The 62208-nt window shown below is 46.0% G+C and overlaps 1 protein-coding gene across 1 annotated transcript; it reads left to right on the forward strand.

Annotated features, from left to right (window-relative positions):
- The first annotated feature begins 38573 nt into the window (after nt 1–38573).
- LOC119317431 (bifunctional dTDP-4-dehydrorhamnose 3,5-epimerase/dTDP-4-dehydrorhamnose reductase-like) lies at nt 38574–42421 on the forward strand. Its single transcript, XM_037591882.1, has 2 exons — nt 38574–39193; nt 41627–42421. The coding sequence occupies exons 1-2, from the start codon at nt 38744–38746 to the stop codon at nt 42077–42079; spliced, it is 903 nt and encodes a 300-aa protein (XP_037447779.1). The 5' UTR covers nt 38574–38743; the 3' UTR covers nt 42080–42421.
- The last annotated feature ends 19787 nt before the right edge of the window (nt 42422–62208 follow it).

A 62208-nucleotide genomic window follows, 5' to 3' on the forward strand; every position in this document is an offset into this window, starting at 1 on the left:
GCGGGTTCCTCCTCCAAGTACTTCATAGAAGATTTTGAACACAAAGGTAGTGTCCTGCTCTGCAAAATAAGTTTCCACATATTGCCACAGAGAGAATAATATTTACACAAATCTAATCTGCTGACGTATTCCATAGCGTGACATCACACCACGGCCAAGTCTTTATTCGAATCGTTTTACTGTCCCACCTCAGCGCGTTTAGCGAGGCGGTTTCCTTGGCACGTCTTGTCAAAGCAGAGATCGTGTCCCCTTATTCCGGGATTCTCATCAATACGGGCATGGGTAACCCAACCGCGCCATTGATTACGGCGCTTGGGAGATAAGCGAGTTTTACCAGGCTGGTGGGGACGCATAGTCGCGTCCGCCCATATAAGGGGATAAGGATCCACCTTTTCATCCACGCCTTCTTCCTCCTTTGCCTATCCATTTCCGCGCACTCGAGCTCCAGCGCCCAAGTCCGCACACCCCACCTCAACCTTCTCCAGCCATGTCCGGAGCAGGAGGCAAGTGGATGGTCTCCTCCGTCACGGAGGGACACATCAAAAACCGAGGAAGGCAAGATACTTGTTTAACGACATTGCGCACCGGCTTCCCGAAGAGGGCCAGCTCATCCCCACCCCTAGGCCCCATGAGAGGGTGGTGTTCCTCCCCCATTTCCTCCGCGGACTGGGCTTCCCTCTCCACCCATTTGTCCGGGGGCTCATGTTCTACTATGGCCTGGATTTCCACGATCTGGCCCCAAACTTTGTCCTCAACATCTCGGTGTTTATCGTCGTGTGTGAGGCTTTCCTCTGCATCCGTCCCCATTTCGGCCTATGGCTCAAGACTTTCAATGTCAAGCCAAAGGTGGTGCGCGGCAACCAGGCGGAATGCGGAGGCGCCATGATGGGCAAGATGCCCAACATCCTATGGCTTGAGGTCTCCTTCGTGGAGACCCTAAAGGGGTGGCAATCGGGGTGGTTTTACATCACCGAGCCGCGCGACCCTGAATGGGTCGCAGCCCCCGAGTTCCGATCCGGACCCCCTATGCGGCTCACCTCCTGGAAAGAGACGGGCCTGTCGTGGGGTAAAAAAGGAGAGCTGACCGGACTCCAAACATGCGTCCAAACCCTGGTGGACAATAAGCTCAAACTTGTCAACGTAGTCCAGGTTATGCTCATCCACCGGATCCTCCCGTGTCAACAACGGGCTTTCAACCTATGGGAGTTCGACCCGGCGCAGCACCGAACTCTGAGCAGGCTCTTCGACACGACATACGAAGATGCCTGGAAGGTGCTTTTCAAAGGCGCCGAGGCCCCCGCATCCGCTACCGAGGATCGCGGATTCAGAACGCAGCGTCACGCTAGTGCGGTAAGCTATTTTTACCTTTTACAGGGTATTAGTTTTTCATAGTTTGACTCCATGCAGGATCTAAGCTCCCTTACCTTTGACAGGATTGGCAGGAGACGTCCGGACAGATCAATTGTCCGGCCCCTTTGCCCGAAGGCCCAGCGGACGCTCGCTTGGCGAAGCTGCTGGTTCTCGCACCCTATGTGGTGCCAGAGAAGAAGGCCAAGAAGAAGGCCACGGGGAATCAAAAGAGTGCCCGGCGGCTGGAGGTGTCGGATTCATCATCTGACGACTCCAAGACGCACTCCTCCTGTGAAGACGAGGAGGAAAAAGAGACCTCTCCCCCTCCAGGGGGGGGGGAGGGAAGAAAAGTAAGGCCGCCCCAACTGGGGAGGCCGAAGGGTCCAAGAAGGGGAAGACCCCTCCTCCGTACTACTCCACCAACGCCGACGACGACGAAGAGGAGTGGCCGCACATGGCCAAGCCCCTGGCGAGATCATAAGTATTCAGACACCAGAGCAATTCATAGTGTTCCTTTCTTGCACAGCTCCTCCTTACGTCGAATATGACTATGCAGTCCGCCCAAGGCCGGGCTCGACGAGTCATCGAGCGGCTCCCTGGATTCGTTGGACGTGAATTCACTTCCGCCCGCTACCTCCCCCCACCCTACGGACGACGCCGAGGTGCTGTCCCAACAGCTTCCAAGCCAGGAGGAGGTGGTCCTGGAGGCGCCGCAAGGCGACCTCCCGGACTCCAGGCGCAAAGGGGATAGAACCCCCAAGGGCTCCAAGTCCGGCCTTGAGCCGGACACCGCGCCGGAACTTTCAATGGTTCCGGACTCCGGTAGGCTGCCTCCTTCCAAGAGGAGCAAGCCTACCGAGCCGGTGACCTCCTTCCAACCGGAGGCACCGGACAATTTGCTGGACGTGCTTAATGGTGCCTCCATCGATGAGGAGCACCGCATTATTATGAGTGCGGTGATCCAGAAGGTTCAGTACGCCAAGAGCGGACTGACTGAAGCTTGTGCCAGCCTTCTAACAGGCTTTGAGGTAAGTAAAGAATATGTAAAAATATTACCGCATAGACAGTAGCCCCTGATGCTCTGTTTGGCGTTCGGCAAGAAAAGCCGAATAGAGGATCTAATAACATTCGCAGGAGTCTAACATAATCAAGTCAATATGCATATGCAGGCTTCGCTGCTAGCCTCCGCCGCACTGATTGCGGAGGTGGATACGCTGAAGCAAAACCTCACGCGGTCCGAGAACGAGCTCGGCCATGCCAAGAGGCAACTCGAGGAGAAGGAAGGTAAGTAATACCTTGCGCAAGTATATAGAGAAGATGTGGTTGCAAAAAATGACAGGATCAACGTGCTATTATAGGGGCCACGACCGAGGTGGCAACCCTTAAGAAAGCGCTGTCCGAGGCCGAAAACAGAGCGACCGCAGAGCACACAGAGAGAGGGAAGCAGGAGGCGCGGGTGGAGGAGGTGCAGAAAGAGCTCCAGGCTCTCATGAAAAAACACGAGAGTTTGGAGCTTGACTCAAAGACGCAAGCGTCCGACGGCAGCCCTCGAAAGCGCGAAGTCTGCCAAGGCCGAAGCCCAGAAAGCCCTCCAAGAAATTGAAGCGATGAAGAAGATAGCAGCGGGTAAGGCATTCATTATGCAAAGCAAGCACGTGAAAGTGAATTACTTGTTACTTACCCAAGTCCGGAGCTCTCCAGGAGCATTCGCAGATTTGCTCCGCAGTGCGTCTGATGCTGCCGCCTACTACCGATCCGAGGAGGGGAGCTCGACGAAGAAGGTGTTCTGGTCTCAGTATGCTGAGGCCGGACACCTGGTGCCTTTGAGCGACCAGCTGATGCAAATGGTCGAGCTCCACAAGGTGGCCGAACAAGCCATAAAGGGCCTCATAGTTCAGCTTTGGCCTGGAGCGGCTCTGCCTGGTAGCTACTTCGGGCTGGTGAGGCAGCTGGTGGATGCCTGTCCATGGCTTGAAGTAATCAAGCGCTCTGTCTGCATCGAAGGTGCCCATAGGGCGCTTGCCCATGCTAAAGTGCACTGGGGCAAGATGGATGCAGAGAAGCTGGTGAAGGACGGGCCGCCGCCGGGCAAGGAGCATCGCGTCCCGGAAGCGTATTATGAGGGCGTCCTGAACGGTGCCCACCTTATAGCGGATGAATGCTCCAAAGATGTAATTTTTGAGTAAACTCGCATTTGTGATCCTGTACGCTGAAAACTTGTTCATATGCGCTAAGCAACGCTTTTGAATTTAAAATATTACCTTCTGTGCGGTCGTTTATCAAATTTGAGAGATGGCGAGTCATCGGCTTCTGCCCCCCATGCCACGAGTGCTGGGGTGTTCGGGATAAACATGAGCGCTCTTTTTCCCATTCTTGGTTCCTTCGAGGGAGGCGCTCAACACAATGAACAAGGCAATCAGACTATAATGCTTGAACACTCTCACTTAGCCATAGAATTCTATAATTTTAAATTTCGGCGAAGCCCCTAGTGTTCGGAAAACCGAGTTCGGGGCGCTATCCACGCCTAGGCCGGACAAAGCCGACTCCTCGCTCTAAGTGGCATAAGTCTTTAGGGACTCGAAAACCTCTCGAACAGCGACCAGCTCTCGCCTCATCATGACGGTCAGTTTTAGCTTTCTCTATTGAGGTGCTTAGCCCAGCTCAACTGGGGCACAATCGCAGTAGTTCTCCTAGTGCTACCTTAGCCGATATAATGGAACGTAAGGTACCAAAACATAGGAGTCGGGCAAACCCAACTATTGACCCAAGACATGATTCGGAGCCGATGCATATAATGTTATAAGTTCGGGGTGCCGCACTTGTGAAAGTGTTCGGACTTCTCACACCATATTGTGGGGTACTTAAGCCCCTAGCGTATTGGTCGTACCAAAGTGTACGGGTGGAACATGTCATTAATGAACATATATTCATAAAAAAGAGTAATGCAATAATAGACGGAAGCTATGCATTGTTTATTTAAAAAAGCTGCGATCAAAGCAGAACGATACAAATAGTGCAATAAGCAAAAGATGGGACTATTTAACATGTCCTTTCCAGGGGCGAGCTGCGGAATGGTATGTGAAACAGGTATACTGCTCGTTATAGAGACCACCTTAGAGTTCCATAGTGCGGCGTAGCTTTCTGCTTCCCTGGTTGTATCGTTTGTGCGGCAATTGTACTGCTGGACAAGCCTTCCAAAGAATGGAGTCCTGAAAATAAGAGAAAATTAAGAAATTGGCAGCCCCTTGTGCGGTTTAAGCCGCGTTTCGGGCGTGCCGTGATGGTGCCCCTCCCCCTGTGCCCATGGTATTTCCAGAGCGTAGTTATGTACACGCAACACTGGTTTCGCAAGTTCGCGAGGGCTGGGGTTGGGTCCGCATTGCTATGCTTACTCGGAACGTGCCAGGCAGTCTTGCTGTAGGTTACTCTGGGCGCGCTTGACGGTGTCCAGACGTTTAATGGACGGACTGGAGAATTGCCTTGAGAGGCTGTTTTGTACTTCCGCTGCGATAGCCGCCGTATGCTCCTCCGTTTGGAGAGAGAGTTCGGTGTTTCCATCGACCGTGATGACTCCTCGAGGGCCTGGCATTTAGAGCTTGAGGTATGCGTAGTGCGGCACCGCATTGAACTTGGCAAATGTGGTTCGCCCGAGCAGTGCGTGATAGTCACTGCGGAATGGGACTATGTCGAAGATTAACTCCTCGCTTCGGAAATTATCCGAAGATCTGAAGACCATTTCAAGTGTAACTGAGCCTGTACAGTTGGCCTCTACACCTGGTATGACGCCTTTAAAGGTCATTTTAGTGGGTTTAATCCTCGAGGGATCGATGCCCATTTCCCGCACTGTATCCTGGTAAAGCAGGTTCAGGCTGCCACCACCGTCCATAAGGACTCTAGTGAGGTGAAATCCATCAATAATTGGGTCTAGAACCAATGCGGCGAATCCGCCATGACGGATGCTAGTGGGGTGGTCCCTTCGATCAAAAGTGATCGGGCAGGAAGACCATGGGTTGAACTTTGGGGCGACTGGCTCCATCGCGTATACGTCCCTTAGCGCACGCTTCCACTTCCTCTTGGGGACGTGGGTTGCGTATATCATGTTCACCGTCCGCACTTGTGGGGGAAAACCTTTCTGTCCACTGTTGTCCGGCGGCCGGGGCTCCTCCTCATCATCGTTGTGCAGCCCCTTGTCTCTGCTTTCGGCATTTAACTTGCCTGCCTGCTTGAACACCCAACAATCCCTGTTGGTGTGATTGGCTGGTTTTTCAGGGTTGCCATGTATCTGGCATGAGCGATCGAGTATTCGGTCCAAACTGGACGGGCCCGGAGTATTCCTTTTGAATGGCTTTTTCCGCTGACCGGGTTTAGAGCCTCTGAATCCGGCATTAACTGCCGTATCCTCGGCATTGTCGCCGTTAATGTGGCGCTTTTGCTTGTTGCGACGCGACCTGCCACTGATGTCCTTGGTATCTGAATTACCAGGGCTCTTGATCATGTTATTGCTGCGAGCTAGCCAGCTTTCTTCTCCCGCGCAAAAGCGGGTCATAAGTGTCGTGAGGGCTGCCATAGATTTCGGCTTTTCCTGTCCTAAGTGTCGTGCAAGCCACTCGCCGCGGATGTTATGCTTGAAGGCTGCTAGGGCCTCTGCGTCCGGACAGTTGACGATTTGATTTTTGTTGGTTAGGAACCGTGTCCAGAATTGTCTGGCCGATTCCTCTGGCTGCTGAATTATGTGGCTAAGGTCATCGGCGTCTGGTGGTCGCACATAAGTGCCCTGGAAATTGTCGAGGAATGCGGTTTTCAGGTCCTCCCAACAACCAATTGATTCTGCTGGCAAGCTGTTAAGCCAATGCCGAGCTGGTCCTTTAAGCTTGAGTGGGAGGTATTTGATGGCGTGTAGGTCATCACCGCGGGCCATGTGGATATGAAGGAGATAGTCCTCGATCCATACCGCAGGATCTGTTGTACCATCGTATGATTCGATGTTCACGGGTTTGAAACCCTCAGGGATTTGATGATCCATTACTTCATCTGTGAAGCATAGTGGGTGTGCGGTGCCTCTGTATTGGGCTATATCACGACGCAGCTCAAACGAGCTTTGTCTATTGTGTTCGGCCCGGCCGGATTGACTGTATCCAGAGTGACGATTACCGTCTTGTGCCATGGGGTGCCCACGCGATCGGTAGATCGATCTTGTTTGCCTTGCCTTGTCCTCCAATATATCTCACAGGTCTGACGCATTTTCCCGTGCCTTAGTATTTTTTGAGCGGTGTCGGGGTCCGGCTTGAGTGGAGGGCCGAGAGGCCTCTCTGTCGCAGCCACGGGGTGGCCGGTGGGCCGCATCATGCGCTGGTGATGTAGGTTTAGGTGCTTCTTCCTCTAATCGGGGTAGCAACCTGCGCTTTGGGTAGATCTTGGAGGGGCGTTCGAGTTCATACTCTTCGGCCGCAAGGACTTCAGTCCATCTATCAGCTAGCAAATCTTGATCAGCTCTAAGTTGTTGCTGTTTTTTCTTGAGGCTGCTTGCCGTGGCCATAAGCCTGCGTTTGAAATGCTCTTGTTCGACGGGATCCTCCGGCACGACAAATTCGTCGTCGTCGAGGCTTGCCTCGTCTTCGGAGGGAGGCGTATAATTATCGTCCTCGACCTCTTTGTCTGCCGCTCTCTCATGAGGGCTGGCTTCTCCATCCTCCTGTGTTGAATCTTGCTGGAGGTGGTTGTCTTCGGCACTGTCCGGGGTGTTATTATCTCCCGTGCCGGAATCACCATTTTTGCTTTGGCGGGATTTAGAGCGGCGCCGCTGACGCCGGCGCTTAGGCTGCTTCCTGGAGGGGTCATCCTCCGTTGTTCCATCGCCATTGCCTTCTTTTGGGGTGTCCACCATGTATATATCATACGACGAGGTGGCTTTCCAGTGCCCTATAGGCGCTGGTTCTTGATCGTCTCCTGCATCGGCGTCCATACCGTCGATGTCTTCGGAGTCGAAGTCGAGCATGTCGGTTAAATCATCGACAGTGGCTACGAAGTGGGTGGTGGGTGGGCTTGAATTTCTTCATCATCCACATCCCAACCTTGCTGACCATAGTTCGGCCAGGGCTCTCCTGATAAAGAGAGAGACTTTAGTGAATTCAGAATATCGCCGAAGGGTGAGTGCTGAAAGATGTCCGCGGTGGTGAACTCCATGATCGGCGCCCAATCGGGTTCGATCGGTAGGGGCGCGGAGGGCTCAGAGTCTGGAGAGGAGTCTGGCTCCTTGTAGTCACGGGCTTCGCAGAGAATAGGGCTGGTGTTCGGCTCGATCGCCGTAGAGATTGCAGCCCCCGAGGCGGTGTCCAACCACCCATCCTCGATTGGCGCAGTTGGCTCCGAATTAAGGGTCGGAGCTGATGCGGGTGCGGCCTCCAGGGCACTGTTCTGTGGCAGAGCTAGATCATGCCCATCGTGATAGTGCGGCACACTCGGCTGCGGCTCGAATCCGTCGAAGATCAAGTCTCCGCGGAGGTCGGCCGTGTAGCTCAAACTTCCAAATCTGACCTGATGGCCAGGGGCGTAGCTTTCGATCTACTACAGATGACCAAGCGAATTGGCCCGCAGTGCAAAGCCGCCGAATACGAAGATCTGTCCGGGGAGAAAGGTCTCACCCTGGATCGCATCGTTGTTGATGATCGGAGAAGCCATCAGGCCTAAAAGTGACGACACAGAGGAACTCTCAATGAAAGCACCAATGTTGGTGTCAAAATCGGCGGATCTCGGGTAGGGGGTCCCGAACTGTGCGTCTAGCCGGATGGTAACAGGAGACAAGGGACACAATGTTTTTACCCAGGTTCGGGCCCTCTCGATGGAGGTAAAACCCTACTCTTGCTTGATTAATATTGATGATATGGGTAGTACAAGAGTAGATCTACCACGAGATCAAGGATGCTAAACCCTAGAAGCTAGCCTATGGTATGATTGTTGTTCGTCCTACGAACTAAAATTCTCCGGTTTATATAGACACCATAGAGGGCTAGGGTTACACAGAGTCGGTTACAATGGTAGGAGATCTACATATCCGTATCGCCAAGCTTGCCTTCCACGCCAAGGAAAGTCCCTTCCGGACACGGGACGAAGTCTTCAATCTTGTATATTCATAGTCCAGGAGTCCGGCTGAAGGTATAGTCCGGCTATCCAGACACCCCCTAATCCAGGACTCCCTCACTGTTCGAGAGGTCTCAAGTCCTTAAAGACTTTTTCCGCTTCGGGCGAGGAGTCGGCCTTGTCCGGCTTAGGCATGTATAGCGCCCCAAATTCGGCCTTCCGAATACCAGGGGCTGCACCAAAATTTAAAATTGTAGACTTCTATGGCTAAGTGAGAGTGATAAAGCATTATAGTCCGATTGCCTGGTTCGTTGCGCTGAACACCTCCCTTGAAGGACCCAAAATTGGGGTAAAGAGTGCTCAGGTTTATCCCGAACACCCCAGTACTAGTTACATGGGGGCAGAAGCCGATGACTGGCCAACTCTCAGATTTTATAAACGGACGCACAGAAGGTAATATTTTAAATTAAAAAAGCGTCGCATGGCGCAAATGAACTCGTTTCATATTACAAGATCACATGAGCATGTTCATTCAAAAATTACATCCTTGGCACACTCATCCGCCACAAGGCGGGAACCCTTCAAGACACTCTCATAATACATTTCGGGGCAGCGATGCTCCTTGCCCTCCGGCGGCTCTCCTTCACTAGCTTCACGGCATCCAGCTTCGCCCAGTGCACCTTCGCCCGGGAAAAAGCCCTGCACGCACCCTCGATGCAGACGAACCGCTTTATAACTTCAAGCCGTGGGCAGGCATCCACCAGCCGCCTCACCAGACCGAAGTAGCTGCCGGGCAGGGGCTCACCAGGCCACATCCGGACAATAAGGCCCCTCATGGCCTATTCAGCCGCCTTGTGAAGCTCGACCAATTGCTTCAGCTGGCCGCTCAAGGGCATGGGGTGTTCGGTCCCAGTATACTGAGACCAGAACAACTTTTCCGTCGAGCTCCCCTCCCGATCTCGGTAAAACTCCGCGGCATCCAGTACACCGCGGGGAAGATCTGCGAACGCCCCTGGAGAGCTCCGAATTCGGTTAAGTAAAAGGAAAGTTTCCTCCACATGCTTTCTTTGCATAATGAATGCCTTACCCGCTGCTATCTTCTTCACCGCATCAATCTCCTGGAGGGCCTTGTGGGCTTCGTCCTTGGCACCCCGGACGCTTTCAAGCGCCTGCGCGAGCTCGGACTCTCGCGTCTTAGAGTCAAGCTCCAAGGACTCGTGCTTTTTGGCGAGAGCCTCGAGCTCTTGCTGCACCTCGCCTACTCGGGCTTCTTGCTTCTCCCGCTCAATGCGCTCCTTGGCCGCTTTGTCTTCGGCCTAGGACAGCGCCTTCCTCAGGGTTGCCACTTCGGTCGCGGCCCCTGGCAAATCCATGATGATCCTATTACTTTACAACCGAACTTCTTTTATTTTATATAGACAAGGTATTGCTTACCTTTGCTCTCCTTGAGCTGCCTCTTGGTAAGGCCAAGCTCGTTCTCGGACCGCTCTAGGTCCTGCTTCAGCGCAGAGATCTCCGCAGTACGTGCGGCTGCGGCCAGCAGTGAAGCCTGCACTTACACATAGATATATTCTGATTAGACTCCTGAGTCATCATTTGATCCTCTATTCGGCCTTTCTACTCAAACGCCGAACAGAGCATCAAGGGCTACTATCTATGCGGTAATATTTTCTTATATTTTGATTGCTTACGTCAAAACCTGTTAGGAGGCTGGTGCAAGCTTCAGTCAGTCTGTTTTTGGCGGACTGAACTTTCTCGATCGCCGCACTCATGATAGTACGGTGCTCTTCGTCGATGGAAGCACTGCGAAGCGCTTCCAGTAAGTTGTCTGGTGCCTCTGGATAGACAGAGGACACTGGCACGGCAGCTTGCCCCCCTTAACGGGGGGTCGCCCTCCAGAGTCCGGAACCACCGAAGATTCGGATGCAGTGTTCGGATGGGGGCCGAACCTGGAGCCCATGGGAGTCCGGCTCCCTTTGCGCCCAGGGCCCGGAAGGTCGCCTCGAGGTGCCCCCAGGACTGCCTCCCCTTGGCCTGGTGCCTGTTGAGACAACACCTCGACATTGTCCACAGGGCAAGGGGTGGTGGCGGTCGGAATAGAACCGATGTTCATATCCGACGAGTCCAACAAACCGCTCGACGAAGATACGTCGAGATGAGCTCGGGACGGACTGCCTAATCATGTTCGGCATGAGGAGAAGCAGTGCAGTAAAATATACTATGAATTACTATGGTGTCCGGATACTTACGACTTTGCCAGGGGCTTGAACCTGGGTAGCCACTCGTCGCTGCTGTAGGCGGCCGTCGTGGAGCAGTCCGGAGGGAGGGTCCTGCCCTTCTTGGACCCTTCGGTCTCCCCGGTTCGGTCGACCTTCCTTTTCTTGTCTCCCCCGGCTGGCGGGGGAGAACTTTCCTCTTCCTCCTCCTCGTTTTCGTGGGAGGAGGGCACGTCGGAATTATCGGACGATGAGTCCGATACAACCTTACGCTAGAGACCCTTTCGGGTCCCCGCGGCCTTCTTCTTGGCCTTCTTCACCGGCACCTCGTAAGGTGCCGGAACCAGCATCTCCGTCAGGAGAGCATCTGCAGGATCTTCCAGCAGGGGGGTGGAGCAATCGATTTGCTCCATTGTCTTCACCCAGTCCTGTTAAAGGCATGGAAGGCTTAGATCCCACACATGATTAAACTAGGGCAAATGGATACCCTGTGAAATATAAAAACTTACGGGATTGGCGCGGCACTTTGCACTGAGTCTGCGGTCCTCGATGAGGGAAGGAGGTACCTCGGCGCCCTTGAACAGCACCCTCCAGACGTCCTCGTGCGTCGTGCCATAGAGCTCTCCCAGCGTCTGGTGCTTGGCCGGGTTGAACTCCCACAAGTTGAATACCCGTTGTTGACACGGGAGAATCCGGCGGAAGAGCATGACATGTACCATGTTGACGAGCTTGATTTTATTGCTCATCATGTTCTTGATGCAGGTCTGGAGTCCGGTTAGCTCTACCGAGGAACCCCAGGACAGGCCCTTCTCTTTCCAGGAGGTAAGCCATGTGGGGATTCCGGATCGGAATCAAGGGCCGCCACCCAGTTGGTGTCGCGCAGCTCGGTGATGTAGAACCACCCCGATTGCCACCCCTTTATGGTCTCCACATAGGAGCCTTCGAGCCAGGTGACATTAGGCATCTTGCCCACCATGGCGCCTCCGCACTCCGCTTGCTGGCCGACCACCACCTTCGGTTTGACATTGAAGGTCCTCAGCCACAGCCCGAAATGGGGCTTGATGCGGAGGAAGGCCTCGCACACGACGATAAACGCCAAGATGTTGAGGATGAAATTGGGGGGCGAATCATGAAAATCCAGCCCGTAGTAGAACATGAGCCCGCGGACAAATGGGTGGAGAGGAAATCTCAGTCCGTGGACAAAGTGGGTAAGAAAAACTACCCTCTCATGGGGTTCAGGCGTTGGGATGATTTGCCCTGCATCTGGCAGCCGGTGCGCGATATCCGCGGCCAGATATCTGGCTTCCCATAACTTTATGATGTTCTCCTCCGTGACGTAGGAGACCATCCACTTGCCTCCTGCTATGGACATGCTTGGAGTGGTTTGAGAAGAAGAACGCGAGCTTGGGCGCTAGAGCTTGAGAGTGCGTGAGAATGGATAAGTGAGGAGGTAGAAGGCGTGGGTAAAAGGGGGTAAATCCTTGTCCCTTTATAAGGGCGAAAGAGGTGATGCGTCTCCCCACTTGCCTGGTAAAACCGCTTATTCCCCAGGCACCGTAATTGATGGCGCGGTTGGGTTACCCACGTCTGTATTCATGAGAATCCCGTAATAAGGGGGACACGATCTCTGCTTTGACAAGACATGTCAAGAAAACCGCCCCATGTTATGTGTCGTGCTGGTTGAGAAAAATGGTTTGAATAATGACCGAGCCATGACATGACGTCGTGCTGTCAGAACGCGTCGTCAGATTAGATTTGTGGGAATATTATTCTCTCTGCGGTAGTATGTGGAATTTGTTTTGCAGAACCGGACACTATTCTGGTGTTCAAAATCTTCTATGGAGTATTCGGAGGAGGAACCCGCCTTGCAATGCCGAAGACAATACTGCGCGCCGGACTCATCGTCATTGAAGCCTGGTTCAGGGGCTACTAAGGGAGTCCTGGATTAGGGGGTCTTCGGACAGCCGGACTATATTCTTTGGCCAGACTGTTGGACTATGAAGATACAAGATTGAAGACTTTGTCCCGTGTCCGGATGGGACTCTCCTTGGCGTGGAAGGCAAGCTAGGAAATACGGATATGTAGATCTCCTCCCTTATAACCGACTCTGTGTAACCCTAGCCCCCTCCGATGTCTATATAAACCAGAGGGTTTAGTTCGTAGGACAATATACAATCATACCATATGCTAGCTTCTAGGGTTTAGCCTCTACGATCTCGTGGTAGATCAACTCTTGTAATACTCATATCATCAAGAACAATCAAGCAGGACGTAGGGTATTACCTCCTTCAAGAGGGCCCGAAACTGGGTAAACATCGTGTCCCTTGTCTCCTGTTACCATCCGCCTTCGACGCACAGTTTGGGACCCCCTACCCGAGATCCACCGGTTTTGACACCGACACTCTCCATCTCTCTGTCTTTGTGTGTGTGTGTGGGGGGGGGTCTTTCTAGTTCGCATGCATATATACTCCATCTATAGGTCTCTCCTGCACACTATGTATGATTCTCTAGTCCAAGCTAAATATCTTGGGTCCACTCATCGTACGCACACAAATTCCTTGGCTCGTTGCCCGTAACTCTCTCACGTACCACTCTGTCGTCTCGGAGCTCTTCCCTCTCTCTCACTCAAACTCTCCATCTCCCTGGGTCACACATACACATGCATATCTCACTCGCACTCGATAGACCCATCTAAAACTCTATCTCTCTCCCTCGTTCTCTCTCCATCTCACACGCACACACACACAATCTCATGCCTAGCCAAGTATGATGGTCTCTCACTCAATTGTAGGCACACGCAGTCCCCCTATATGTATATGATTAGCTAATTCTTAGTCTCCATCACAAACATGTGCATGGTCTATCTCGATTTCTCTCAGGGCATCTTTCTATCACGCACGCACCTCGTCCCTCAATCTCCCACCCATATAGTCCCCTCAAGATCTCGAGGGGATCTCTCTATCACAAACACACCCTCTCTCCCTCCCCATGCGTCCATGTTCTCCATGCATCCCCCTCTACCTTTGTTCCTTGTTGGCCAGACCTCTATTGGACATGTGCTATAGGGGTGTCTCTCTCTGTTGCAAACAATCACGCACTAGCTATCTTCGTGTATCTCCTCACCTCACTTTTCTATCTCGGAGATGCATGCGTGATATGTTTGCATAAGAAACGAACAAACACACCCTCTCTCTAATTTATCGTTTGTTGTCCCTTTCTCTTTCACACACATACTCTTTTTGCACACTCACTCATTCTCCTTCACACGCACTTGATCGCTCTCGACTTAGGCACTCTCTTCGGTCCATAGCATATAGATTTATTGAAATGTCAAACATCACAAAGTTTGACCATGTACGTGGAGAAAAACATTTACATCTAGAATGACAAACATATACCATTAGATTCATCATGAGATGTAGCCTCGTATGATGTATCTTTGGTATTGTAGATATAAATAACATTTGCGTAAACCTGGTCACAGTTTCCAAAGTTCGACTTCTAAAAATTTTATATGCACTGCATTATCGAGCGGATGGAATATCTCTTTCCCCCTCTCAGCTATCTGATGCACCACTCCTCCTTATCGGGGCTCCTCTATCTCTCTCAAACTTTATATCTCCCTGGTTCACACATACACATGTCTCGCTCGCGCTACATAGACCCATCTAACACTCTCCGCCCTTGTTCTCTCTCTATGTGACACGCACCCCCCTAAGTACCATAATCCCTCACTCCATCATAGGCGCACGCACTCCCCCCTAAGTATGATTATCTCTCACTATCCATCAGGAACACACGTATTGTCTCCTTCCATCCATACGTCTATCTCGATATCTCTCGGGGTATCTTCTATCGCGCACACACCTTTTCACTCGATCTCCCACCCACATTAGTCCCATCACGATCTCCACGGGATCTTTCTATGACAAACATACACTCTGTTCTCCCCATGTCTGCATTTTCTCCGTACGTCTCTCTCGACCTCTCTCCCTTATTTGTCAGACCCCACTTGACCACATGCTAGGGGTATTTCTCTCTCGGTTGCAAACAACCACACACTATCTGTTGGGGAACGCACTATTTCAAAAAAATCCTACGATCACGCAAGATCTATCTAGGAGATGCATAGAAACGAGAGGGGAGAATGTGTCCACGTACCCTCGTAGACCGAAAGCAGAAGCGTTGAGCAATGTTGTTGATGTAGTCGAACATCTTCACGATCCAACCGATCAAGTACCAAACGCACGACACCTCCGCGATCTGCACACGTTCAGCTCAGTGATGTCCCTCGAACTCTAGATCCAGTTGAGGCCAAGGGAGAGTTTCCTCAGCACAACAGCATGTTGACGGTGATGATGAAGTTACCAACGCAGGGCTTCGCCTAAGCACTACGAAAATATGACCGAGGTGTGTTTGTGTGGAGGGGGGCACCGCACACGGCTAAAACAATTGTCAACTTGTGTGTTCTAGGGTGACCCCCTTCCCCCATATATAAAGGAGCAAGGGGAGGCCGGCCGGCCCTCATAGGGCGCGCCCTAAGGGGGGCAATCCTACTCCAAGTAGGAGTTGGATCCCCCCTTTCCTAGTCCTACTAGGAGAAGAAGGAATGAGAGGGGAAAGAGAAGGAAGGAGGGGGCGCCGCCCCTCCCCCTAGTCCAATTCGGACTAGGCCCATGGGGGGGGGGGCGCGGACAGCCCTTGGCTACCCCTCTCTCTCCCCTAGGCCCAATAAGGCACATTACTTCTTTGGTGGTTCCGCTAACCCTTCCGGCACTCTGATATATATATATCCGGTGACCCTCGGAACTATTCCGGTGTCCGAATATAGTCATCCAATATATCAATCTTTATGTCTCAACCATTTCGAGACTCCTAGTCATGTCCGTGATGACATCCGAGACTTCGAACAACCTTTGGTACATCAAATCACATGAACTCATAATACCGATCGTCATCGAACGTTAAGCGTGCAGACCCTACGGGTTCGAGAACTATGTAGACATGACCGTGACTCATCTCTGATCAATAACCAACAGCAGAACCTAGATGCTCATATTGGTTCCTACATATTCTACAAAGATCTTTATCGGTCAAACCGCATAACAACATACGTTGTTCCCTTTGTCATCGGTATGTTACTTGCCCGAGATTCAATCATCGGTATCATCATACCTAGTTCAATCTCGTTACTGCCAAGTCTCTTTACTCGTTTCGTAATGCAACATCGCGCAACTAACTTATTAGTCACATTGCTTGCAAGGCTTATAGTGATGTGCATTACCGAGAGGGCCCAGAGATACCTCTCTGACAATCGGAGTGACAAATCCTAATCTCGATCTATGCCAACTCAACAAACACCATCAGAGACGCCTGTAGAGCATTTTTATAATCACCCAGTTACATTGTGACGTTTGATAGCACACTAAGTGTTCCTCCGGTATTCGGGAGTTGCGTAATCTCATAGTCATGGGAACATGTATAAGTTATGAAGAAAGCAATAGCAATAGCAATAAACTAAACGGTCATAGTGCTAAGCTAACGGATGGGTCAAGTCAATCACATCATTCTCTAATGATCGCTATGGGTGAGAAGGTCTCATCATAGTCAACTCCTTGAACTTGTCGAAAACCTTTCGCAACAAGTCAAGCTTTGTAGACAGTAACATTACCGTCAGCGTCGGTCTTCTTCTTGAAGATCCATTTATTCTCTATGGCTTGCCGATCATCGGCAAGTCAACCAAAGTCCACGCTTTGTTCTCATACATGGACCCCATCTCAGATTTCATGGCCTCAAGCCATTTTGCGGAATCTGGGCTCATCATCGCTTCCTCATAGTTTGTAGGTTCGTCATGGTCAAGTAACACGACCTTCAGAACAGGATTACCGTACCACTCTGGTGCGGATCTTACTTTGGTTGACCTACGAGGTTCGGTAGTAACTTGATCAGAAGTTTGATGATCATCATCATTAGCTTTGTCACTAATTAGTGTAGGAATCACTGGAACTGATTTCTATGATGAACTACTTTCCAATAAGGGAGCAGGTACAGTTACCTCATCAAGTTCTACTTTCCTCCCACTCACTTCTTTCGAGAGAATCTCCTTCTCTAGAAAGGATCCATTCTTAGCAACGAATATCTTGCCTTTGGGTCTGTGATAGAAGGTGTACCCAACAGCCTCTTTTGGTATCCTATGAAGACACATTTCTCCGATTTGGGTTCGAGCTTATCAGGTTGAAGATTTTTCACAAAAGCATCGCAGCCCCAAAGTTTAAGAAACGGCAACTTGGGTTTCTTGCCAAACCACAGTTCATAAGGTGTTGTCTCAACAAATTTCGATGGTGCCCTATTTAATGTGAATGCAGCCGTCTCGAAAGCATACCCCAAAACGATAGCGGTAAATCAGTAAGAGACATCATAGATCGCACCATAACTAATAAAGTGCGGTTACGACATTCGGACACACCATTACGCTATGGTGTTCCAGGTGGCCTGAGTTGCGAAACTATTCCGCATTCTTTCAAATGAAGACCAAACTCATAACTCAAATATTCACCTCCACGATCAGATCGTAGAAACTTAATTTTCTTGTTACGATGATTTTCCACTTCACTCTGAAATTCTTTGAACTTTTCAAATGTTTCAGACTTATGTTTCATCAAGTAGACATACCCATATCTACTCAAATCATCTGTGAAGGTCAGAAAATAACGATACCTGCCATGAGCATCAACACTCATCGGTCCACATACATCGATATGTATTATTTCCAATAAGTCTGTTGCTCGTTCCATTGTTCCGGATAACGGAGTCTTAGTCATCTTGCCCATGAGGCATGGTTTGCAAGCATCAACTGATTCATAATCAAGTGATTCCAAAAGCCCATCAGCATGGAGTTTCTTCATGCGCTTTACACCAATATGACCTAAATGGTAGTGCCACAAATAAGTTGCACTATCATTATTTAACTTATATCTTTTGGCTTCAATACTATGAATATGTGTATCACTACTATCAAGATTTAGTAAAAATAGACCACTCATCAAGGGTGCATGACCATAAAAGATATTACTCATATAAATAGAACAACCATTATTCTCGGATTTAAATGAATAATTGTCTCGCATCAAACTAGATCCAGATATAATGTTCATGCTTAACGGTAGCACCAAATAACAATAATGCAGGTCTAAAACTAATCCCGAAGGTAGATGTAGAGACAGCGTGCCGACGGCGATCACATCGACTTTGGAACCATTTCCCACGCGCATCATCACCTCGTCCTTAACCAATCTTCCCTTAATCTGTAGCCCCTGTTTCGAGTTGCAAATATTATCAACAGAACCAGTATCAAATACCCAGGCTCTACTGTGAGCATTAGTAAGGTATACAACAATAACATGTATATCAAATATACCTTTCACTTTGCCATCCTTCTTATCCGCCAAATACTTGGGGCAGTTTCGCTTCCAGTGACCAGCCCCTTTGCAGTAGAAGCAATCAAGCTCAGGCTTAGGTCCAGACTTGGGCTTTTTCACTTGAGCAGCAACTTGCTTGCCGTTCTTCTTGAAGTTCCCGTTCTTCCCTTTGCCCTTCTTCTTGAAACTGGTGGTCTTGTTGACCATCAACACTTGATGCTCCTTCTTGATTTCTACCTCCGCAGCCTTTAGCATCACGAAGAGCTCAGGAATTGTCTTATCCATCCCTTGCATATTATTAGCTTGGTGGCAGTGATTGAAGAACTCTGTCAAAGACACTATCAACTGGAAGATTAACTCCCAGCTGAGTCAAGTGATTGTGGTACCCAGACATTCTGAGTATGTGCTCACTGACAGAATTATTCTCCTCCATTTTGCAGTTGTAGAACTTATTGGAGACTTCATATCTCTCAATCCGGGCATTTGCTTGAAACATTAACTTCAACTCCTGGAACATCTCATATGCTCCATGACGTTTAAAACATCGTTGAAGTCCCGGTTCTAAGCCGTAAAGCATGGCACACTAAACTATCGAGTAGTCATCAACTTTGCTCTACCAAGTGTTCATAACATCTGGAGTTGCTCCTGCAGCGGGTTTGGCACCTAGTGGTGCTTCGAGGACGTAATTCTTCTGTGCAGCAATGAGGATAATCCTCAAGTTACGAACCCAGTCCGTGTAGTTGCTACCATCATCTTTCAACTTAGCTTTCTCTAGGAACGCATTAAAAGTTCAGCGAAACAACAACACATGACATTAATCTACAACAACATAGACATGCAAAATACTATCAGGTACTAAGTTCATGATAAATTAAAGTTCAATTAATCATATTACTTAAGAACTCCCACTTAGATAGACATCCCTCTAATCATCTAAGTGATCACGTGATCCATATCAACTAAACCAGGTCCGATCATCACGTGAGATGGAGTAGTTTTCAATGGTGAACATCACTATGTTGATCATATCTACTATATGATTCATGCTCGACCTTTCGGTCCCAGTGTTCCGAGGCCATATCTGCATATGCTAGGCTCGTCAAGTTTAACCCGAGTATTCTGCTTGTGCAAAACTGGCTTGCACCCGTTGTATGTGAACGTAGAGCTTATCACACTCGATCATCACGTGGTGTCTCAGCACGACGAACTGTAGCAACGGTGCATACTCAGGGAGAGCACTTATACCTTGAAATTTAGTGAGAGATCATCTTATAATGCTACCGCCATACTAAGAAAAATAAGATGCATAAAGGATAAACATCACATGCAATCAATATAAGTGATATGATATGGCTGTCAGATTACGGGTTCCGGCAAACCCTTGAGGTTCGAACACTGGGCCGCGCACAAAGATCTCTCCCCCCAGCTCACGCTCTCGCAACGATCTCAAAGCCTAGCTTGCCGAACCCGAGGAACAAGGGACGCAAGAGTTTATACTGGTTCGGGCCACCGTTGTGGTGTAATACCCTACTCTAGTGTGGTGTGGTGGATTGCCTTGTAGGCTGAGGATGAACAAGTACAAGGGAAGAACAGCCTCCTGAGGAGAGGCGTTCTTGAGCTCGATGATCTTGTGTGGCTGGGGATGATCCGAGTGATCCGTCTCTCTATGAGCCTCCCTCCCTCTGGATGAGCCAATCCCTGGCTACGGTGGTGGCTAGCCCTATTTATAGAGGCCCGAGTCCTCTCCCCAAATGTTAGGCGGGAAGGGATCCCACAACGGCCAATTCGAAGGGGGACAACGAGTACAAGTTATCCTGACAAAAGGTGGTCTTCGCTTGCCAAAGGCTCTAGTGGTGACGCCGTCGTGGGCTCCGTGGTGACCTCCGTCTTGCTGTCCTGCTAGTCTTGGTCTCTGTCGGTGTCAAAACCGGCGGATCTCGGGTAGGGGGTCCCGAACTGTGCATCCAGGCGGATGGTAACAGGAGGCAGGGGACACGAAGTTTACCCAAGTTCGGGCCCTCTTGATGGAGGTAATACCCTACGTCCTGCTTGATTGTTCTTGCTAATATGAGTAGTACAAGAGTTGATCTACCACGAGATTAGAGAGGCTAAACCCTAGAAGCTAGCCTATGGTATGATTGTTGTTGTTACAGACTAAACCCTCCTTATATAGACACCGGAGGGGGCTAGGGTTACATAGAGTCGGTTACAAGGAAGGAGATCTACATATCCGTATTGCCAAGCTTGCCTTCCACACCAAGGAGAGTCCCATCCGGACACGAGATGAAGTCTTCAATCTTCTATCTTCATAGTCCAACAGTCCGGCCAAAGGATATAGTCCGGCTGTCCGGATACCCCCTAATCCAGGACTCCCTCAGTAGTGAAGGAAATATGCCCTAGAGGCAATAATAAAGTTATTAGTTATTTCCTTATATCATGATAAATGTTTATTATTCATGCTAGAATTGTATTAACCGGAAACATAATACATGTGTGAATACATAGACAAACAAAGTGTCACTAGTATGCCTCTACTTGAGTAGCTCGTTAATCAAAGATGGTTATGTTTCCTAACCATGAACAATGAGTTGTTATTTGATTAACGGGATCACATCATTAAGTGAATGATCTGATTGACATGACCCATTCCATTAGCTTAGCACCCGATCGTTTAGTATGTTGCTATTGCTTTCTTCATGACTTATACATGTTCCTATGACTATGAGATTATGCAACTCCCGTTTGCCGGAGGAACACTTTGTGTGCTACCAAACGTCACAATGTAACTGGGTGATTATAAAGGAGCTCTACAGGTGTCTCCAAAGGTACATGTTGGGTTGGCGTATTTCGAGATTAGGATTTGTCACTCCGATTGTCGGAGAGGTATCTCTGGGCCCTCTCGGTAATGCACATCACTTAAGCCTTGCAAGCATTGCAACTAATGAGTTAGTTGCGGGATGATGTATTACAGAACGAGTAAAGAGACTTGCCGGTAACGAGATGGAACTAGGTATTGGAATACCGACGATCAAATCTCGGGCAAGTAACATACCGATGACAAAGGGAACAACGTATGTTGTTATGCGGTCTGACCGATAAAGATCTTCGTAGAATATGTAGGAGCCAATATGAGCATCCAGGTTCCGCTATTGGTTATTGACCGGAGACGTGTCTCGATCATGTCTACATTGTTCTCGAACCCGTAGGGTCCGCATGCTTAAGGTTACGATGACAGTTATATTATGAGTTTATGCATTTTGATGTACCGAAGTTTGTTCTGAGTCCCGGATGTGATCACAGACATGACAAGGAGTCTCGAAATGGTCGAGACATAAATATTGATATATTGGAAGCCTATGTTTGGATATCGGAAGTGTTCCGGGTGAAATCGGGATTTTACCGGAGTACCGGGAGGTTACCGGAACCCCCCGGGAGCTATATGGGCCATAGTGGGCCTTAGTGGAAAAGAGAAGGGGCTGCCCAAAGTGGGCCGCACGCCCCTCCCCTCCCTTGGTCCGAATAGGACAAGGAGAGGGGGCCGGCCACCCTCTCTCTTTTCCCCCCTCCGCGAATCCTATTCCAACTAGGATTGGGGGGGGGGGAATCCTACTGCGAGAGGGAGTAGGACTCTCCTGGCGCGCCTCTCCTAGGCCGGCCGCACCCCCCCCCCTTGGTCCTTTATATACTGAGGCAGGGGAACCCCAGAGACACACAAGTTGATCCACGTGATCTTATTCTTAGCCGTGTGCGGCGCCCCCAGCCACCATAGTCCTCGATAATATTGTAGCGGTGTTTAGGCGAAGCCCTGCGACAGTAGAACATCAAGATCGTCACCACGCCATCATGCTGACGGAACTCTTCCCCGACACTTTGCTGGATCGGAGTCTGGGGATCGTCATCGAGCTGAACGTGTGCTAAAACTCGGAGGTGCCGTAGTTTCGGTGCTTGATCGGTCGGGCCGTGAAGACGTACGACTACATCAACCAAACGCTTCCGTTGTCGATCTACAAGGGTACCTAGATCACACTCTCCCCTCGTTGCTATGAATCACCATGATCTTGCGTGTGCGTAGGAAATTTTTTGAAATTACTACGTTCCCCAACAGTGGCATCCGAGCCTAGGTTTTATATGTTGATGTTATATGCATGAGTAGAACACAAGTGAGTTGTGGGAGATATAAGTCATACTGCTTACCAGCATGTCATACTTTGGTTCGGCGGTATTGTTGGACGAAGCGGCCCAGACCGACATTACGCGTACGCTTACGCGAGACCGATTCTCCCGACGTGCTTTGCACAGAGGTGGCTTGCGGGTGACAGTTTCTCCAACTTTAGTTGAACCAAGTGTGGCTACGCCCGGTTCTTGCGAAGGTTAAAACAGCACCAACTTGACAAACTATCGTTGTGGTTTTGATGCGTAGGTAAGATTAGTTCTTGCTTAAGCCCGTAGCAGCCACGTAAAACTTGCAACAACAAAGTAGAGGACGTCTAACTTGTTTTTGCAGGGCATGTTGTGATGTGATATGGTCAAGACATGATGCTGAATTTTATTGTATGAGATGATCATGTTTTGTAACCGAGTTATCGGCAACTGGCAGGAGCCATATGGTTGTCGCTTTATTGTATGCAATGCAATCGCGATGTAATGCTTTACTTTTTCACTAAGCGGTAGCGATAGTCGTGGAAGCACAAGCTTGGCGAGACGACAACGATGCTACGATGGAGATCAAGGTGTCACGCCGGTGACGATGGTGATCACGACGGTGCTTCGGAGATGGAGATCACAAGCACAAGATGATGATGGCCATATCATATCACTTTTATTGATTGCATGTGATGTTTATCTTTTATGCATCTTATCTTACTTTGATTGATGGTAGCATTATAAGATGATCTCTCACTAATTATCAAGAAGTGTTCTCCCTGAGTATGCACCGTTGCGAAAGTTCTTCGTGCTGAGACACCACGTGATGATCGGGTGTGATAGGCTCTACGTTCAAATACAACGGGTGCAAAACAGTTGCACACGCGGAATACTCAGGTTAAACTTGACGAGCCAAGCATATACAGATATGGCCTCGGAACACGGAGACCGAAAGGTCGAGCGTGAATCATATAGTAGATATGATCAATATAGTGATGTTCACCAATGAAACTACTCCATCTCACGTGATGATCGGACATGGTTTAGTTGATTTGGATCACGTAATCACTTAGAGGATTAGAGGGATGTCTATCTAAGTGGGAGTTCTTTAAGTAAATTAACTGAACTTAAATTTATCATGAAACTTAGTACCTGATAAGTATCTTGCTTGTTTATGCTTGTTTGTAGATAGATGGCTCGTGCTGTTGTTCCGTTGAATTTTAATGCGTTCCTTGAGAAAGCAAAGTTGAAAGATGATGGTAGCAATTACACGGACTGGGTCCGTAACTTGAGGATTATCCTCATTGCTGCACAGAAGAATTACGTCCTGGAAGCACCGCTGGGTGCCAGGCCTGCTGCTGGAGCAACACCGGATGTTATGAACGTCTGGCAGAGCAAAGCTGATGACTACTCAATAGTTCAGTGTGCCATGCTTTACGGCTTAGAATCAGGACTTCAACGATGTTTTGAACGTCATGGAGCATATGAGATGTTTCAGGAGTTGAAGTTAATATTTCAAGCAAATGCCCGGATTGAGAGATATGAAGTCTCCAATAAGTTCTATAGCTGCAAGATGGAGGAGAACAGTTCTGTCAGTGAGCATATACTCAAAATGTCTGGGTATAATAATCACTTGATTCAATTGGGAGTTAATCTTCCAGATGATTGCGTCATTGACAAAATTCTCCAATCACTGCCACCAAGCTACAAGAGCTTCGTGATGAACTATAATATGCAAGGGATGAATAAGACTATTCCTGAGCTCTTCGCAATGCTGAAAGCTGCGGAGGTAGAAATCAAGAAGGAGCATCAAGTGTAGATGGTCAACAAGACCACTAGTTTCAAGAAAAAGGGCAAAGGGAAGAAGAAGGGGAACTTCAAAAAGAACGGCAAGCAAGTTGCTACTCAAGAGAAGAAACCCAAAACTGGACCTAAGCCTGAAACTGAGTGCTTCTACTGCAAGCAGACTGGTCACTGGAAGCGGAACTGCCCCAAGTATTTGGCGGATAAGAAGGATGGCAAGGTGAACAAAGGTATATGTGATATACATGTTATTGATGTGTACCTTACTAATGCTCGCAGTAGCACCTGGGTATTTGATACTGGTTCTGTTGCTAATATTTGCAACTCGAAACAGGGACTACGGATTAAGCGAAGATTGGCTAAGGACGAGGTGACGATGCGCGTGGGAAACGGTTCCAAAGTCGATGTGATCGCAGTCGGCACGCTAGCTCTACATCTACCTTCGGGATTAATATTAGACCTAAATAATTGTTATTTGGTGCTAGCGTTAAGCATGAACATTATATCTGGATCTTGTTTGATGCGAGACGGTTATTCATTTAAATCAGAGAATAATGGTTGTTCTATTTATATGAGTAATATCTTTTATGGCCATGCACCCTTGAAGAGTGGTCTATTCTTATTGAATCTCGATAGTAGTAACACACATATTCATAATGTTGAAACCAAAAGATGCAGAGTTAATAATGATAGTGCAACATATTTGTGGCACTGCCGTTTAGGTCATATCGGTGTAAAGTGCATGAAGAAACTCCATACTGATGGACTTTTGGAACCACTTGATTATGAATCACTTGGTACTTGCGAACCGTGCCTCATGGGCAAGATGACCAAAACACCGTTCTCCGGTACTATGGAGAGAGCAACAGACTTGTTGGAAATCATACATACAGATGTATGTGGTCCGATGAATATTGAGGCTCGTGGCGGATATCGTTATTTTCTCACCTTCACAGATGACTTAAGCAGATATGGGTATATCTACTTAATGAAACATAAGTCTGAAACGTTTGAGAAGTTCAAAGAATTTCAGAGTGAAGTTGAAAATCATCGTAACAAGAAAATAAAGTTTCTACGATCTGATCGTGGAGGAGAATATTTGAGTTACGAGTTTGGTGTACATTTGAAAATTTGTGGAATAGTTTCGCAACTCACGCCACCCGGAACACCACAGCGTAATGGTGTGTCCGAACGTCGTAATCGTACTTTATTAGATATGGTGTGATCTATGATGTCTCTTACTGATTTACCGCTATCGTTTTGGGGATACGCTCTAGAGACGGCCGCATTCACGTTAAATAGGGCACCATCAAAATCCGTTGAGACGACGCCTTATGAACTGTGTTTTGGCAAGAAACCAAAGTTGTCGTTTCTGAAAGTTTGGGGCTGCGATGCTTATGTGAAAAAGCTTCAACCTGATAAGCTCGAACCCAAATCGGAGAAATGTGTCTTCATAGGATATCCAAAGGAGACTATTGGATACACCTTCTATCACAGATCCGAAGGCAAGACTTTTGTTGCTAAATTCGGAAACTTTCTGGAGAAGGAGTTTCTCTCGAAAGAAGTGAGTGGGAGGAAAGTAGAACTTGACAAGGTAACTGTACCTGCTCCCTTATTGGAAAGTAGTACATCACAGAAAACTGTTTCTGTGACACCTACACCAGTTAGTGAGGAAGCTAATGATGATGATCATGAAACTTCAGAACAAGATACTACTGAACCTCGTAGATCAACCAGAGTAAGATCCGCGCCAGAGTGGTACGGTAATCCCGTTCTGGAAGTCATGCTACTAGATCATGATGAACCTACGAACTATGAAGAAGCGATGGTGAGCCCAGATTCCACAAAATGGCTTGAGGCCATGAAATCTGAGATGGGATCCATGTATGAGAACAAAGTATGGACTTTGGTTGACTTGCCCGATGATCGGCAAGCAATTGAGAATAAATGGATCTTCAAGAAGAAGACTGACGCTGACGGTAATATTACTGTCTACAAAGCTCGACTTGTCGCAAAAGGTTTTCGGCAAGTTCAAGGGATTGACTATGATGAGACCTTCTCGCCCGTAGTGATGCTTAAGTCTGTCCGAATCATGTTAGCAATTGCCGCATTTTATGATTATGAAATTTCGCAGATGGATGTCAAAACTGCATTCCTGAGTGGATTTCTGGAAGAAGAGTTGTATATGATGCAACCAGAAGGTTTTGTCGATCCAAAGGGAGCTAACAAAGTGTGCAAGCTCCAGCGATCCATTTATGGACTGGTGCAAGCCTCTCGGAGTTGGAATAAACACTTTGATAGTGTGATCAAAGCATTTGGTTTTATACAGACTTTTGGAGAAGCATGTATTTACAAGAAAGTGAGTGGGAGCTCTATAGCATTTCTGATATTATATGTAGATGACATATTACTAATTGGGAATGATATAGAATTTCTGGATAGCATAAAAGGATACTTGAATAAGAGTTTTTCAATGAAAGACCTCGGTGAAGCTGCTTACATATTAGGCATTAAGATCTATAGAGATAGATCAAGACGCTTAATTGGACTTTCACAAAGCACATACCTTGACAAAGTTTTGAAGAAGTTCAAAATGGATCAAGCAAAAAAGGGTTCTTGCCTGTGTTACAAGGTGTGAAGTTGAGTAAGACTCAATGCCCGACCACTGCAGAAGATAGAGAGAATATGAAAGATGTTCCCTATGCTTCAGCCATAGGCTCTATCATGTATGCAATGCTGTGTACCGGACCTGATGTGTGCCTTGTATAAGTCTAGCAGGGAGGTACCAAAGTAATCCAGGAGTGGATCACTGGACAGCGGTCAAGAACATCCTGAAGTACCTGAAAAGGACTAAGGGTATGTTTCTCATATATGGAGATGACAAAGAGCTCATCGTAAAAGGTTACGTTGATGCAAGCTTTGACACTGATCTGGATGATTCTAAATCGCAAACCGGATACGTGTTTACATTAAATGGTGGAGCTGTCAGTTGGTGCAGTTCTAAACAAAGCGTTGTAGCGGGATCTACATGTGAAGCGGAGGACATAGCTGCTTCAGAAGTAGCAAATGAAGGAGTCTGGATGAAGGAGTTCATATCCGATCTAGGTGTCATACCTAGTGCATCGGGTCCAATGAAAATCTTTTGTGACAATACTGGTGCAGTTGCCTTGGCAAAGGAATCCAGATTTCACAAGAGAACCAAGCACATCAAGAGACGCTTCAATTCCATCCGGGATCTAGTCCAGGTGGGAGACATAGAGATTTGCAAGATACATACGGATCTGAATGTTGCAGACCCGTTGACTAAGCCTCTTCCACGAGCAAAACATGATCAGCACTAAGGCTCCATGGGTGTTAGAATCATTAATGTGTAATCTAGATTATTGACTCTAGTGCAAGTGGGAGACTGAAGGAAATATGACCTAGAGGCAATAATAAAGTTATTATTTATTTCCTTATATCTTGATAAATGTTTATTATTCATGCTAGAATTGTATTAACCGGAAACATAATACACGTGTGAATACATAGACAAACAAAGTGTCACTAGTATGCCTCTACTTGACTAGCTCGTTAATCAAAGATGGTTATGTTTCCTAACCATGAACAATGAGTTGTTATTTGATTAACGGGATCACATCATTAAGTGAATGATCTGATTGACATGACCCATTCCATTAGCTTAGCACCCGATCGTTTAGTATGTTGCTATTGCTTTCTTCATGATTATACATGTTCCTATGACTATGAGATTATGCAACTCCCATTTACCGGAGGAACACTTTGTGTGCTACCAAATGTCACAACGTAACTGGGTGATTATAAAGGTGCTCTGCAGGTGTCTCCAAAGGTACATGTTGGGTTGGCGTATTTCGAGATTAGGATTTTACCGGAGTACCGGGAGGTTACCGGAACCCCCCGGGAGCTATATGGGCCATAGTGGGCCTTAGTGGAAAAGAGAAGGGGCTGCCCAAAGTGGGCCGCGCGCCCCTCCCCTCCCTTGGTCCGAATAGGACAAGGAGAGGGGGCCGGCCACCCTCTCTCTTTTCCCCCCTCCGCGAATCCTATTCCAACTAGGATTGGGGGGGGGGATCCTACTCCCAGAGGGAGTAGGACTCTCCTGGCGCGCCTCTCCTAGGCCGGCCGCACCCCCCCTTGGTCCTTTATATACTGAGGTAGGGGAACCCCAGAGACACACAAGTTGATCCACGTGATCTTATTCTTAGCCGTGTGAGGCGCCCCCAGCCACCATAGTCCTCGATAATATTGTAGCGGTGTTTAGGCGAAGCCCTGCGACAGTAGAACATCAAGATCGTCACCACGCCGTTGTGCTGACGGAACTCTTCCCCGACACTTTGCTGGATCGGAGTCTGGGGATCGTCATCGAGCTGAACATGTGCTAAAACTCGGAGGTGCCGTAGTTTCGGTGCCTGATCGGTCAGGCCGTGAAGACGTACGACTACATCAACCAAACGCTTCCGTTGTCGATCTACAAGGGTACGTAGATCACACTCTCCCCTCGTTGCTATGAATCACCATGATCTTGCGTGTGCGTAGGAATTTTTTTGAAATTACTACGTTCCCCAACAAGTAGCCCCTGAACCAGGCTTCAATGACGATGAGTCCGACGCGTAGATTGTCTTCGGCATTGCAAGGCGGGTTCCTCCTCCGAATACTTCATAGAAGATTTTGAACATGAGGATCGTGTCCGGCTCTGCAAAACAAGTTCCACATACCACCGTAGAGAGAATAATATTTCCACAAATCTAATCTGATGACTTACCCCATAGTGTGACATCACACCACAGCCAGGTCTTTATCCGAATCGTTTTTCATAACCCATCTCAGCGTGCTTCGCGAGGCGGTTTCCTTGGCACGTCTTGTCGAAGCAGAGATCGTGTCCCCTTTATTACGGGATTCTCATCAATACGGGCGTGGGTAAACCAAATGTGCCTATTGGTAGGACTCCTAGATCTTAGGCAAGTCCCAAACGGCCACAAGGAGGACGCTTGATATTCACCCCCTTTATAAAGGGGACAAGGCTTTTTTCTTTTTTCCCTCTCGTGCTCAATCAAATCCTTTCCCCGCCTCGAGTTCTAACACCCAAAGCTCAAGTCGGGTGCTTCGGACCTTCAACTATGTCCAGATCCAACCTTCAAGGTCGGTGGATGCCTTCCTCCGTCACGGAGGAGGACATCAAGAAGTTGAGAGAGGCCAGATATCTGACCGCTGAGATTTCGCATCGGCTGCCCGCCCGAGGGAAGATCATCCCTACTCCCGAACTCGACGAGAGCGTTGTGTTCGTCTCCCACTTCCTCCGAGGACTGGGCCTCGCTCTGGATCCCTTTGTTAGGGGTCTTATGTTCTATTATGGGCTAGATTTTCACGATCTGGCTCCGGATTCCCTTCTTCACATCTCAACATTTATTGTCGTATGTGAGGCCTTCCTCCGCATTACCCCTTACTTCGGCCTGTGGCTCAAGACCTTCGATGTGAAGCCGAAGATGGTCGAGGGGCAGCACGCAGCATGCGGAGGCACTTTAATAAGCAAAATCCCTGACGCTCCATGGCCCGAGGGTTGCTTCCTGGAATGTCTGGATTGTGGCAGCGGGAGTGGTTCTACATCACAGCTCCCTGATGTGCCAAGTGGGTAGCTGCCCCCACCTTTCGCTCAGGCCCCCCACCACAACTGATGTCATGGATCAGCAGGGGGCTGAGCTGGGGTCCAGCCAAGGACGTGCCAATACTGCAAAGTCGTATCCGAGATCTCTTTGAGAGAGATTTCAGTCTGGCTACGGTAGTGCAAGTTATGCTAGTTCGTCGAATCCCGCCTTGCAAACGTCAGCCCCTTCGCATGTGGGAATTCAACCCGGAAGGACCGCGAGCTATTCAATATTTCCTCGGCATGACGTACGAAGAGATGTACAAATTGTTCTTCGGACCACAAATAATGTGTCCGGACATCACTGAGGATGCAGGTCTGAGCTGCAATCGCTCGGATACCCAAGTAAGTAGCCCCGCATCCGAACACACTGTCCGTTCATTTATCACAACGTTGCCCTAAAAAATCTGCTCCTTGACTAGGATTGGATAGCAAAGGCAAAGTTGATCAGGTGTCCGGCCCCCCTCCCTGAGACTTCACCAAATCCCGTGTTAACCAGGATGCTGGCGATCGCGCCTTATCAAGCGCCCTGAGGAGAAGATAAAGGGGGGAACAAGGAGGCTAGCGCCTCCGCGAAGGAGGTAAAACGGGAAGGAGGAACTGAAACTTCCTCTCTCCAGGGAAGGAAGAGAACTGCCTCTGAGGACCCGGAGACTATGGTCTCCAAACGGGGGAAGAAAACTTCGCCGGGGGGTCCTACCCCGGGGGATACCCCGGCCGCACTATGCCCTCAAGGGGATCAGCCCTCCACCGAGCTGTAAGTAAAAGGGTATTTAATAATGAAAATATCTCACCTTACTTCTGAGGAAAATAACCGAAGTATTTATCTTGCAGTTCGGATCTTAGTCCCTCTCAGCAGAGCTCATCTTCAGGGGATCTTCTTCCATAGATGATGGAGAGCGAAACGCCTCCCCCCGCCATGCCGCCTCATGAGGCGGGCGACCCCGAGGTGTCGTCGTGGTGGGTTTCTCCTGATCCGAAAAGGCCAGAAGGTAATCCTATGGCCACCCGAAGTCCTCATTATCCGGCTCTTGAAGAGAGCAATCGAAAGAGTCTGACCCTGTCTGGTGTGCGGTCGGACGTACTGATGGATCTGCTAGAGCAAGCGGCAATCTCAGAAGAGCACCGCACGTTGATGGATGCGGTGATTGAAAGGATTTCATCCGCCGAAAGCGGGTTGCATGAAGCCTTTATGAGTCTACTGACGGGTTTTGAGGTACGCGAAATGATGTACATTTTTGACAGTACCGCACATTTTTAGATGTGCCCCATGTAGATAGTAGCCCCTGAGACTCTGGTTGTCGTCGAAAACGGCGGCAAACAGAGGATCATAGTCCCAGGTAATAACCAGATCGCCTTTATGTGCAGGTGATTGAAGCTCCGGTGGCTAGCCGGACTTATGGGTTTGCCGAACTAAGGCGGCAACTGGATGCGGCAGATGCCGACATCGTTCTTGTTAACAAGCGGCTTGACGAGGCACTGGGTGAGTGATTTTTCTGGTGATTGTCACATAATAAGAGCATCATGATGCTAGTATCTTTAATATGTTGTGACTGCAGATGGAGCTGCCACTGTAGAGACCCTTCGGGCGGAACTTGCCCGAGCCAAGGAGCAAGCAAGGAGTAGTAATGCGGTCGCTTTAAAGGTGGCCGAAGAGTTAAGGGCCGAACAGGCCGCGCATTGCGAGAGCAAAGAAAAAATAGCCAAGATGGCTATAGAGTTAAAAGATGCTGCTGACCGTTACCAGCTTCTTGAAGAAGAAAATCGGGCGAAGGCGACGGGCCTGGAAAAGGCCACGATGGCGACCAAAGACACCCGCTCTACAATGAGAGCGAAGAAGGAGGAGTTGCGTCAAGCCGGGGATATCGCGGCTGGGAAGCCCTTTATGCTGCAGAGGAAGTTTGGAGATCCTCGGTACGCCCCTTTGGACCGGTTGTGGAGTTCTGCGGACGCATATCTCGACTTGGCGGCGAGTGCTGTCTATGCGGCCGAATACTTCCGAGATCAAAAAGATCGCGAAGTAGACAAGCTATTATGGTCACAATTTAACGTTCCAGAGCGTCCGCTTCCATTGACTGATCGGCTGGCCGAATGGGCCGAGCTGAATAGATTGTCCGGACTCGCCATGAGGTCTGTTGTGGATCATCTGTGGCCGGAAAGGCCAAAGCCGAACAATTATTTTAGTTTGGTGCAGCAGTTTCTTGGTGCGGTGCCGCACATCAACGCGATGAAGAGGTCGGCGTGCGTAGAGGGTGCGCGGATGGCCCTTGCCCGTGTCAAAACATACTGGCCGGAGATGGATGCCACCACTGTTGCGGCGCAGGGTTCGGCCATAGGCCGAGTGGCTGCCGAGCACTACTTTGAAGAAGTTCTTGAAGGCGCTCGTTCGATAGAGGCTCAGTGCTCGAAGAATATTATGTTTGAGTGACATGTATTCCCATTGTAAAAACAATGTTTTATTGAGTTTATCAAGGCTGTATTTATACTTCTGCCCAAAAGTACTATGATGCCTCATGTGCGGCCGTTTATGTATATATGTATATAACCTGAAAGATGGCAGTCGTCGGCTTCAGCCCCCACGCATATAATGCGAGGGTGCTCGCAGAAGACGCATGTTCACACTTGATCCAACGTCTTGGTCCATTAAGGAGGTGATAGCGCAGCGAACTAGGCAATCGGACTATAATGCTTTAACACTTTCACTTAGCCAGAGGAGTTTGACAGTGAGGCTACTATATAGCCCCTGGTGGCTCCACGCTCATCCAAATTCGGGGCGCATACATGCCTGGCCGGGAAATGGCCCTTCGTCAAGGCGGAGGAATCCCGAAGATTCCGCTAGGTCATTGAGTGGTTGACCAGTCTCACGCTATATCATGACAGTCAGTTTTTGGCTTTCTCTATTGAGGTGCTCGTCCGGATGAACCAGGGCACAATCGCAGTAGTTCTCCTGGTGCCGCCTTAGCCGATAGAGCGGAACATAAGGCAGCAAAACACAGGAGCCGGGCAAACCCAACATTTGAACAAAGACATGATTCGGAGCTGATGCATATAAGGTCAAACTCGCGACGCCGAACACTCCCTAAGGTATTCGGTCTTTATGATGTAAACCGGGCTAAACATTGCCCTTTGTAATAAGCCCCTGGTGTCCAGGTACGTGCAATATTCTGATGTGGCCGCATGCCAATAGGTCAGCATCCTTCTCAATTGTACTGAGAATCCAGGGGATGTGTATCAACAAGAGACAGTAAAAAAGGTTTACGTAGGGTCTTAATCTGAAAAGAATCCTTGGAATGGGTCCCTGCTGGACATCTGTGCCTGTGTCTCCGTTATGCCGTATCCTGGACGGGTGTAGCATGATGGTCATCTGTATCAATTATATATAGCTGCACCGGACTCGTCTAACCGTGTCCGTGGTCTTAACGACCTGTCAGATGCTTTAGTTGGTGAGGCCGTCTAGTGGCAGCCGCACGGTCTTCCGCGCGCAAGGAGCGCTCAATATTTCCATTTACTGTAATGATGCCACGTGGACCGGGCATCTTAAGCATGAGAGAAGTGTAATGTGGTATCGCGTTAAAGCGAGCGAAAGCTTCGCGTCCGAGTAGTGCTTGATAGCCACTTTGGAACGGAGCGATGTGGAAGGTTAACTTTTCACTGCGGAAGTTATCGGGAAAACCGATATAACCTCTAGTAGCAGGGAGCCCGTGCAATGGGCTTCTGGGCCTGGCGTTACTCCTTTAAAGGTAGTATTGCTATGGCTGATTTTTGTTGGGTCTATCCCCATTTTACGGACTGTGTCCTGATATATCAGGTTTAAACTACTGCCGCCGTCCATCAGGACTCGTGTGAAGTGGTATCCGTCAATTATCAGGTCTAACACCAAGGCAGCCCATCCTGCATGCCGGATACTTGCCGAGTAATCCCGATGGTCAAAGGTGATCGGTTTGGACGACCAGTGGCAGAACTCCGCGGTGATAGGCCTTGGGGCTCGTGTCTCTAGGAGTGCCGCTTTGTTTCTCCCTTTCATCACGTGTAACACGTTTACTGTTTTGACTTCTGGTGGGAATTTCTTCTATTCCCCAGTGCTTTGCTTGCGAGGCTCATCCTCGTCTTCGCTTGGTGTATCCTGCCCCTTGTGTTCGGCGTTGAGCTTGCCGGACTGCTTGAAGACCCAGCATTCTCTATGGGTATGATTTGCAGGTTTATCGGGGGTGCTGTGGATCTGACATAGTTTGTCCAGAATCTTGTTCAGGCTGGATAGTTCGTCTCTGTTGCCTTTGGAGGGCAGCTTTTGCCGACCTGGCCGAGAGCTTCTAAATCCGGCGTTTACCGTCGTGCTCTTCGGGCTGTCTTCTTTATTCCGGCGCTTGTTTTTGCTGCGTCGTGGCTTCCTGTTTCCGTCCCTGACTTCGGATGTACTTGGGTCGCTGGTGCTACATCAGGCTAACCAGCTGTCCTCACCCGCGCAAAAGCGGGTCATGAGGCTTGTTAATTCTGCCATTGTTCTCGGCTTTTCTTGGCCGAGCTGTCTGGCAAGCCATTCGTCTCGAATGCTGTGCTTGAAAGCTGCTAAGGCTTCGGCGCCCGGACAGTCGACTATTTGGTTCTTTCTAGTGAGAAACCTATTCCAAAGCTTTCGGGCTGACTCTCCGGGCTGTTGAGTTATATGACTTAAATCGTCTGCATCCGGTGGTCGGACATAGGTCCCTTGAAAATTTGCCCAAAAAGCGTCCTCGAGCTCCTCCCAACTTCCAATTGAGTTTTCGGGGAGGCTTTTCAGCCAGTGCCTAGCTGGCCCTTTAAGCTTGAGGGGCAAGTATTTAATGGCGTGGAGATCGTCTCCATGAGCCATATGAATATGGAGGATGAAGTCCTCTATCCAGACTCCAGGGTCTGTGGTTCCGTCGTACACCTCTATGTTCACTGGTTTGAATCCTTCTGGGAATTCGTGATCCAACACCTCATCAGTGAAACATAGTGGGTGTGCGGCGCCCCTGTAATGGGATGCGCCATAGTGTTCCGACGGTTGTAGTATTCGGTGCTGGTTGTGTACCGTAGCGCGCTTCCTAGATCCATAGATAGATCTGGCCGCGTCGGATTTTTGACGCAAGTTCTCATGTAGAACGTGTGTTGACTTATGCGTGACTTTGTTAGCCGCTCTATCACGTTCACAGGGTGGTGGATCCAGCCGATTGGCCGTATCATTTATCGGCTGTATGGGCTCTAAGGCCTCGTCGTCGAAATTGGTAATAGCTTGCGCTTTGGATAGCTATTTGGGTGGTAGCTTCTACCATACTTTGTTACTTTGTTCCACTTGCTATTGAGCGTATCTTGTGCGACCTTGAGCCTTTGCTTCTGTTTCTTCAGGCTTCTCGCTATGGCAGTAAGCCTTCTGCGGAGGTTCTCTTGCTCCAAGTGTGTTTCTGGGATGATGGGTGCATCATCGTCCCGACTGTTTTCTGCCCTAGATGGGGATTGATGATGCTTATCTTTGGCGTCATCGTGTTCGGACGTCGGATCCGTACTATGTTTGCTGTTTGCATCTTAATCGTCTTCTGCCACCGGGGTAGTGCAGTTGTCGTCTTTTCCGGAGTCGCATGGACTATTGTTATCGCTGCTTTTGCTATGGCGGGACTTAGGGCGGCGCTGCTGACGTCGGCGCTTGGGTTGCTTCTTGGAGGGGTCATCCTCCGCTTTCTCGTCGCCATTGGCTTTGTTGGGGGTGTCCACCATGTACATGTCATGTGATGAAGTAGTGGTCCAGTGCCCTGTGGGCGGTGGTTCCGGTTCATCTCCGGCTTCGTCGTCCATACCGTCGAAGTCCTCGGAGCCGAAGTCGAGCATGTCGGTTAAGTCGTCGACAGTGGCTACTAAGTGGGTGGTGGGTGGGTGGCGAATTTCTTAGTCGTCCGCATCCCATTCTAGCCGGACATAGTTCGGCCAAGGTTCTCTTGACAGGGAGAGAGACCTTAATGAATTTAGCACATCTCCAAAAGGTGAGTGCTGAAAGATATCAGCGGAGGTGAACTCCATGATCGGCGCCCAGTCGGACTCGACGGGCGCGGATATGAGCGGCTCGGAGTCCGTGGCCGAGGATGAATCCAGTGGTTCGGCAACACGGCTCTCGTAAGGGGTGAAATCAGTATCCGGCTCTATCGCTGCTGAGAGTGTGGCCTCCATGGCGGGGTCCATCCCTCCGCTCTCGGATGGCGTGACTTGCTCCAGATTAAGGGTCGGAGTAGCTGCGGATGCGATCTCCCGAACACTATCCAACGGTAGAGTTACGTCTTGCTCATCATGACTGCGCGGCGGCGTCCGGCATGGGCTCGAATCCGCCGAAGATCAAGTCTCCGCGGATATCGGCCGTGTAGTTCAAGTTTCCAAATATGACCTGATGGCCAGGAGCGTAGCTCTCAATCTGCTCCAGATGGCCAAGCGAGTTGGCCCGCAGTTTGCGGAGCCGCCGAATACAAGGATCTGTCCGGGGAGAAAAGTCTCACCCTGGACTGCATCACTATCGATGATTGAAGGAGCCATCAATCCTAACAATGATGACACAGAGGAACTCTCAATGAAAGCACCAATGTCGGTGTCAAAACCGGCGGATCTCGGGTAGGGGGTCCCGAACTATGCGTCCAGGCGGATGGTAACAGGAGGCAGGGGACATGATGTTTACCCAGGTTCGGGCCCTCTTGATGGAGGTATACCCTACGTCCTGCTTGATTGTTCTTGATAATATGAGTAGTACAAGAGTTGATCTACCACGAGATCAGAGAGGCTAAACCCTAGAAGCTAGTCTATGGTATGATTGTTGTTGTTACAGACTAAACCCTCCGATTTATATAGACACCGAGGGGGCTAGGGTTACACAAAGTCGGTTACAAGGAAGGAGATCTACATATCCGTATTGCCAAGCTTGCCTTCCACGCCAAGGAGAGTCCCATCCGGACACGGGACGAAGTCTTCAATCTTGTATCTTCATATATAGTCCAACAGTCCGGCCAAAGGATATAGTCCGGCTGTCCGGATACCCCCTAATCCAGGACTCCCTCAGTCTCGTTGCACCGGTATGGGAACCTTTGCCTGACGCCTCGGGACTTTGCACCCGCGCCTGCCTCTTTAGCGCCGAAGAGGAAACTGGCACCCTGCACCAGCTGGCGCCTGCCTGGCCTTGGTCGTCATGGCTCACGTCACGGGAACCTCACGAGGTGCCCCTTGCCTTGATCTCTCCGCTCCTCGCGAGCCAGCCTAGTGAAGCTGCCCCTGAGGAGGTCTTGTGTCGTCCGCCTCGTGAGGTTTGGCCCCTCGCGAGGGTCTTGAGCGTTGGTTGATGAAGATAGGCCGTACCAGGCCGTGGGTGGAGCCACGCCCTGGGCCGCAGGCAGACAAGTCTGGGTACCCCCGTTCCCAGGACGCCGACAATGGTCATCATCATCTTGTGCCTTTGATCTCCATCTCCAGAGCACCGTCATGATCACCATCATCACCGGCTTGACACCTTGATCTCCATCGTAGCATCGTTGTCGTCTCGCCAACTATTGCATGCTGGCAGAGGCGAAGGACCCAATTGCAATCTTTATTTTGCTTGTAGGGGGATTTATGCTATTTTGTAGGGACCTTATTGTAAATTCTACTACTGACTATTGGGCTCCACATTGAACCTGAAACGATTTATATGTGATCTCTTCTGCCGACACACACGTCGTCCTGTAAAAACATTGTAAAAACGTTTTACGGTGTCCCCTAAAACAATTTTACAGGACAAATTTTTACGGGACCTGCTAGAGATGCTCTGAGTGAGGAAGGGACCGGTTAAAAAGCGATGCGAGGCCGAATTGTTGTGCCAACATGGCGAACGTCCATACTCCTTTGTTTCACCCTTTCATTTAGGGTTGGTCTCGAGGATTTGGGACAGTCGAACATGTTCGACCTAACGTTGGGGTCTGCGCCCTTAGGCCTCTGATCGAGGACATATGCCCAAGACGCCTCTTGGAGCTGCTGCTCGTACTCGAAAATGGTCTATGAGGAGCTGGGCAGCAGGTCATCCTCCCCCCTCCAGGAGCTAGTCCCAGTTCAGACTGGACCCGTTGTCCTCTTCATCGGCACAATCCTTCTTGGTGACAGACGGTGCAATGAAGGACGAGGGCCCTGGCGACGTGGCGTCGACTTGTCTCCACTTCAGCACGGATTGGAGCCCCAGCTCTCGTCGGATCCGTCATCGCGGTAGGGTTGTAGCACTTTAGAGCAAATAGCTACCCAAATACCACATCATCCGGCTATTCGCGCTCTTCCTTCATCATCTTCTTGTCCATCGTGGCGAGGTGGCAGGCGGCGATGGTGCAATGGGCAATGGGGGTAGCGGCCAGAGTTTTTGAAGTGGAGTGAAGGGAGAGTGAGTAGGGAAGGACCAGTTAAAAAGCTATGAGGGACCGGACAGCCGGTACAACGTGGCGGCTGTCCGAACTCCCCTACTCCACCCCTTGATTTGAGATGGCCGGACACGTAAAGCCTAAAGTAGGGATATGTGGCAGTTGTCCAAAATTTGTTACTCCACCCTTCAATTTGAGACGGCCAAACACGTCTGGTCTAAAGTAGGGATTTATAACAAATGTCCAAACTCTCCTACTCCACCCCTCAAATTGAGACAGCAGGACACGTCTCGCTTAAAGTAGGGATTCGCAACGGGTGTCTAAACTTTCCTGCTCCACCCCTCAAATTGAGACGGCGGGACACGTCTCGCCTAAAGTAGGGATCCGCGCCTAGGCCTCCTCTCCAACCACAAAATCACGTGGGCAATATAAAAAACGAAGAAGCTTAATTAGCAGTTTAACTCACTGAAACAGCCTGTCGTCGTCGGTGGATGGCATTCCCCCTTGCAATGCATAAACCAGTAGGGATCACGGTGGACCGGACAGCGCTGCAGCGTCACCGTCGGTGCTCCGTCACCCGGGATCACCCGCGGGGACAGAGAATATCAGCCCGCCTCCCTATTATAATCCCGCCCCAATCTCGTCTCCATCTCGATCTCGCCACCACTCCCCCATTTCCACTCCCCTCCCGGATCTCGCCGATTCGCCATGGCGGCCTCCACCAACGGCTCCTCGCCGCCGGTGCTCAAGTTCCTCATCTACGGCCGCACCGGCTGGATCGGGGGCCTCCTCGGCAAGCTCTGCACCGCGCAGGGCATCCCCTTCGCCTACGGCGCCGGCCGGCTCGAGAACCGCGCCCAGCTCGAGGCCGACATCGACGAGGTCGCGCCCACCCACGTCTTCAATGCCGCGGGCGTCACCGGCCGCCCCAACGTCGACTGGTGCGAGACCCACCGCGTCGAGACCATCCGCGCCAACGTCTGCGGCACGCTCACGCTCGCCGACGTCTGCCGCGCCCGGGGCCTCGTGCTCATCAACTACGCCACGGGCTGCATCTTCGAGTACGACGCGGGCCACCCGCTCGGCTCGGGGGTCGGGTTCAAGGAGGAGGACACTCCCAACTTCGTTGGATCGTTCTACTCCAAAACCAAGGCCATGGTATGCCGTGTACCCATTCTCCCTTGCTTTAAGCTCCGGTTGTCCGTAGAATTCTCTCTAGAATGGCAAAGTGGAAATAGATCGGAGCCGCTTTGCTCGATTTATAATGTCAATGCCTGATTGCACGCTGAAACTTTGAAACGAGGGGTGTGATCATGGAGGGAAATGTGGCTTGCCAGTGATTGAGATTCCATTGATCTGTATGTAGTTAAGAAGGCCTTAAGAGAGATTTGGTAATTTGCATTGACCATCGTTTGGTTAGATCCGGCGTGATTTGCTGAACACCCCTAATTTCTCTGTCATCGCACATTGAAGATGCTGATCATGGTGTTAGCTTCGGTTGACTTAATCTAAATAAAGTGAACGAAATCATGCTTACTTACTGGAGCAAGTTATGGGGTCTCATTGAATTGTCGGAGTACTCTAATTGGTTTCCCCCATCCATGCACACTAGTTTGGTGTATTGATAATTGCATGCTTCTTTGAATTTGTACAGCCCACTTCCCCGAGCTTACCAATTTTGATTATGCAAAGTAATTAGCAATTTCGATCGAGTAAACATCCTGCATCGATTATTTCTGTTATTAGATCTTAGTCATGTTCTGTGCTTAGGTGATTGTTGCCGAAGTCATTTCATCTTATTTTAGAATGTTTGCTGTATTGGTGTTGTAAATTTGCCGTTTAAATTCTTGAATCACAATTTATAAATACAATACACTCAAAACCAACATGATCTGATGTAGTAGCATATTTTATGGAGAAGGGTCTGTTGTGCTACTGCTACCCTGGTTGGATAAAAGAAGGACAAACATGGACTACTGTAGATTAAAAATATTGCAATACAAAATGAACCAACTGAATGTTTACGCTCGGCGGAAATTGTACATGATAGTAATGAAATGAGTGATGTTAGGCCCAACCAACGAAAAGAGTGATGTTAGGCCCAAGCTAGAGTCTAGTTATTGGGCATACACTCATACCTTATTGTTTGCGATGTGCTTTTAGCCTGTAGGTAATTAAAGTTAAGACACTTGGGCTTGCAGTACGGAAGTGTGTTTATTGTCCAAGAGTTTGTTGACAAGTATGTCTTCTGTCAACTGCCTGAATGCCATGAGCACCTATCTTGGAAAGCAGGCGCTTATTTTGAAAGCAAAAGATGACCTTTGTTAGCAGGATCCTTGTCAAATTGGATTCCTTATCTTTTACTCCCTCCGTCCAAATTAAGTGACTCAACTTTGTACTGTACTCAACTTTGTACTAACTTCGTACTAAAGTTGGTACAAAGTTGAGTCACTTATTTTAGGACGGAGGGAGTACTTGACAGTGCCACACAAAATATAAGCAGTTCAAGTATTTGAATGTACATCGTTTGGATAGACTGGTTCCATGATCTGGATGCCCTGTGCACTATCAGAAAATAGTGTGTGATGTTCTGGAACTTAGGAAAGAACTGAACAGCTATAGGCATGCAATTGTAGATATTATTCAAGAAACCCTGTTTCTTTGATGTTGCTTTCTTTTAGTGTTTTCTTTTGTGCTACATCATCTTCATATGGACTAGAGGATTGTTCATTTTGTTTTGATAGAGTGGCTAAAATTATGTGGTGACATATACATATACTCTACGGGTGATACTCGCAGAGGACAATTATTAAGATACCCTTGACACTAAAGGAACTAACTGGAAGTGGGAGAATGGTTCATATGATAAACGGACAGTATGTTTTTCAGAGATGTTGCCTTTTGGTGTCACATGGGTGCATAACAATTAGTTCAAAACAATTAAAATTGCACTGTTTAGACTTCATAGCTTAAAATTGAGTGTTTCATCACTTCTGCACACGAACGAATCATGAAATCTAACCTAATTATACCTTATTTCTCAATCGTCGTACAAATAGCAAAACCCTTCAAAAACATATTCAAAATTGGAAAATAATAATTAATGTCATGTAGATGAAGATTTTGAAAAGAGTGATAACTATCCAATATATGGCCATTGCATTAGCCATCCTAGTTTTTCTTATTTGGCATCAACAGTAACATGAAAAGCCTGTTAATATTCTACATTTCTACTTAGCCAAATTCATCCTCGATTAATCATCATGATTTACCAATAAGTCTTACTTCCAAAGAAGTTAGCGTTGGACCCTAAAATGCTGAACTTACCATCCATTGAATATTGAAATGATCATAGGTATTTATGATAACAAAAAGTTTCTACATAGATAAAGCTCGATTAGGCAAACCTATGACTCAAAAGAACACCTGATTTAATCTCACAGAGAGCAGATTTTTGTGAAAATATACCCAGTTAATTGTGCCATTGTTCGTATGTGTGAGTATTACCATTATTTTCATGATAGTTTGCTACTTTTAATTATGTTATTAGAAGAAGTATTTCACAGTGAAACTAACATTTACCTCTAATAGGTTGAGGAACTGCTGAAAAACCACGAAAACGTGTGCACCCTTCGTGTAAGGATGCCTATTTCATCTGATCTGTCCAATCCTCGCAATTTCATCACAAAGATCACCCGGTATGACAAGGTTGTGGATATCCCAAATTCAATGACAATATTGGATGAACTTCTTCCCATCTCAATCGAGATGGCGAAGAGAAACCTCACCGGAATCTGGAACTTCACTAATCCTGGTGTGGTGAGCCACAATGAGATACTGGAGATGTACAGAGATTACATCGACCCAAACTTCTCCTGGAAGAACTTCAACTTGGAGGAGCAAGCCAAGGTCATAGTCGCACCGAGGAGCAACAATGAACTTGACACTGTTAAATTGAAGACCGAGTTCCCAGAACTTTTGTCAATCAAGGAGTCGCTGATAAAAAACGTGTTCAAACCAAATCAGAAGACGTCCAAGGCTTGACCAAACGGAGCAGTCTGCACAGAGCCTTATGTTGATGTTATTTGTTCGACATACATTTATATCGCTCGCCGGTGCTAATCCAATAAGCATGCATGGTGTTTTATTCTGTCCCTGTCCTGTGCAGGCATTGTTGTTGCAGGAGATAGTTTCTCGTAGGAAGTCACACCCATTGCCATTATCAGATTGTTACACAGAACACTCTACATGGTGTTACTATTGTATCCTATGAATACGGTGGGAGATGGACCAAGTGAGGAGCAAGTTCCTCTGTTGTATTGTATCACATAACTGGAGTATATCATTTTTATAAAGTTCAGTAGGAGATTGCTTTGGACCCTGCAATATGTTGTTGCCTGCTAGCTCGTTCCTAATAAATTGAGTCCTCCTTTGGTTCATACGGATTTTGTAGGAATTCTAGAGGATAGGAATTTTGTAGGAAAAAAATGATTTGAAGCACTTTAGTTCGTAGGAATGGATTCCTATTCCTAAGTAGGATAGGAACAGCCTTCACATTTCTAAGGAAAAAAAACTTTAGTCTAATTCAGTTAAAAAAATTCTATCCTATGCATCAAATGATATGTCTGTCCCTTGCTTTGTTTGGATGTAGATATTGAAAGGCTTGGCATTGTATTGGCTCCAATGCCAAATATCTCAAGACATTGATATTGAGCTTCAATGCCAAATCTAGTGTTTGGATGGACAAAGCGAAAATCTCACTTCCATAACATTCATGATTTCTTATTGTCTCTACAGCACACATACAAACATGCATCAGTTTTAAACTGACCACTACTAGTACTCTTAGACTGCAGCAAGACAAAGCCACTGTATTATATTGCACTGATGCTGTTGCATATACTTTTGCACTTCATTAGTTTCCTAATTGGTACAGTTACTGACTAGTGTTGCCGTGATGAGAAGGAGCAAATGGAGGTACACGATGCTACACAGTACTGGTGTTGGCGCGCTGACGACTGGAAGGCCACGTACGAGCTGTACGCCTGCAGACTGCAGTTCGTGGATGAGCTTGGCGGCGTCCCGGGCAACCTGGCCGGCGCCATGGGCGGCACATTGAGCCGGCTCGTCGACCGTACCAACGAGTGTTCCTGCTTGCCATCCGCACCCAGTGCTCGCACCTCCAGGGTCGTTCGAGTGTCACAACACGCCGAACTGAATGGGTTGGCATTCTGCCGAGCAACTCATGGGCATGACAGTGCAGGTGTTCTCCCACCTATATGTAACGTACATAAACTGGACACTGCCCTCGAAGCCATCGGTCAGTTGCGGATGCTTGCTAGAGTTTCAATCATAAATATAAATGATCAAAGTACGGAAAATATGTTAGCTCATGCCTCTCTCTCATATAAAACTGTAATAATGATTATCGATTTAGTTATCGATTGCTTAGGGACAAACAATTTTCTTGTGTTACAAAAAGCTTTCTATTACATTACTAAATTTATTATCTTACAATTTATTCATAGTTTTATTCTCGCAAAGTATTTCTAGCTTTATACTTGTTTTAGATAAAGTGAACGTTAAGTGTGCGTAGAGTTATATCGGTGGTCGATAGAACTTGAAGAGAATATAAATCCTACATTTAGATCCGCGTTGGGTTCGACACTCTTATTTGTCGAAAAAACAACAATTGATCCCTACACTTGTGGGTCATCAAGACTTTTTTCTGGCGTCGTTGTCGGGGAGTAATAACGTGGAGTGAATATTCTCGTGCGTGCTTGTTTGCTTTATCACTAAGTAGATTTTATTTTCTATTCTAAGTTGTTCTCTATCTTTAGTTATGAAATGAAACATGAAATACTAAAAAAAATAGTTGTACATTATGGAGATGAAGAACCTTCTAAAATCCTCGATGCACATTATGTGAAAAATATTAAACACTACTTTGATAATATTGAGAACACCCCGTTCAACTTGATAATGGGAGACACGTTGGATCAATGTGAATACTTTAGGGATTATCGCTTGACTCAAAAAGGAGAAACTCTTATGGGATCAAATTAATTATTTGCAATGGTATGCTTTGGATTTATGCTTGAGACATGATAATACTTGTTGCTCTAGGATGAAGGCTAAACACCTTCCCTTTTCATGTGAATTTAATGATAATAAAACATTGGCTTCTTATGCTAATGGTAAATATGATTACTATGATGTGGAACGGATATAATAATTTGTTACTTTTAAGGGTGCTTATGAAATTGAATTTTTGTTTGAAAAGTATGAAAATTATGACGATGTTGTTTATAGACCTAATTTTTTTGTTATACTTAAATATTGCAATGAGGATTATAAATACAATTCCGATATTGATGTATTTATTGAGAAAGTCTCCGTTGTTCAAGAAGAGACTAATATTTTGCAGGAAACACATGGAAGAAGGAATTGATAAAATTGTGAGCTCATTAGATGAAAAAATGAGGAGTAGAGCGAAGAACAAAAAAAGGAAGAGGGGATTGGCTACCCGTGCCACCTTCTAATAAGAGTAATTCATCAACTTATATATTGTTTAATTTCCCTTCGTGCTTACCGAAGGATGAATGCTATGATAATTGCTATGACCCCGTTGTTTCGTTTGAAATATCCCATTTTTGATGAAATTGATGCTTGATATGGTTGTGGACAAGATGCCAATATGAATTATGCTTATGGAGATGAATTTGCTATAGTTCCTTATGTTAAGAATGAAATTATTGCTATTGCACCCAAACATGATAGTCTTATTATGTTTTTGAATTCTCCCAACTACACTACATCGGAGAAGTTTACTCTTATTAAGGATTATATTGATGGGTTGCATATTACTATTTCACATGATAATTTTTGATGAATATAATATGCATGTGCTTGCTGCTCCTACTTGCAAATATTATGAGAGATGAACTGTATCTCCACCTCTATATGTTTCCAACACGGTACAATTGCAAGAAACTACTTATGCTATGCATTGGCCTTTACTTGATGTGCATTAATTGTTTTTTTATGACATGTCGATGCATAGGAAGAGAGTTAGACTTCATCATTATGTGATATATGTTACTTTGTGCTCACCACTAAATTACAAATCATTGTTAATTAAAATTGGCTTTGATATACCTTGGGATCCGGGTGGATCAATTACTTGGGCACTTTATGCCTAGCTTAATGGCTTTAAAGAAAGAGCCGTCATGGAGACAATCCGGAAGTTTTTGAGAGTCATGTGCGCTTTTATAGAGTTTAAAAACACAAAAATATAGAGGGAAATTTAAAAAGTTTTCCAAAAATAAAAGATTGGAAGGTTATGCATTGGATAAGTGAGGGTCGACCTTGAACACTTGTGTTCATGCTCATGGAAACAATGTAGAAGTTTTCATGGAAGTTTCTCACAAAAATAATTATCCTCTTGTATAAATCCATTGTATTATAAAAGTAATGCATCAAGATTTGCCTTTAGGATGATTATATTGCTTGTTTGGTATGTGCGGTGCAAAAACAGAAACTTATGCGGTAGTGCGTGAATTTATATTTTTTTACTGGAACATGCAAAAATTCTGAAATTTTTACACGTTACTACCACGCAAATTGTTTATTTTTTCCTAATTTTTCAGAATTTTTGAAGTTACGAAAGTATGATCAATGTTCAGATTGCTACAAACTATCATGTTTTGACAGATTCTTTTTTTGATGCATTGTTTTGCTTGTTTTGATGGAACTATGGAGTGTATCGAGTGGTATAAGCCATGGAGAAATTAGAATACAGTAGATATAATGCAAAAATAAAATATGAATGGGTTAGCAACAGTATTTAAAGTAGTGATTTGCATTATTATACTAACAGATCTCAAGAAGATTTTGTTAAGTTTTGTGTGGATGAAGTGTTCGAAGATCGATGAGGTCTCGATATGAGGAGAAGGCGAAGAGACAGAGTTCAAGCTTGGGGATGCCCAAGGCACCCTGATACGTCCATTTTGCATCATGCTTTTATATCAATATTTATTGCATTATGGGCTGTTATTTCACATTATGTCACAATACTTATGGCTATTCTCTCTTATTTTAGAAGGTTTACATAAGGAGGGAGAATGCCGGCAACTGGAATTCTGGGCTGGAAAAGGAGCAAATATTAGAGACCTATTCTGCACAACTCCAAAAGTCCTGAAACTCCACAGAACACCTTATAATAAATAATCAAAAATCCTTGCCAAAGATGAAGACCAGGGGGGCACACCCTTCTCACGAGGGTGGGGGACGCCCTCCTAGGGCGCGCCCCCTACCTCGTGGGCCCCCTGGTGGCTCTCCGATGACCATCTTCTCCTATATAAAGTCTTTCGTCGAAAAAAAAATAAGAAGCAACCTTTCAGGACGAAACTCCGCTGCCACAAGGCAGAACCTTGGCGGATCCAATCTAGAGCTCCGGCAGAGCTGTTTTGGCGGGGAAACTTCCCTCCCGGAGGGGGAAATCATCGCCATCGTCATCACCAACGCTCCTCTCATCGGGAGAGCGCAATCTCCATCAACATCTTCATCAGCACCATCTCATCTCAAAACCCTAGTTCATCTCTTGTATCCGATTCTTGTCTTCAAGTCCAGGATTGGTGCTAGTAGGTTACTTGTAGTGTTAATTACTCCTTGTAGTTGACGCTAGTTGGTTCAATTGGCGGAAGATCATATGTTAAGATCCTTTATGCATATTAATACCCCTCTGATTATGAACATGTTTATGCTTTGTGAGTAGTTACGTTTGTTCCTGAGGACAAGGGAGAAGTCTTGCTATTAGTAGTCATGTGAATTTGGTATTCGTTCGATATTTTGATGAGATGTATGTTGTCTAGCCTCTAGTGGTGTTATGTGAATGTCAATTATATAACACTTCACCATTATTTGGGCCTAGAGGAAGGCATTGGGAAGTAATAAGTAGATGATGGGTTGCTAGAGTGACAAAAGCTTAAACCCTAGTTTATGCGTTGCTTCGTAAGGGGCTGATTTGGATCCATATGTTTCATGCTATGGTTAGGTTTACCTTAATACTTTTATTGTAGTTGCGGATGCTTGCAATAGAGGTTAATCATAAGTGGGATGCTTGTTCAAGTAAGAACAGCACCCAAGCACCGGTCCACCCACATATCAAATTATCAAAGTACCGAACGCGAATCATATGAACGTGATGAAAACTAGCTTGACGATCTTCCCATGTGTCCTCGGGGGTGCTTTTCCTTATATAAGAGTTTGTCCAGGCTTGTCCTTTGCTACAAAAAGGATTGGTCCACTTTGCTGCACTTTATTTACTTTTGTTACTTGTTGCTCGTTACAAATTATCTCATCACAAAACTATCTGTTACCACTTATTTCAGTACTTGCAGAGAATACCTTGCTGAAAACCGTTTATCATTTCCTTCTGCTCCTTGTTGGGTTCGACACTCTTACTTATCAAAAGGACTACGATAGATCCCCTATACTTATGGGTTATCAAGATTTTTTTCTGGCGCCGTTGCCGGGGAGTGAAGTGCCTTTGGTTGGTGGAATTTGGTAAGAAAAAATTTATATAGTGTGCTGAAATTTACTGTCACTTGTTACTATGGAAAGTAATCCTCTGAGGGGCTTGTTCGGGGTATCTTCACCCCGACCAGTAGAGCAAAGAGTTGCTCCTCAACCTACTGAACCTATTGAAAATGAAATTCCTTATGAGTATCCTTCGAGTATAATAGAAAATCTGCTAGCCAATCCCTTTACAGGAGATGGAACAAAGCATCCTGATGAACACCTAATATATGTGGATGAAGTTTGTGGATTATTTAAGCTTGCAGGTATTCCTGATGATGTTTCTAAGAAGAAGGTCTTCCCTTTATCTTTGAAGGGAGACACATTGACATGGTATAGGCTATGTGATGATATGGGATCATGGAACTATAGAAGATTGAAATTGGAATTTCATCAAAAGTATTACCCTATGCATCTTGTTCATCGTGATCGCAATTATATATATATTTTTTGGCCTTGCGAAGGAGAAAGCATCGCTCAAGTTTGGGGGAGGCTTAAATCAATGTTATATTCATGCCCCAATCATGAGCTTCCAAGAGAAACAATTCTTCAAAAAATTTATGCTCGGCTTTTTGATAACAATCGCATCATGCTTGATACTTCTTGTGCTGGCTCTTTTATGATGAAGACTATTGGATTTAGATGGGATTTATTGGATAGAATTAAACGCAACTCTGAAGATTGGGACCTCGACAATGGTAAGGAGTCAGGTATGACACCTAAGTTTGATTGTGTTAAATCTTTTATGGATACCGATATTTTCTGTAAGTTTAGCACTAAATATGGACTTGATTCTGAGATAGTAGCTTCTTTCTGTGAATCTTTTGCTACTTATGTTGATCTCCCTAAGGAGAAGTGGTTTAAATATCATCCTCCCATAGAAGTAAAAGTAGCTGCACCTATTAAAGTTGAAGAAAAGACTGTCACTTATAATGATCCTATTGTTCCTACTTGTTATGTTGAGAAACCACCTTTCCCTGTTAGGATAAAGGATCATGCTAAAGCTTCAACTGTGGTTCGTAAAAGCAATATTAAAACATATACACCTCCTGAGCAAGTTAAAGTTGAACCTAATATTGCCATTGTTAAAGAGATCTTGTCTGATAATATTGATGGGCATGTTATTCAGTTCTACGGTGAAACTTCTAGAATTGCTAAACCTTGTGCTAAAGATAAACATAGACCTGTGGTAGGCGTGCCTGTTATTTCTGTTAAAATAGGAGATCATTGTTATCATGGCTTATGTGATATGGGTGCTAGTGCTAGTGTTATACCTTATGACTTGTATAAAGAAATCAAGCATGAAATTGCACCTGCTGAGTTAGAAGATATTGATGTCACAATTAAACTTGCTAATAGAGATACTCTTTCAGCAATGGGAATCGTTAGAGATGTTGAAGTCTTGTGTGGAAATACTAAATATCCTGCTGATTTTCTTGTTCTTAGTTCTCCACAAGATAGCTTTTGTCCCATTATATTTGGTAGGCCCTTCTTGAATATAGTTAATGCTAGGATAGACCGCGAAAAGAATGTTGTTACTATTGGTTTGGATGATATGACTCGTGAGTTTAATTTCTCTAAATTTAGTAAACAACACCGTGAAGAAGAATTGCCTAGTAAGGATGAAATTATTGGTCTTGCTTCTATTGTCGTACCTCCTAATGATCCTTTAGAACAATATTTGCTAGACCATGAGAATGATATGTTTATGAATGAAAGAAGGGAAATAGATGAAGTATTCTTTAAACAAGAACCTATGCTAAAACACAATTTGCCTGTTGAAATCCTAGGGGATTCTCCTCCACCTAAGGGTGATCCCGTGTTTGAGCTTAAACCGTTGCCTAATAATCTTAAATATGCTTATCTTGATGAAAAGAAGATATATCCTGTTATTATTAGTGCTAACCTTTCAGAGCATGAAGAAGAAAGATTATTGAAAACTCTGAAGAAGCACCATGCTGCTATTGGATATACTCTTGATGATCTTAAGGGCATTAGTCCTACTCTATGTCAACATAAAATAAATTTGGAAGCAGATGCCAAACCACTTCGTGATCCTCAACGGCGTCTGAATCCTAAAATGAAAGAAGTGGTAAGAAAAGAAATACTAAAGCTTCTAGAGGCAGGTATAATTTATCCCGTTGCTGATAGTCAGTGGGTAAGTCCTGTTCATTGTGTCCATAAGAAGGGAGGTATTACTGTTGTTCCTAATGATAAAGATGAATTGATTCCACAAAGAATTATTACCGGTTATAGGATGGTAATTGATTTCCGCAAATTAAATAAGGCTACTAAGAAAGATCATTACCCCTTACCTTTTATCGATCAAATGCTAGAAAGATTATGCAAACATACACATTACTGCTTTCTAGATGGTTATTCTAGTTTCTCTCAAATACCTGTGTCGGCTAAATATCAATCAAAGACTACTTTTACATGCCCTTTTGGTACTTTTGCTTATAGACGTATGCCTTTTGGTTTATGTAATGCACCTGCTACCTTTCAAAGATGCATGATGGCTATATTCTTTGACTTTTGTGAAAAGATTTGTGAGGTTTTCATGGACGACTTTTCCGTCTATGGATCTTCTTTTGATGATTGCTTGAGCAATCTTGATCGAGTTTTGCAGAGATGTGAAGAAACTAATCTTGTCTTGAATTGGGAAAAGTGCCACTTTATGGTTAATGAAGGTATTGTCTTGGGGCATAAAGTTTTTGAAAGAGTTATTGAAGTTGATAAAGCCAAGGTTGATGCTATTAAAAAGATGCCATGTCCCAAGGACATCAAAGGTATAAGAAGTTTCCTTGGTCACGCCGGATTTTATAGGAGGTTCATCAAGGACTTCTCGAAAATTTCTCGGCCTCTAACTAATTTATTACAAAAATATATAACATTTGTCTTTGATGATGATGGTGTAGAAGCATTTAAAATACTTAAGAAAGCATTAGTCTCTGCACCTATTGTTCAGCCACCTGATTGGAATTTACCCTTTGAAATTATGTGTGATGCTAGCGATTATGCTATAGGTGCTGTTCTAGGGCAAAGAGTTGATAAGAAATTAAATGTTATCCATTATGCTAGTAAGACTCTAGACAATGCTCAAAGAAATTATGCTACTACTGAAAAAGAACTTTTAGCAGTTGTATTTGCTTGTGATAAGTTCAGACCTTATATTGTTGATTCTAAAGTAACTATCCACACTGATCATGCTGCTATTAAATATCTTATGGAGAAGAAAGATGCTAAACCTAGACTTATTAGATGGGTTCTCTTGCTACAAGAATTTGATTTGCATATTGTTGATAGAAAAGGAGCTGAGAACCCCATTATAGACAACTTATCTAGGTTAGAGAATGTTCTTGATGACCCACTACCTATTGATGATAGTTTTCCTGATGAACAATTAAATGTCATAAGTACTTCTCGTAGTACCCCTTGGTATGCTGATTATGCTAATTACATAGTTGCTAAATTTATACCACCTAGCTTCACATACCAACAAAAGAAAAAGTTCTTCTATGATTTGAGACATTAATTTTGGGATGACCCACATCTTTATAAGGAAGGAGTAGATGGTGTTATTAGATGTTGTGTACCTGAGCATGAACAAGAACAGATCCTACGCAAGTGCCACTCCGAAACTTATGGAGGACACCACGCGGGAGATAGAACTGCACATAAGGTATTGCAATCCGGTTTTTATTGGCCTACTATCTTCAAGGATGCCCGTAAGTTTGTCCTATCTTGTGATGAATGTCAAAAAATTGGTAATATTAGTAGACGTCAAGAAATGCCTATGAACTATTCACTTGTTATTGAACCGCTTGATGTTTGGGGCTTTGATTATATGGGACCTTTTCCTGCCTCTAATGGATATACACATATTTTAGTTGTTGTTGATTACGTTACTAAGTGGGTAGAAGCTATTCCAACTAGTAGTGCTGATCATAACACTTCTATTAAAATGCTTAAAGAAGTTATTTTTCCAAGGTATGGAGTCCCTAGATATTTAATGACTGATGGTGGTTCACATTTTATTCATGGTGCTTTCCGTAAAATGCTTGCTAAATATGATGTCAATCATAGAATTGCATCTCCGTATCACCCACAGTCTAGTGGTCAAGTAGAATTGAGTAATAGAGAACTCAAATTAATTTTGCAAAAGACTGTCAATAGGTCTAGAAAGAATTGGTCCAAGAAACTTGATGATGCATTATGGGCCTATAGAACTGCATATAAAAATCCTATGGGTATGTCTCCGTATAAAATGGTATATGGAAAAGCATGTCACTTACCTCTCGAACTAGAACATAAGGCATATTGGGCTATTAAAGAGCTCAACTATGATTTCAACTTGCCGGTGAAAAGAGGTTATTTGATATTAGCTCACTTGATGAATGGAGAACCCAAGCTTATGAAAATGCCAAGTTGTTTAAAGAAAAGGTTAAAAGATGGCATGACAAAAGGATACAAAAGCGTGAGTTTAATGTAGGTGATTATGTATTGCTATACAACTCTCGTTTAAGATTTTTTGCAGGGAAACTTCTCTCTAAATGGGAAGGCCCCTATGTTATCGAGGAGGTCTATCGTTCCGGTGCCATAAAAATCAACAACTTCGAAGGCACAAATCCGAAGGTGGTAAACGGTCAAAGAATCAAACATTATATCTCAGGTAATCTCATAAATGTTGAAACCAATATTATTGAAACCGTAACCCCGGAGGAATACATAAGGGACACTTTCTAGAACGTTTCAGACTCTGAAAAGGAATAGGTATGTGATACGGTAAGTAAACCAACTCCAAAACAATTTTTAAGGCAATATTTCTCCGTTTTGGAATATTTAGAAAAATAGAAAATTAAGTAGCAGTCCGGGAAGGACACGAGGGCCTCACGAGGGTGGAGGGCGCGCCCTACCCCCCTGGGCACGCCCCCTACCTCGTGAGCTCCTCGTGTGCCTTCCGGACTCCGTTTTCTTGCACGATACGTATTTTGGTTAGTAAAAATTCATTATATAATCTCCCGGGGGTTTTGACTCCCGTATCATGCGGAAATCCTCTGTTTTTGTTTTGAGTTGTTACTGTTGCAGATTAGAGCAAGATGTCTTCTCAAGAGTCAGTCGGGGAGAGCCGAGTATCTAATCCGGCACCAGAACCAAGGGTAAACAGCGACCCTGACCACTTTGGGCCAGCAACGGAGGAAGATATGGAGGCTGACCTAATGAGGGTAGATGCCATGGAGGATCAAGAAGTCACCTCTCGCTTCCAAGCCGGATTCACAATGGGAGAACTGCAGAGCTCAGCTATTCCAAACTCGGTTATCCCTTCCAATGTTAGATTTCTTTCTTATGAGAATATGAAAAAGAGTGTCACTGGTTCTCCCGCAGCTATGCAGCACCCTTGGGTGCAGGGAGCTTTGGCTATTACAGGAAAACTCTGAAAGGAAATAATGGATCTCAAGCATCAAGTCAACAAGCTTGAGGAGGAGAATCGTATTTTGAAGGGCATCATCGCCAAAAACATCACATCACCATCCCTGAAAAGATAGACATAATCACCTGGGTATGGGCACTCCACTTGGCAACTGCCAAGCTTGGGGGAGTGCCCCGGTATCGTATCACCATCACTTTTGTCTTTACCGTTTTTCTTAGTTCGATCTTATTAGTAGTATTTTGATCTAGTATAATAAAGTTTGTGGCATGATCTAGTTGTGAGTTTTGCTTTATTATCCTTCTATGTAATCGAGTCTGTGAGCTATATAATAAAGATTAGTGTTGATTCAAGGGCTTGATTGTTTTGCCATGATCCTAAGTAAATAAAATAAAAGAGAAAGAAATAAAAAGAAACAAAGAGATCCTATGGATCTCATGGAGAGTAATGAGCTCACATAGAAAAAGTATGATGAAGAAAAGTTGTTGAGAGTTGACAAGCATAGTTTTGGTCATCGTTGCAATTAATAGGAAGTAATAAAGAAAGAGAGGTCTTCACATATAGATATACGATCTTGGACATCTTTTATGATCGTGAGCACTCATTAAAATATGACATGCTAAAGAGTTGACATTGGACAAGGAAGACAATGTAATGGGTTATGTTTTCTTACATCTGAGATAAATTATATTGTCTTGGATCTTCCAACATGATGAGCTTGCCTTTGCCCCTCATGCTAGCCAAATTTATTACACCAAGTAGAGATACTACTTGTGCTTCCAAATACCCTTAAACCAGTTTTGCCATGAGAGTCCACCATATCTACCTATGGATTGAATAAGCTCCTTCAAGTAAGTTGTCATTGGTGCAAAGCAATAAAAATTGCTCTCTAAATATGTATGATTGATTGGTGTGGGAGAAATAAGCTTTTATACGATCTTGTGATGTGGAAGTAATAAAAGCGATGGACTGCATAATAAAGGTTCATATCACTGAAGGAAATATGCCCTAGAGGCAATAATAAAGTTATTATTTATTTCCTTATATCATGATAAATGTTTATTATTCATGCTAGAATTGTATTAACCGGAAACATAATACATGTGTGAATACATAGACAAACAAAGTGTCACTAGTATGCCTCTACTTGACTAGCTCGTTAATCAAAGATGGTTATGTTTCCTAACCATGAATAAAGAGTTGTTATTTGATTAACGGGATCACATCATTAAGTGAATGATCTGATTGACATGACCCATTCCATTAGCTTAGAACCCGATCGTTTAGTATGTTGCTACTGCTTTCTTCATGACTTATACATGTTCCTATGACTATGAGATTATGCAACTCCCGTTTGCCGGAGGAACACTTTGTGTGCTACCAAACGTCACAACGTAACTGGGTCATTATAAAGGAGATCTACAGGTGTCTCCAAAGGTACATGTTGGGTTGGCGTATTTCGAGATTAGGATTTGTCACTCCGATTGTCGGAGAGGTATCTCTGGGCCCTCTCGGTAATGCACATCACTTAAGCCTTGCAAGCATTGCAACTAATGAGTTAGTTGCGGGATGATGTATTACAGAACGAGTAAAGAGACTTGCCGGTAACGAGATTGAACTAGGTATTGGAATACCGACGATCGAATCTCGGGCAAGTAACATACCGATGACAAAGGGAACAACGTATGTTGTTATGCGGTCTGACCGATAAAGATCTTCGTAGAATATGTAGGAGCCAATATGGGCATCCAGGTCCCGCTATTGGTTATTGACCAGAGACATGTCTCGGTCATGTCTACAATGTTCTCGAACCCGTAGGGTCCGCACGCTTAAGGTTACGATGACAGTTATATTATGAGTTTATGCATTTTGATGTACCGAAGGTTGTTCGGAGTCCCGGATGTGATCACGGACATGACGAGGAGTCTCGAAATGGTCGAGACATAAAGATTGATATATTGGAAGCCTATATTTGGATATCGGAAGTGTTCCGAGTGAAATCGGGATTTTACCGGAGTACCGGGAGGTTACCGGAACCCCCCGGGAGCTATATGGGCCATAGTGGGCCTTAGTGGAAAAGAGAAGGGGCTGCCCAAAGTGGGCCGCGCGCCCCTCCCCTCCCTTGGTCCGAATAGGACAAGGAGAGGGGGCCGGGCACCCTTTCTCTCTTCCTCCCTCCGCGAATCCTAGTCCAACTAGGATTGGGGGGGGGGGGAATCCTAGTCCCAGAGGGAGTAGGACTCTTCTGGCGCGCCTCTCCTAGGCCGGCCGCACCCCCCCTTTTAGTCCTTTATATACGGAGGCAGGGGCACCCCAGAGAGACACAAGTTGATCCACGTGATCATATTCTTAGCCGTGTGCGGCGCCCCCTGCCACCATAGTCCTCGATAATATTGTAGCGGTGTTTAGGTGAAGCCCTGCGACAGTAGTAAGATCGTCACCACGCCGTCGTGCTGACGGAACTCTTCCCCGACACTTTGCTGGATCGGAGTCCGGGGATCGTCATCGAGCTGAACGTGTGCTAGAACTCGGAGGTGCCGTAGTTTTGGTGCTTGATCGGTCGGGCCGTGAAGACGTACGACTACATCAACCAAACGCTTCCGTTGTCGATCTACGAGGTACGTAGATCACACTCTCCCCTCGTTGCTATGCATCACCATGATCTTGCGTGTGCGTAGGAATTTTTTTGAAATTACTACGTTCCCCAACAGTGGCATCGGAGCCTAGGTTTTATATGTTGATGTTATTTGCACGAGTAGAACACAAGTGAGTTGTGGGCGATATAAGTCATACTGCTTACCAGCATGTCATACTTTGGTTCGGTGGTATTGTTGGACGAAGCGGCCCAGACAAACATTACGCATACGCTTACGCGAGACCGGTTCTCCCGACGTGCTTTGCACAGAGGTGGCTTGTGGGTGACAGTTTCTCCAACTTTAGTTGAACCAAGTGTGGCTACGCCCGGTCCTTGCGAAGGTTAAAACAGCACCAACTTGACAAACTATCGTTGTGGTTTTGATGCGTAGGTAAGATTAGTTCTTGCTTAAGCCCGTAGCAGCCACGTAAAACTTGCAACAACAAAGTAGAGGACGTCTAACTTGTTTTTGCAGGGCATGTTGTGATGTGATATGGTCAAGACATGATGCTGAATTTTATTGTATGAGATGATCATGTTTGGTAACTGAGTTATCGGCAACTGGCAGGAGCCATATGGTTGTCGCTTTATTGTATGCAATGCAATCGCGATGTAATGCTTTACTTTATCACTAAGCGGTAGCGATAGTCGTGGAAACACAAGCTTGGCGAGACGACAACGATGCTACGATGGAGATCAAGGTGTCACGCCGGTGACGATGGTGATCATGACGGTGCTTCGGAGATGGAGATCACAAGCACAAGATGATGATGACCATATCATATCACTTTTATTGATTGCATGTGATGTTTATCTTTTATGCATCTTATCTTGCTTTGATTGACGGTAGCATTATAAGATGATCTCTCACTAATTATCAAGAAGTGTTCTCCCTGAGTATGCACCGTTGTGAAAGTTCTTCGTGCTGAGACACCACGTGATGATCGGGTGTGATAGGTTCTACGTTCAAATACAACGGGTGCAAAACAGCTGCACACGCGGAATACTCAGGTTATACTTGACGAGCCAAGCATATACAGATATGGCCTTGGAACACGGAGACCGAAAGGTCGAGCGTGAATCATATAGTAGATATGATCAACATAGTGATGTTCACCAATGAAACTACTCCAACTCACGTGATGATCGGACATGGTTTAGTTGATTTGGATCACGTAATCACTTAGAGGATTAGAGGGATGTCTATCTAAGTGGGAGTTCTTTAAGTAAATTAACTGAACTTAAATTTATCATGAAACTTAGTACCTGATAATTATCTTGCTTGTTTATGCTTGATTGTAGATAGATGGCTCGTGCTGCTGTTCCGTTGAATTTTAATGCGTTCCTTGAGAAAGCAAAGTTGAAAGATGATGGTAGCAATTACACGGACTGGGTCCGTAACTTGAGGATTATCCTCATTGCTGCACAGAAGAATTACATCCTGGAAGCACCGCTGGGTGCCAGGCCTGCTGCTGGAGCAACGCCAGATGTTATGAACATCTGGCAGAGCAAAGCTGATGACTAATCAATAGTTCAGTGTGCCATGCTTTACGGCTTAGAATCGGGACTTCAACGGCGTTTTGAACGTCATGGAGCATATGAGATGTTCCAAGAGTTGAAGTTAATATTTCAAGCAAATGCCCGGATTGAGAGATATGAAGTCTCCAATAAGTTCTATAGCTGTAAGATGGAGGAGAACAGTTCTGTTAGTGAGCATATACTCAAAATGTCTGGGTATAACAATCACTTGATTCAATTGGGAGTTAATCTTCCAGATGATTGCGTCATTGACAAAATTCTCCAATCACTGCCACCAAGCTACAAGAGCTTCGTGATGAACTATAATATGCAAGGGATGAATAAGACTATTCCTGAGCTCTTCGCGATGCTGAAGGCTGCGGAGGTAGAAATCAAGAAGGAGCATCAAGTGTTGATGGTCAACAAGACCACTAGTTTCAAGAAAAAGGGAAAAGGGAAGAAGAAGGGAAACTTCAAAAAGAACAGCAAGCAAGTTGCTACTCAAGAGAAGAAACCCAAACCTGGACCTAAGCTTGAAACTGAGTTGTTCTACTGCAAGCAGACTGGTCACTGGAAGCGGAACTGCCCCAAGTATTTGGCGGATAAGAAGGATGGCAAGGTGAACAAAGGTATATGTGATATACATGTTATTGATGTGTACCTTACTAATGCTCGCAGTAGCACCTGGGTATTTGATACTGGTTCTGTTGCTAATATTTGCAACTCGAAACAGGGACTACGGATTAAGCGAAGATTGGCTAAGGACGAGGTGACGATGCGCGTGGGAAACGGTTCCAAAGTCGATGTGATCGCAGTCGGCACGCTACCTCTGCATCTACCTTCGGGATTAATATTAGACCTAAATAATTGTTATTTGGTGCCAGCGTTAAGCATGAACATTATATCTAGATCTGGTTTGATGCGAGATGGTTATTCATTTAAATCAGAGAATAAAGGTTGTTCTATTTATATGAGTAATATCTTTTATGGTCATGCACCCTTGAAGAGTGGTCTATTCTTACTGAATCTCGATAGTAGTAACACACATATTCATAATGTTGAAACCAAAAGATGCAGAGTTGATAATGATAGTGCAATATATTTGTGGCACTGCCGTTTAGGTCATATCGGTGTAAAGCGCATGAAGAAACTCCATACTGATGGACTTTTGGAACTACTTGATTATGAATCACTTGGTACTTGCGAACCGTGCCTCATGGGCAAGATGACCAAAACACCATTCTCCGGTACTATGGAGAGAGCAACAGATTTGTTGGAAATCATACATACATATGTATGTGGTCCGATGAATATTGAAGCTCGTGGCGGATATCGTTATTTTCTCACCTTCATAGATGACTTAAGCAGATATGGGTATATCTACTTAATGAAACATAAGTCTGAAATGTTTGAAAAGTTCAAAGAATTTCAGAGTGAAGTTGAAAATCATCGTAACAAGAAAATAAAGTTTCTACGATCTGGTCGTGGAGGAGAATATTTGAGTTACGAGTTTGGTGTACATTTGAAAAAATGTGGAATAGTTTCGCAACTCACGCCACCCGGAACACCACAACGTAATGATGTGTCCGAACATCGTAATCGTACTTTACTAGATATGGTGCGATCTATGATGTCTCTTACTGATTTACCGCTATCGTTTTAGGGATATGCTCTAGAGACAGCCGCATTCACGTTAAATAGGGCACCATCAAAATCCGTTGAGACAACGCCTTATGAACTGTGGTTTGGCAAGAAACCAAAGTTGTCGTTTCTAAAAATTTGGGGCTGCGATGCTTATGTGAAAAAGCTTCAACCTGATAAGCTCGAACCCAAATCGGAGAAATGTGTCTTCATAGGATATCCAAAGGAGACTATTGGATACACCTTCTATCACAGATCCGAAGGCAAGACTTTTGTTGCTAAATTCGGAAACTTTCTGGAGAAGGAGTTTCTCTCGAAAGAAGTGAGTGGGAGGAAAGTAGAACTTGGCGAGGTAACTGTACCTGCTCCCTTATTGGAAAGTAATACATCACAGAAAATTGTTTCTGTGACACCTACGCCAGTTAGTGAGGAAGCTAATGATGATGATCATGAAACTTCAGAATAAGATACTACTGAACCTCATAGATCAACCAGAGTAAGATCCGTGCCAGAGTGGTACGGTAATCCCATTCTGGAAGTCATGCTATTAAATCATGATGAACCTACGAACTATGAAGAAGCGATGGTGAGCCCAGATTCCGCAAAATGGCTTGAGGCCATGAAATCTGAGATGGGATCCATGTATGAGAACAAAGTATGGACTTTGGTTGACTTGCCCAATGATCGGCAAGCAATTGAGAATAAATGGATCTTCAAGAAGAAGACTGACACTGACGGTAATATTACTGTCTACAAAGCTCGACTTGTCGCAAAAGGTTTTCGGCAAGTTCAAGGGATTGACTACGATGAGACCTTCTCGCCCGTAGCGATGCTTAAGTCTGTCCGAATCATGTCAGCAATTGCCGCATTTTATGATTATGAAATTTGGCAGATGGATGTCAAAACTGCATTCCTGAATGGATTTCTGGAAGAAGAGTTGTATATGATGCAACCAGAAGGTTTTGTCGATCCAAAGGGAGCTAACAAAGTGTGCAAGCTCCAGCGATCCATTTATGGACTGGTGCAAGCCTCTCGGAGTTGGAATAAACGCTTTGATAGTGTGATCAAAGCATTTGGTTTTATACAGACTTTTGGAGAAGCCTGTATTTACAAGAAAGTGAGTGGGAGCTCTATAGCATTTCCGATATTATATGTAGATGACATATTACTAATTGGGAATGATATAGAATTTCTGGATAGCATAAAGGGATACTTGAATAAGAGTTTTTCAATGAAAGACCTCGGTGAAGCTGCTTACATATTAGGCATTAAGATCTATAGAGATAGATCAAGACGCTTAATTGGACTTTCACAAAGCACATACCTTGACAAAGTTTTGAAGAAGTTCAAAATGGATCAAGCAAAGAAAGGGTTCTTGCCTGTGTTACAAGGTGTGAAGTTGAGTAAGACTCAATGCCCGACCACTTCAGAAGATAGAGAGAATATGAAAGATGTTCCCTATGCTTCAGCCATAGGCTCTATCATGTATGCAATGCTGTGTACCGGACCTGATGTGTGCCTTGCTATAAGTCTAGCAGGGAGGTACCAAAGTAATCCAGGAGTGGATCACTGGACAACGGTCAAGAACATCCTGAAGTACCTGAAAAGGACTAAGGATATGTTTCTCGTATATGGAGGTGACAAAGAGCTTATCGTAAAAGGTTACGTTGATGCAAGCTTTGACACTGATCCGGACGATTCTAAATCGCAAACCGGATACGTATTTACATTAAACGGTGGAGCTGTTAGTTGGTGCAGTTCTAAACAAAGCGTTGTAGCGGGATCTACATGTGAAGCGGAGTACATAGCTGCTTCGAAAGCAGCAAATGAAGGAGTTTGGATGAAGGAGTTCATATCCGATCTAGGTGTCATACCTAGTGCATCAGGTCCAATGAAAATCTTTTGTGACAATACTGGTGCAATTGCCTTGGCAAAGGAATCCAGATTTCGCAAGAGAACCAAGCACATCAAGAGATGCTTCAATTCCATCCGGGATCTAGTCCAGGTGGGAGACATAGAGATTTGCAAGATACATACGGATCTGAATGTTGCAGACCCGTTGACTAAGCCTCTTCCACGAGCAAAACATGATCAGCACCAAGGCTCCATGAGTGTTAGAATCATTACTGTGTAATCTAGATTACTGAATCTAGTGCAAGTGGGAGACTGAAGGAAATATGCCCTAGAGGCAATAATAAAGTTATTATTTATTTCCTTATATCATGATAAATGTTTATTATTCATGCTAGAATTGTATTAACCGGAAACATAATACATGTGTGAATACATAGTCAAACAAATGTCACTAGTATGCCTCTACTTGACTAGCTCGTTAATCAAAGATAGTTATGTTTCCTAACCATGAACAAAGAGTTGTTATTTGATTAACGGGATCACATGATTAAGTGAATGATCTGATTGACATGACCCATTCCATTAGCTTAGCACCCGATCGTTTAGTATGTTGCTATTGCTTTCTTCATGACTTATACATGTTCCTATGACTATGAGATTATGCAACTCCCGTTTGCCAGAGGAACACTTTGTGTGCTACCAAACGTCACAACGTAACTGGGTGATTATAAAGGAGCTCTACAGGTGTCTCCAAAGGTACATGTTGGGTTGGCATATTTCGAGATTAGGATTTGTCACTCCGATTGTCGGAGAGGTATCTCTGGGCCCTCCCGGTAATGCACATCACTTAAGCCTTGCAAGCATTGCAACTAATGAGTTAGTTGCGGGATGATGTATTATAGAACGAGTTAAGAGACTTGCCGGTAACGGGATTGAACTAGGTATTGGAATACCGACGATCAAATCTCGGGCAAGTAACATACCGATGACAAAGGGAACAACGTATGTTGTTATGCGGTCTGACCGATAAAGATCTTCGTAGAATATGTAGGAGCCAATATGGGCATCTAGGTCCCGCTATTGGTTATTGACCAGAGACATGTCTCGGTCATGTCTACATTGTTCTCGAACCCGTAGGGTCCGCACGCTTAAGGTTACGATGACAGTTATATTATGAGTTTATGCATTTTGATGTACCGAAGGTTGTTCGGAGTCCCGGATGTGATCACGGACATGACGAGTAGTCTCGAAATGGTCGAGACATAAAGATTGATATATTGGAAGCCTATATTTGGATATCGGAAGTGTTCCGAGTGAAATCGGGATTTTACCGGAGTACCGGGAGGTTACCGGAACCCCCCCCAGGAGCTATATGGGCCATAGTGGGCCTTAGTGGAAAAGAGAAGGGGCTGCCCAAAGTGGGCCGCGCGCCCCTCCCCTCCCTTGGTCCGAATAGGACAAGGAGAGGGGGCCGGCCACCCTCTCTCTTTTCCCCCCTCTGCGAATCCTATTCCAACT

Source organism: Triticum dicoccoides, chromosome 6A, assembly GCF_002162155.2.
Source record: "Triticum dicoccoides isolate Atlit2015 ecotype Zavitan chromosome 6A, WEW_v2.0, whole genome shotgun sequence".
NCBI classification, from domain to species: domain Eukaryota; kingdom Viridiplantae; phylum Streptophyta; class Magnoliopsida; order Poales; family Poaceae; genus Triticum; species Triticum dicoccoides.

What these genes read in the sequence shown, in the direction of transcription:
- LOC119317431 (XM_037591882.1), top strand. Translation starts at nt 38,744, where the DNA reads ATGGCGGCCTCCACCAACGGCTCCTCGCCGCCGGTGCTCAAGTTCCTC. An exon ending in ACTCCAAAACCAAGGCCATG is followed by an intron (nt 39,194 to 41,626) that starts GTATGCCGTGTA and finishes TACCTCTAATAG; the next exon opens with GTTGAGGAACTGCTGAAAAA.